Here is a 57,394-nt window from a genome sequence, read left to right as displayed (position 1 = left end):
TGCCCTTCAGATGTTGCTGGACTCTGATTGCGGCGGCCTCAGCCGGCATAGCCAATGGCTCAAGGATGCTCACAGCTGTCACTCAAGAGCAGCTCGAGGCTGCCATGCTGACTACATCCGATGTGCAGAGACAGCATAGATCTGTGGACACATAAAAGGCAGCCAGTCTCCTCATGCCCTGTTTGTAATTGCCTGGGTCCCTCTGCACGACTGCATTTGGAGATGGCATGCCAGACCAGACAAGGCTTTGATCTCTTCCAGCAGGACTGTTTCATATGATAAAGTAGCTCAGCAAGAGATGCTCTCATTAAGCAATGGGTGGGAGGGAAGGAGACACGCAGCCCGGAGAGGTGTCATCTTTGTGGCTTTTTGTGCGGCGGAGATTTTGCATTCCAGAACATCCTGTCGCCTCTTCTTTACTAGATAAGATCCCAATTCCTGGACATCTTGGGAGGAGCATAATTAGCCCAAAATAAATCTGCAACTAATTCTGATTTTAGAGTTTGAAAGTGGTGCATGGACCATGCCTCCGACAGCTGCGGCGCATGACTGCAGCTGCCTGCATTAAAAGTTGGCCCTAGGGCGAAGGAATGTAAATAGTGCCCCTTAAATCTCGAGTTTTTCTTGCAATGCTCTTACGATATTTTTGAAGGCTAATGACATCAGAACCTGAACTGCTAATTGAAAGAAAATTGGGAGCTTCCAAAAAGAGGCCAAACTAATTTGCTGTCATAACAAAATTGGTTGGCCTTATGTTCATAAGAGAAAGCAGTACTTTTCGAAAAAAGTGTGCAGGAGAGATCAGAAAGAGAAAAGCTCCCAGCCCCCATAACACTATAATTTAGATGAAGAGAGACCCTAGGCTACTCCACCTGTGAGGGCCCCCCATCCCCCACCCTCATGACTAGAAGAAAATGGAAATGTTATAAACAAAATTTAGTGAAGCCAAGGATGACGATGGATATTTAAAATTCTGCAATTCACAATTTCTCCTCTAAAGGAGAAAACTTCATCAAAATTGGTTTGTCTAAGTTTGTCACTTTCAATGTGCAGAATGCTCAGTGTGCACAACCTCTCGAGACATTGTGGCCCTTAAATCATTTTTAATTCTTTTGAGTCTTGAAAAACTCCTCTATCCTGAGCAGTTAGTGACCATAAAGCTAAGAAATAGCTGCAAGATTGCTTCCACATTAGGAAAGGCCACCTGAATTTTTTCCTTGTATGTTGTTGTTGTTTTGTCGTTTAGTCGTGTCCGACTCTTCGTGACCCCCTGGACCAGAGCACGCCAGGCACTCCTGTTTTCCACTGCCTCCTGCAGTTTGGTCAAACTCATGCTGGTAGCTTCGAGAACACTGTCCAACCATCTCGTCCTCTGTCGTCCCCTTCTCCTTGTGCCCTCCATCTTTCCCAGCATCAGGGTCTTTTCCAGGGAGTCTTCTCTTCTCATGAGGTGGCCAAAGTATTGGAGCCTCAGCTTCAGGATCTGTCCTTCCAGTGAGCACTCAGGGCTAATTTCCTTAAGAATGGATGCATCTGATCTTCTTGCAGTACACGGGACTCTCAAGAGTCTCCTCCAGCACCATAATTCAAAAGCATCCATTCTTTGGCGATCAGCCTTCTTTATGGTCCAGCTCTCACTTCTATACATCACTACCGGGAAAATCATGGCTTTAACTATACGGACCTTTGTTGGCAAGGTAATGTCTCTACTTTTTAAGATGCTGTCTAGGTTTGCCATCGCCTTTCTCCCAAGGAGCAGGCGTCTTTTAATTTCGTGACTGCTGTTTCCTTGTATATAATTTGATAAAGGTCTGTATGGTACAGAGAGTGCTCTGCTGTAAGCCTATGGCTTTGTCTCACGTACAGGTGAAAGTGCAAAGTTAAATAAATTTCAGGTCTATATCTTCTGGGTATGCTTCCATCCAGTGGCGTAGCGTGGGTTGTCAGCACCCGGGGCAAGGCAAGTAATTTGCGCCCCCTAACCCGTGGATTTGCGCCCCCTAACCCGTGGATTTGCGCCCCCTAACCTATGGATTTGCCCTAACCCCAGATGTTGCGCCCGGTGCGGCCGGCCCCCCCTGCACCCCCCACGCTACGCCACTGCTTCCATCAACAGTTCAACACCTTGCTGAATTTCTTGCTCAGATGCTTTCAGAATAGCAAGAATGGAAAACAATTGTGCAGCATCACTGTATACACAGTACTTCTTTTTAAATTGGCTTCAAGTGCATCTAATATAGAAATATAGGAATAAAGGATTTAATCGTTCTGCCCTGAGGTCTAGCACCAAGGGCCTTCTGGCAGTTCCCTCACTGTGAGAAGCCAAGTTACAGGGAACAAGGCAGAGGGCCTTCTCGGTAGTGGCACCCGCCCTGTGGAACACCCTCCCACCAGATGTCAAAGAGAAGAACAACTACCAGACTTTTAGAAGACATCTGAAGGCAGCCCTGTTTAGGGAAGCTTTTAATGTTTAACTGACTACTGTATTTTGAAAGCCGCCCAGCCAGATGGGCGGGGTATAAATTATAAATTATAATAATTATTATAATGCTTCTGAATACCAGTTGTGGCAGCCACAGGAGGAAAGAAGGCTCTTGCACTTGGGTCTTCCTTGTGGGTTTCCCACAGGCACCTGGTTGGCCACTGTGAGTACAGGAAACTCACAGCACAGTCGTAAGCACTCAGAAGTCCTATTGAGCTCAAAAGGGGATTTCTTATTATGCTTAGAAGTGCCACTGATTTTTATGCAATACAGTGCATTGTGCCATACAGTGCACCACGCAGCCTACCTTACTAGGCTGTTGTCAAGATTACAAATATATTTGTAATGGTTGGACCACTAATCCAAATAAAAAAGAATGAGAAAGGCAAATGCTAAACACTGCTACGATTTTGATTAGCCTAGTCTAGGCATGGCACCTCTCCAGATCCATGCTGGAAGGCCAATTGACTAGAATCATAGAATTACTGATATGGAAGGGAGTCATCTAATCAGCCACCCCCCTGCAAAGCTAGAATCTTAACAGTGGTCTCCCATCCAATTTGAAACCGCATCGGACCCTGCTTAGCTTTGACAAATGTGCTAGCTGTTCTTGCTTATTGCAGCAGGTTTGTCCCTTTACTGCTTTTGACAATAATGTATCTGTTTAATTATTTGGTGGTGCTCACTGATTGCGTCCCAGTGGCCATGAAGTTCCAGGGGCCACGGCTGATGAATCCATGCATTCCAGAGGTCATGCGGTTGCAACATTTTTACTTGAAGCAGAGTGCACAATCCATATTTACTTTTCATTTCCAGGCAGTGCTGAACAATCACATCTCGTTATTCCAAATTTTAATTTAATAATTTATTATTATGTAGCTAAATACCTCTCTCTCTCCACTCCCCATCTCTGTGCCATTTCTTTGTCTGTTAGTTGGTGTAGAGATTGAGACCTCATTCTAACTGCAATTAAGACTTAATGCACCCAACCGGGGGAGGGAGGGGAACTGACGTCATTTCACGAACATAAGCATGTCAGCCAACCTTTCTTTCAGCCTTCCCTGGTGGTCTAGTGGTTAGGATTCGGCGCTCTCACCGCCGCGGCCCGGGTTCGATTCCCGGTCAGGGAATGACATTTTTTAAATAAAAAAGATTCTTAAATCCAGGCACATTTACAAAGGGCGAGGAGCTCGCTTTGATTTTAGCATTTGCTTCTGCACAGGCTGCTTTTCATTCCCTGAATGCAATACTTTGCAGGCTTTTGCTTCTTTTTTTTGCATTTGGAAGCGTGCACCATCCGCTCCATGCACGCGCCCTGCTTTTTCCAAGGGAGGCCGCCGCCGCCGCCGCCGCCGGCTGCACCCTTCAAGCTCGCTCCGCGGCCGCGCGCACGCTTAAGAGGATTGCCGCCGCCGCCGCCATGAACGAGGCCGGCGAGCGCGCTTTGCAAGGGGGAAGCCCGCCCCGCGCGCCTCTGCAGCGCCAAGCTGCGATCCCGCGCCTCGTTGCTCCCGAGCAAGCCCGGCCGGGCTCGGTGGACCTTGCTCCCGAGTAAACACGCCTAGCAAGGCTCAGCAGAAGCGGGGTGCCCGGGGGGGGGGTCCCCGATCGAGGATGCGCGCTGCAAGGAGATGCTTCGGGGCAAAGATTTGTGGGGCTACTACGCACCCCGCGCATTGCACGGGGCGCGCCGAGACGTTGCCTCCCCCGGCCTCCTCCAGAGAAGCGCCTCCTTGCAACAATTAAATTATTATTATTGCAATTATTAAATTATTATTATTGCAATTATTAAATTATTGTTATTGCAATTATTAAATTATTATTACAATTATTAAATTATTATTGCAATTATTAAATTATTGTTATAGCAATTATTAAATTATTATTATTGCAATTTGCGCGCGCTCGGGTACCCCGCGTCGCATCCCGCACCTGAAGACGAACACGCCCACCCCTCTGATTTGTGCCTGTAACTTCCCCTAAGCTTACATGATCTGACGTCTACTCAGAAGTAAAAAACAAAAACCATCCCATTTAGTATGTGTGCAATATGACACCCAAGTAAGAGGGTCTCCGGGACTGACCCCCCACCTTTCCTTGGATTGCGGGTGGTTTAGGATTTCCAAGAAAATTAAAACCGACGGTTGTATTATTATTATTATTATTATTATTATTATTATTATTATTATTATTATCATCATCATCATCCTCATCATGCACGGCGTCCCCCCTTCATTTATTTATTTGCAAAGCGCACGACCCCTCCTCCTCCTCCTGGAGATTCCTGCATTGCAGGGGGGGCGGGTTGGACCAGACGACCCTCGGGGGTGGGGATCATCCAGCCCCCTTTCCCAGCTCCACAAGTTTTACGATTCCCAACTCCTTCCTCCCCACTCCTCTTGGCAATTTTTGCTGCATGCCCTCCCTTCCCCTCCTCTTTTTTTTTCCTTCCCGGAGAAGCAGACAGGCCCCTGCTGCCGGAGAAAGGGACGCGGACGGATTGACAGGCAGGCGGGCAGGCGCGCGCCCGCGCCCCCGCGCGCTCCCTTTCCCCGAGCCTCGCCTGCGCCAGGCTGTCTTCCCCTGCGCGAGGGAGGGGGGGGGACGGGAAGGTGAGGGAGCGCGCGCGCACGCACGCACGCACGCACGGAGCCAGGCGTACGGGAGCGAGCCCTGCGCGCGGAGCCTCCGGAACAGCCCGGCGCGTGCCCGACCCTCCTCCTCCTCCTCCTCCTCCGCGAGCGCGCACGCTGCTGGCTCGGGTCGGCGTCGTCGTCGTTCTGCTCCCTCTCGCCGGCCGCCTCGCTCGCTCTCTCTCTGCTCGGTGCTGCTGCTGCCGCTGCCGGCCCCCTTCTCCCCCCCCCCGAGGAAGGAAGCTGCGCAGGATCCGACCCCCCGAGCCCAGCCCGCCGGGAGACGCCGACGGAGGAGGCGGAGGATCCGGCAGGTGAGGAGGGCGCAGCGGAGGCGGCGGCGGCGGCCCAGGCGGGGGAGGAGGAGGAGGAGGAGGGAAGCGGCGGATTTTCTGTCAGCGCCTCACGGTCGGAGGAGGAGGAGGAGGAGGGAGGAGGGAGAAGCCATTGCGGGAGGGGCTCGGGGTCTCTTTCTGTGGCGCATTGGGGGGGGGGCGTCGAAGAGGGGCGTGTGGGGAAATGGAGGGTGGGCGAGGAGGGTTGGAGGGTGGGGGGGATGAGGAGGAATTGGGAGGGGTCGTTGAGGGTGGGGGGAATGGGGAGGAATTGGGGGGTCGTTGAGGGTGGGGGGCAAGGGGCGACTGAGGGTGGGGGGAATGAAGAAGGTTTGTGGGTGGGTGGGTGGGTGGGGGGTAAGGAGGAATGGAAGGTGAGGAGTCATGGAGGGGTGTGTTTGAGGGTGGGGGGAATGAGGAGGAATTGGGAGGGGTCGTTGAGGGTGGGGGGCGAGGACGAATTGAGGGGAATCATTGAGGGTGGGGGGATGAGGAGGGTGTGAAATGGGGAGGGGGTGAGTGAAAGAGAGGGGAAAAATTGAGGCCCACCCCAGAGGTGGGGGGGGAAAGAGGGAGAAGAAGATGGGTGTGTGTGTTTTTTGGGGGGTGGGATGTAGTCAGATTGTGGTGGGTAGGGAAAGAGGAGTGCAAGGAGGTGGGGTGGGGAATGGGGGTCGTTCATCCAGGGAAGTGGGGAGGAAAGAAGGGATGAGGTGGGTTTGGGAAGGGCTGGCAAGAGAGGAGGAAGGGGAGATGGGGAGGGGAATTGGGGGGTCGCTTTTGCGCCGGTGCAGTTGAAGGGCAGAGAGAGGGCTGCTGGTCGGGGTGGGGATGACAGAGGAAAGCGAGACTGGAATTAGGTGGCTGTGGGCAGATCATGCGTAGGGCTGTTGGGTGTTTGTGAAAGAGAAAGTGTTGGGGTCGGAAGCTTCTGTTTCTTCCTGCATGACATAACATCCTCTCTATGTGCCCCCCCCTCGCCAGAGTCTGCCTGGTGATGAGGACAGCCCTGTTAATGCTGATAGACAGATTGCCAAGAAAAAGGCCTCAAGTCATTGGGAAGAAACTACGAGGGGGGCAAAAGAAAGTGAGGCAGGGCTCCTCCTGGGCTCTATTGCAGATGTGTGTCTCTGTGTGCATGTGCTCCTCGACATAATGTGGAGAATGGGGTTGAAAAAGCGGTAGTTCCTGCAGGGGAGAGCTGGTGGTTTATTCTTGGGAACCTCTTTCATCCAAGGTAGGCTGGGGGAACTCCTCATCCCTTCACTGACGTACATATACTCTGTGCCAAGGGAAAGCTATTATCATAGGTACGTGCTCAAGCTCCCTTCTCATGCAGTTCCAAGATAATTAAAGATTAAAAAGCTCACAGATTATATAAATAATGGTCTTATATTTAGGATTGCTGTGTATTCACTGTGATTGATAATGGCAAGTGACATGGGTGGGAGAGAATCAAGAGGTCCTGTTTCCCTAATAGATGAGTCCACAGAATCATTGCACATTTGAGTTTTTATGACACGATGCATTAACTGCATCCGTGAAATGAGTTTGAGAGTTGAATTTGCGTTCTCCCTTGTCTGGTTTTGACTGGTGGCCACCAAATATTTTAGCCTACCCCCACAGATAGTGCCTTTAAATGTTGCTGGATGAAATGAGCAAGGGCCGTGAGTCAGAGCACACTTAGTTGTCTCTTCTGTGCTTTATCAATACCTTGCAGTCGTAGACATGGTGGAACAATTCATTTGACATATTACTGGAGCATGTTATGTGGCTGGAGCCAGTTTTCCCCCTGAGGAAGAGGTGAAAGCCATCCATGCCAGCTGCTGGCGCTGTGACACAGAAGGGACTTTAGAAGCTTGCTTGCATTTTATCCACCGAAGTATCAGTTTGCAGTTAATGTGTACTGCTAGCTTTTGCTGTAGGTCTCTGCATTTTGTGCTGTGTCTCAGGCTGCGAGCTCTGTAGTATAATGTGTATTCAAGGGTAAAAGACAAAGTCAGTACATCATTTTGAGCTAGTGTGAGATGAAATCTGCCTTATCTGTTCAAGCTGTTTTATTGCTTTAATTTTCTCCTTGGACTCTGAAAAGGTGAGGTTGCCTTTCATTTATGACACAGCAGTTGGTCACTGAAGCAAAGCAATGTAAGATAGAACTAGATTGGTCATCTACTGATGAGCTTGGCAAATATATAGCATTAAAGAAATTAAGCTCTGGTTTGGGATGAGAATCAGAAAGGAGCTAATGGTTGTATTTATGCATTTTCAATCATGTAAAACTTGGCATCCGCCTTTAAGCCCAATGTTGGACCTAGGAGCTACTTTTAAATGATTTCTGAATACATGTCTTTTTCTGTTCCCTTTTCTTTAAAAGAGAAACAAAACAGAAAACCTCACAAATGTAAAGGTTAGGGAAGTAGCCAATGTGGAGCCCTCCAGAAAGTGTTGGGCTATATTTCTCATCAGCCCAAACCAGTTTGGCCAGTAGTTCAGGATGATGAAAGTTGTAGTATCTCAAAGGCACCACATCAGCTACCCCTGGGTTAGACTGTGCTCATTTGTGGGCCACAGGCCTCCAATTGGAGGCCAGTGCTGACAAACAGAATATTTGAGTGCAACTGACTATTGCTAGTGATGCATGATTCATTTGTTTTACAGACACTCATAAAGCCAATTCAATTAACAAATGGTTATAGCACATTTTAATTTATTCTATGCCTACTGAAAAGGGAGAATAAAATTGAGGAAGAAGCAGGGTGGGAAGTGAAGGTGTTGCTCTTAAATTTGCATCAACAGGATATGCTTTAATTCAGTAAACTGAAGCCATAGCTAAATTAATTTGCCCTTAATGGGAAAACCTTTGTGGGCTTCTGGGAGGTGATGGGGGACTTATTCTGCACTTCTCTATAGTGTGGCATTTTCATTTGCAGCTAAATTGCTTTACCACATTAAGTTCTGTAACTTCCCATCCTTTCAAAACTGGGCCAGTTTGGAAATCAGTTGGGCAAGAAAATATGTACAAAACTATTGTAGGCAGCTTCTCAACTTTATTTGGTTCTCTGTTTCTCCAATGAAATGTTGGATTGTGGATTGAGTGGTGACCATTTGTGCATTAAGTCATGCTATTCTTGTGAGCGGAAGCTTCTCAGTTGCACAGCTGCTGGTTCCCAGTGATCTGGCTGCTTTATCACCAACCTCTCTTATCTACCCATGTGTTGTCTGGCAAACTGAGACTATTCTATTGTATTTTGGAAATAGAGAGAGCTCTCATGCATACGTATGACATCTTTCCCTGTGCTATAGAAATGTAATCTGTGGGTAAATAAGAATCCAGGAAATATAACGTGTCAATTTCCTGCTGCCGTGGCCGCAGAAATTATTTCTAGTTTCCTGTCTTCAGTTATATATGCCATGGTTAATGGAAGCTGATGGCTCACACATGCCTCTGTCAATACTGAACAGAAGACTGATAACTGGTGCCTGAAAGAGAAGGGCAAGCCTTTCTAACACTGAGATGTCACAGGCTTTCAGTTCCATGTTTTTGAGGGTAGGGAAGAACATAGTTACTGAGCAAGAAAAGAAGCTGATGCAAAACAGAAGTCACTGCCAGAACTAGAGAGTTAGAGATGGAAGCATGGAATTGTCTTCCAATAAAAACGCAGATTGGGTCGAGTAACCAGGGTACCATTTTTGGCTTTCTCACCAGTCTGTATACCTCAGGGATGTCTATCTATGCATGTGTACTCTATATTATTCAGATGTTGGCAGCCAATCATAAAATCACAGATCCTTAAACTGTAGCAGACCCCCGATGGAGTGTGGGTGTAGGGGACTGCTTTGTCTGTGGGAGTTAATATTATTATTTGTTAGGTTTTTATCCTGCCCTTCCATCCAGGGTTGGGGACGTCTGGGAATACGCATGTGCATCCTCTTCTTTCTTCCAGTTTGATCTCCTGGTTGGGACATAGCTAAGCATGAGACTTGACAGGAAGCAGCAGACCTATTGGGGGAATGTTGTAGCTGGTGAATCCACCCCCTTATGTTTAGAGTAACTAAACATCTGTCTTCAGAATGTTGCTCTTACCAACTTGAATGTAACATTCAGGTCAGTGTATGTAAAGACATATATGTGCATGACACCCATCATATATGTACAGTGAGGACTACATGCATCTGCTACTCCAGCACACATACCGGATTGCTAGCCATAACTGTGTGACTTAGCGTTAAGAAACTTTAGATGACTGGCATCTTCTGTTCCCCTTTCTGAAAAGCTGTAAGGGAGGAAATCCCACCATAAGGACATACAGTGGTACCTCTGGTTACGTACTTAATTCATTCCGGAGGTCCATTCTTAACCTGAAACTGTTCTTAACCTGAAGCACCGCTTTAGCTAATGGGGCCTCCCGCTGCCGCCGCGCCACCAGAGCATGATTTCTGTTCTCATCCTGAAGCAAAGTTCTTAACCCGAGGTACTATTTCTGGGTTAGCGGAGTCTGTAACCTGAAGCATATGTAACCTGAAGTGTATGTAACCCGAGGTACCACTGTAATCAGAGCCCTGCTGGATCAGCCCGGTGACCCATCTCATCCTGCATCCTGTACTCAAAGTGGCTCAACCAGATGCCTATGGACAGCACAAAAGCATGACTTGAGTACAGTGGTACCTCAGGTTACATACGCTTCAGGTTACATACGCTTCAGGTTACAGACTCCACTAACCCAGAAATAGTACCTCAGGTTAAGAACTTTGCTTCAGGATGAGAACAGAAATCTTGCTCTGGCGGCGCGGCAGCAGCAGGAGGCCCCATTAGCTAAAATGGTGCTTCAGGTTAAGAACAGTTTCAGGTTAAGAACAGACCTCCGGAACGAATTAAGTACTTAACCCGAGGTACCACTGTATTCTACCCACTTGGGGTTCCCCAAACTGGTATTCAGAAGCATACTGTGACAGTAAAGGTTGAACATGGTCAGCATTTCCCAGCTTAGTGTGGAGGTGAATGTTATATGGGAAACATGAGGATTACCATCCTCAGTGATGATGATGTGGGGAGATTTGCAGGGGGAGTATCTGACAGTTCTTCTCCTTCTGGTCCGTGGTATACCCTCCCTAGGATGAGAATGAGTGATTTGCCCAGCTAAACTCGTACTGGAACTAAGCCAAACTGAGTGTGTGGGGGACAGTTTGGGGAACATTTGCAGGTGAGAACTAGTGGCTGGGGGGGGGGGAAAGGCACATTTCACCCACTGATCCCCCCTCTGTTCCCAGTATCCCCATTATTTTAACAAATGTGGGTTGGGCAACGGGTGTTTGCCCAGTTCTGATTTTACGCAGTTTGTTCACTTGTTCATATGGTTCAGAAGTTTGTTACAAAAGTTCAGCTGAACTCAACTTCCTCTGATTTAAGCTGCTTGTTGCTTGTGCTGTCTTTCTTTTTAACATTGTTTTAACTTTTTTTTTTTAATTGGCAATATGCACCCTAATAAGCCTTTTCTCTAGGCTTAAAAATCCCCTGCTATTTGTCTTCTAATTTACAGGTTAGATTAGGCTTCAGTTTATATGTCGCCTTTCCAGAAGGAAATTGTGTTCCTGGCATATCACACTATGCAGGCTAAAGAAACTGCAAAGCAGAAAAATAGTTAACAAGCATTTCTGACTTTATATTTATTTATATCAACATGTATTTAAATCAAAGTTAAAGATACAACAACACAAACTCTGCATACATATTCAAATTATACTATGCAAATGCTTTTATAATGCATGTTTTCTCAAAGTTATTTTCGGATGATCACTGTCTGTGCAAAAAATCCATCCAAAACAGTAGTCAAAATGAGTAAAAAGTAGGTCTGTTGCTTTTTGACTTGAACACATGTGATGACACTTCAGTTCTCAGGAGTTATAGTGGCCGTTAACTTTTGTGCATAGCATCCCATTTTTGACTAATTTTGATTTTATTAAATGGTACCTGAGAATATTTTCATTCTTATCAGTGCAATATCTTTGCAAACTGCCCTAAGAGATTTGATTCATTAGTTTACAGTAGCATTTAATTGTGCTCCGGTGGGTTAATTGCCTTCTCTTATCTCTTAGATAACTCATAAGAGCGACCCCCCCAAAAAAAACCTTCCTAGTATGCTCCAGAAACAAAATGCATGCCAAGGCCATTCAGGAACAGATGCTGGTTGTGTCTTATGCAAAGACTTGCTGAATAATAGTCATAAATTGGGGTGGGACTAAATATGACATTGATCACTGGTGTGCTGCTGAAAATGACAACCCCATGTTGAGTTTCTCCCACCACCTGTTATGTGTTGCCATACCTACGTGTTATGGAAAAGGTGTCACACGCAGCACTGTGTGTTTCCTGTGTGTGTTGTTGCAACTACTTCCAGTCTGAACAGGCTGTTGAGTACATCAGAACATTTATTATTATTGTTTTTAAAAATTACATTTGGATATTTTCGTTTTGATGTTTGGAGCAGCTTCTTGAAATTGAGGATGGTAAGCTGGTGACATCAAATCTCTGACTGCAGTCTTATAAGATTATTTACTCCAAAAAATGCAAATAGCTGTTAACACATTTACCTCTGACATAGCTGATTGTGAAATGCTGACTTGCTGAATAAAGTAATTTTCTAAGTCATGTCTTGAGGCATCTGCAAATGTATCCATGGAAATGGTTGGTTGTTGGTTGCTTTTAGCTAATGACAAAAAGATGAAGTAAAGAATCAGAGTTTTAGGTTTTTGTTACTTAAACTGTCAAACCAGCAGTTCTTTTTAAATTATGTATGCCAGTTAATCCATTTTATGCTCATTATTTTTGCTCACTTTCAATTTTGAATAGTCCGTAAAGAAGTCCAGGAGTTGGAAAGCACAAACACATTCTTGGTATGTTTAATTGAATCATGGTGGCATTTACTGTTGCATTCAGATTCTAAGCATTTGTGCCTCTGGAGCTCCATTTACTGTCTCTGCCATGCTCACATAATGGCTTCTGACCTTGGGCTTGTGATCCACTAGTGCATTAGGACCAAGCTATGAAATTTCTTACAAAATGTAGAATTTGCAAGCAGTTTGTTGACCTGCTGGGGAATCTTTTGAAGGAGAAGGTGATGTAGGAGACATATAACTGCTTGGCAATATGTTCTCTTTGCAGTGGTGGTGCATGGAATGTCAGTTTTACACGCTTAGTAATTAGGATGAGAATTACGTTTCTCAACCATAGGTAGGTAGCCGTGTTGGTCTGCCGTAGTCGAAACAAAATGAAAAAATTCCTTCCAGTAGCACCTTAGAGGCCAACTAAGTTTGTTATGGGTATGAACTTTCATGTGCATGCATACTTCTTCAAAGCTCATACCAATAACAAACTTAGTTGGCCTCTAAGGTGCTACTGGAAGGAATTTTTTTGTTTCTCAACTATGTAATACATTAATTTGCTTAAACTGTGAAACTTGACCCACCAGCAATCTCCAACATTGTTTTCTTTTTCATACCTTATGGGTTTCACCTTTACTTAATGTAGAAAGACTGTTTCAGCTAAGCCTGCGGAATCCTGTGTCCAGAAAATGTAGGGAATTCTCAGTGCATGGTAGGTATACTCCTCTTGGAGCTGTCCAGCATGGGATAATGAAATCTTGAGCTTGGTTTCCTTACGAGCGATAGACTCGTAATCTGGGGAACCGGGTTCGCTTCCCCGCTCCTCCACATGCAGCTGCTGAGTGACCTTGGACTAGTTACACTTCTTTGAAGTCTCTCACCCCCACTCAGCTCACAGAGTGTTTGTTGTGGGGAAGGAAGGGAAAGGAGAATGTTAGCCGCTTTGAGACTCCTTCGGGTAGTGATAAAGCGGGATATCAAATCCAAACTACTCCTCCTCCTCCTCCTCCTCCTCCTCCTCCTCTTCTTCTCTCTGAAGTGGAATTTTAGGGTACCCAGACTCAAGAGTTCCTGGATTCTACTCCTGATGGCCCCTTCATCTTTGAAAAATCAGCTTTGGGTGTGTGTGATGAAATGGGAGGGCAGAGAGGAGGTGTATAACCCATTCCCTACCTGCTGTGTTTCTTCTCCAGGTCACCCGCTCCCAGTCACATTTTCCTTGCAGGATATCAAATGCGTTTTGGGGGCAGTAAGCAGATGTTTGGAGCCTAGCTTGAAGGGTGGCCAGATTGGTGGGTGATTCAGAGCAGAAAAGTGGGTGGAGAAAAGATTAGTATCTTTCTCTCCCCCCCCCCTGCTATTTCTCTGCTAGGCATGACTTCCTCATGGAGATCCTTTTTTGGGTGTTGGTGGTAGGAAACAGCCGTTATAATGAGTTACAAGCAAACATTTGTAATATGTATCTCTGTCCTTTTCCAGACACAGACAGCCTTTTGAAAAGATTTCCATAGAGAGGTGTGCATAAGACCGTACTACATCGAAGTAAAAAAATTCACAGAGCAGGTTCAGAGTTAGTGACAATTCTTGCTCTTTTCTCTTGCTCATCAGTGTGTTACCCCAGATTTGTTAGCCTTGGGGAAACAGGTTATTAAGGGAGGTTGGTGTTTTTCCTTGTTTGCTACATGCTCTCAGTACAGTGTTGAGGATGCTAGCTTGAATACAATGTGTTAGGAAGCAGGGCAGGAACAAGCCATAGTTGTAGAGATAAATTTGAAAATGTGGTGGCAAACTTGCTGATATGTTAGTCTACATCTGTATTGGATTTGCTTTTAAGATTTTTTAAAAGCACTTGTTTGCTGCTCTGGGCTCCTTTTGGAGGAAAGGTGGGATATCAGTTTAATAAATAAATAAAACACCGAAAGCAAGGAATTGAGTAACAAAAAGAAGTATGTAGTCCATCTTTGAAGATTCTCATTATTTGTCTTTTCATCTTTCCCCGCCCCCAAACGGCTCATATATGATTTCCGACAGTTGTGCGTAACTATATCAGATTTAAAGATCTTGTAGAAATGAGACATGTCCCAGTTTTCTTCGCCATCTGCCAATTGAATGAAAGCAACAAGAAATCTGCTTGTTTTGTGTACTTTACAGAATCGTAGAGTTAGTTGGAAGGGATCCCGAGGATCATCAAGTCCAGCACCCTGCAGAACTGGCAAAAATGACAGATAGACTAAGAAAAAAACACAACAGAGACTTTGAAAAAGATTGGGAACCATTCATATTATATTTGCAGAAACAAAGAAAGGCAATAGACTTGATGGCAGGATTTAAATAAACATCCTCATTATCAGCATCAGAAAATGTTTAGAAGATAGTGAAATAGGATGGTGTATTTACTTTTATTTTTATGTTTTTAGGTTTGATGTTATGTTATTAATAACTTTTTCTGTTGAGAGATAGCAAGGCGGGTGAAAATAGAAACAAACCAGAAGCGCAAGTTGGGGGAAGTCTTGGAGGGGAGGGAGGGAGGAATATATAGTAAATGTTAAGAATTTGAGATGTATGTAATGAATGAAAAAGAAAAAAGAATAAAATAAATAAAGTCCAGCACCCTGCAATGCAGGAATCTCATCCATGACAAATAGCCATCCAGCCTCTGCTTAAAAACCTCCCAGGAAACAGAGTCTGCCACTTTCTGAGGGAGTCCATTCCATTGTCAAATAGCTCTTAGCCATCAGAAAGTTCTTCCTCATGTTTAGTTGGAATTTCCTTTCTTTTAACTTGAAGCCATTGATTTGGGTCCTACCCTCTGGAGCTGAAGAAAACAAAGCTTGTTCCATCTTCCTTGTGACAGCGCTTTAGATATATTATCTTAGTCACTCTCCTCTATACATCCAGTTACAGATAGGTAGCCGTGTTGGTCTGCCATAGTCAAAACAAAAAAAAATTTTTTTCTTCCAGGAGCACCTTAAAGACCAACTAAGTTAGTTCTTGGTATGAGCTTCTGTATCTGAAGAAGTGTGCATGCACACGAAAGCTCATACCAAGAACTAACTTAGTTGGTCTTTAAGGTGCTACTGGAAGAAAAAAATTTTTTTTTGTTTTTCCTCTATACATGTTCAAGTTTATCAGTATCCTCAAATTGTGGTGCCCAGAACTGGATACAGTACAAGTGTGGAGAACTGAGACTAGCCTTTATTTTTTCAAATATGAAAGAAGGTCCTGTCTCTCCCATGTGGTGTTACGGTTAATTTACAAAGTAAAATCCTGCTAGTGAAATGCTGCCTTCCTGTTTCCTGTTGTACATGCTGTTTTGGTGTGTGTGGGGGGTAGTAACATGTTTTAAGGATGCCAAATGCAGGACTAACACTGTCTCGCTTATGTAACATGGTCTTTAATTCCAAAACTTTCCCAGATAAAATATCTTGCATAGTTGCCAGTCTGGTTACCAACAGAGGCTGCTGAAAAGCAAGTATGCTAAAAATGGTCCATGAATCACTAGCTGTCTGTAGACCTGACAACCTGCTGAATGAAGCACTTTTGGGGAAATGAGCACCAAGGAGGGAGATGTCCTAGCATGGATATAGTCTGAGAACTGCTGCCGCAGAATATCGGTGGAATTGAGTTCACAGGCAGTACTGTAATAGCACTTTCAAGGATGCTGATAAGATTGTGCCTAATAGTATAGTAGGTGCTTAAGGCATCCTAGCACTGAAGAATTTAAAAACTGCCAGTCTCAAAGCTTTAGACAGCCAGCTGAAATGAAAGTGATATTTCATAATTTAATTAAGATTTTGAGACCTCAATTCATCTTCAAGCTTTTAAATTTTGGACTAGACAGCTTTTGTATTCTGAATCCCGTCAAATTTTGAATTGGAAGGTTTCATTTTAGCTTTCTTTCATAGTCACCACTCCTTTTTCTTAATTCACATTTTAATCTTATTTTGGTGGTGTTGCATCAACCCCTTGTCCAAAGCACTGAGATTTCTTGCTAGGTACTTGTAACTGTTCAGACATGAAAGTTCACTATAGGCACACTTTGATACCGTGCATTAACTATAGTGTAACTGGAAAAATAAACAAAATAAACTGTTTTAGAGTTGCAGTACTCCTGTCACTCAGGTAATTGATGCTTGTCTGAAACCTGGTAGTTTGTGTTTATTGAAAGCCTGGCAACAGTTATTCTTGCAGGCATAATGCTGAACTGTGGTTTATTTTCCTTGACTGCTGTTTATTCAATTTCTTACTTACCACATCAGGCCTCGGAGCAGGGTACAGCAATTTAAAATTCAATATTTAAAACAGTCTAAAATGAATTATAGCCACAAGAATAGGGTAGGCCCTAAAAATCTATATTTCAGGTGTCAAGGCCAGATTCGATGTTTATTATACCTCAGTATAAAACCTAGGTTAAGGACTGCTTCCAAGTACCTCCTTTGAAGTGAATCTTCATGAAGTAGTTAAGCATCTGCTTCACTGAGGGAAGTATGAAAAACTGTTGCCCCATTTACCCAGCCTCTATGCTTGCAGGTGACAAGTTTCATGGTTGACTTTTGTATGCTCTCAAGGGCAAGACTTAGCTCAGTAAAGTAACCAATGGCTTCCATGACCCAACTTGGATATAATGATAAACTGCAGTTTTCGTGCTATGTGAGGGAACCTTGGGCTTGCTGCTGTCTTTGGGGACTGGAAGCACCTGCTTCCTGTTTTTCCTCTAACCTCTGTTTATTGTTATAGCTGGAAAGGACAAACTATGGTCAGCTTTAATGGTGGTTTATTAAAAGAAGGAAGGATTGAAACTGATTTATGGTCTTGGCTTGTAATAAACTATTGCTTAATGCAGGGGTAGGAACTGTCAAGGAGTTCTACTCATTATTGATTCAGAGCAGAACTCCGATGTATAGTTAGCAGAGTAAAAACTTCAACATGTTGCAGGATTCCCAGAAAAATAGACCAGAGGCAATTAATTTCATCCAGCAGAACTTTACTGCTATTGAAGGCAAATGAGCATAATGGTCACAAATCCAATACATTCAGGATTGGCACTGTCCCATAAGAAATCCAGCTGCAGCAGACTTATCTTAAACTTACCATAATTTATAATGTCTAAACCTCAACATTAATCAAAGTATGTACAGAACACCACACCAGAAGGAAAAGAGATCGAAAGAGAAAGTGAAACCCATGCTCCTTCTGGCCTTATTATCATAGTCAGCATGACCTTGACGGAAAGAGATAACAGAACCAGCTTAAGCCAGCTGTACTCAGTTTCTCCAAAGGAGTAACCCAAGCATCATGAACCTTCTGCTTGTTTCTTTCACACACAAAGCTTCCAGAACCTTCTTGAATTAATTAGAATAGGAAAGATTTCTACACATCAGATCAATACCTCCTGTACTAAGAAATGCAAACTAACAGGAACTTGTGGCGTTCCATAGATTCTTGGATGCTCAGCTTCTAGCAGGTCCTGCCAGCATGGATACTGGTTAGGTGTGATAGGAGTCTCTATAGGTCCTCTCCAAAATACATTGTAAGTTTGGAGTCATCCAGGGTTAAGGCAACATCCAGGGTATTGGTACCACGGTTAAGTGTAACATTTGTACTGAGATTCAGTGTTCCCTAGAAAATGCTGTAACCAGTGTGCTCATAAATCAGCAATATATTATGTTAAGTACCCAAGGGAATATTGTTGCTACCACTTTCAAAATTTCTAAGGTGATATTTATTTATTTTACATATAGAGAGAAAGAAACTAAAAATAAGACTTAGTTGGCTATTACTGTTAATCTTACTTGACAGAAATTTGAAATATATTTGATCCCTAACATAGGTGTAATGGTTGTAGGGGTTGCTCGTGCGTAAGTTGCCTCCACTCCTGGCTAGGTTGCCTGGTTAAACATTTTCTGTCTGGACAGCCCTTCACTTCGTGGCTGCTTCAGTCGCTAGCAGAATCCGTCAGTGGGCGTTTCTTGAACCTCTTCCAGCATAGAAGTTGTATGACGCCAAGTCTCCGCCTATTCCCCCTTCGCGGAAGTCTTCTGCGCAGGGTGGGTGTGGGCAGCGGAGGACCTGTGCTCTCCCCGCTGGTCTCCGGCGAGGAGTCCTGGAGCCCTCTCGCCGATTCCCCCATCTGCCCCCCTTTCTCCCTGGTGTCACGCTGATTTCCTTCCCCAGCCGATGAGCTGCCTCTCTCCCTGCTGGGCCCTTCTCCAGCATCGCTTTGGAGCCTTGCCTCCGCCTCTAGCTCCGATGGAAGTTCCCTGACAATAGGCATTTCTGAATTCTCTGCTAACTTTTTCTGAGTACAGCCATGTATTTAATGGTGTTTGTGTTTGTGTGGGGCCAGGCTGGAATAATCTCCAGGTTGTCCAGAAACCTGAAATATTTCCTCAGCCCTGCAGCCCTTGGTTTTTTTTTGTTTTTTGTTTTGTTAAGCTTGGGTGGAGCGTTCTAAACCTGAATACAGTAGAACCTCTACTTAGCCTCTACTTGGGCCCAATCCAAGTTGTGACCTCGGCAAACCCGGAAGTAAATACCAGGTTTGCCGTGATTCACGCACGTGCAGAAATGGCTTCTGCCATTTGCGCATGCGCAGAAGCGATTGCCGGATCGACTTACGGAACTGATTACGTCTGTGAGTAGAGGTTCCACTGTACTCTGTTTCTAAGCCAAAGGAATGGGAGAAAATGAAAGGAAAGAATATCTCAGTTGGCAGTACATGCAGTGCAGGACACGTTATCTCATTTATGAGCTTGCATTGCCTGGTAGTATTTGACCACAATGTACACTTTTCTTACTGGCATTGTAAAACTTGAAGAAACTTGAAGTGGCAAAAAAGTACAGCTAAGGTTAGAATCTTTTGAATGCCACACCCTTACAAAAATGCATGAGCATTGCACTGTAGTGTGTGATTCGGTTTCCCTTGTGCAGAAGAAACTAAAACAGCTGGCAGGATGGGAACTGAGCTCCTCTTTCTCTGTGTGTACTTTGCCTAGACACATTCCTGCCTAAACACCCTTCTTCCCTTCTACCCAGTGCCACTTCAATTCACCTTCCTTTGTTTTGCAGTTGGAATGATGATCCAGGCTTTACCTCCTTGTATCCTGTCTTACATGTCAAAATATACTGGTACCTTCTGACTTATGGCAGGACTAGAGATTTGTGAACAGGATCTCTCGCTGTTTGCTTGTCTGGGTTTTTTAAAAAAGTTAATAGCACTTTGGAAAGTTCCAAATCGGATTGAAACAGTGGAGATGCGGGAGGAGTGTGAGTTTAACCCTCCCCTTCCAGTCATTTTACCAATTAAAATATATCCTCCCCAAGCTGCTGTTTGCCCCATGGCAGGTCACTTGGTGCGGACAGTGCCCCATTGATTGAGGAGAAAGCTATTTAGCACACGAGCTGATAGCAATATAATATCTAAAATAGATGGTGTCCAACGCTTACCCTCCCATAAGATAAGCACTGGGGTAAACCTTCAACTCAGTGGTCTTGTTGTTCTCAGTGACATGTCAGAAATTCTCAATTGTATTGTTCTCATAGGCAATACCAGGAACCAGAAGGAAAAAACCCTCTTGCACTCTGCGAAGAGTTTGAAGTCTTCTAAACATAGTCTTTGAATCCTTTACTCTCAACCGCCTTCAGTCCCCATTTAGCATTAAGTGACTCCTCACTCTTTATTTCCGGAGCTGCCATCAAGTTTGACAGCCTAACCTCATTCATAGTCTTATTGGAATACCCATTCTTCCTTGCAGGCCTGCACTCTGTTCACTAAGCAACTACCGTATTTTTCGCTCTATAGGACGCACTTTTTCCCCTCCAAAAATGAAGGGGAAATGTGTGTGCGTCCTATAGGGCGAATGCAGGCTTTTGCTGAAGCCTGCAGAGTGAGAGGGGAGACCCCGCCGCCAGCCCCAAGCTCCGGGGACAGTGGGGAGGCGCAGCGCGTCTCCCCGCTGTCCCCGGACCTGATCTGAAGGCGGGCGGCGGGGAGAAGAGCGCTTCTCCCCGCTGCCTGCCCCGCAAGCTCCAGGGACAGCTGGGAGGCGCAGCGCGTCTCCCCGCTGTCCCCGGACCTGTTCTGAAGGCGGGTGGCGGGGAGAAGAGCGCTTCTCCCAGCTGCCTGCCTCGCAAGCTCCGGGGACAGCGGGGAGGCGCAGCGCGTCTTCCTGCTGTCCCCGGACCTGATCTCAAGGCGGGCGGCGGGGAGAAGAGCGCTTCTCCCCACTGCCTGCCCCGCAAGCTCCGGGGACAACGGGGAGGCGCAGCGCGTCTTCCCGCTGTCCCCGAACCTGGTCTGAAGGCGGGCTGCGGGGAGAAGAGCGCTTCTCCCCGCTGCCGGCACCACAAGCGCCTGGGGGGGAAATAAATTTTTTTCCCTTTATTCCCCCCCCCCAAAAAACTTGATGCGTCCTATGGGCCGGTGCGTCCTATGGAGCGAAAAATACGGTAATCTCCCACCATTCCAAATAAAGTTGGCTGGTTGAGATTCACCTTTGAGCAGCAACACTTTCATCTACCCCAGAGTATTTTGGGACTGGCCCTCTTACAAACATGGGGTCCTTTTTATAGGTTGTGTGACCAGTAGTATTTGATACAGCTCCATACTTCTGTGTCATCCTTTTTAAAAGTCAGGATATGCTGATGGTCTTTCCAACATCCTGTGATGAAGAATTCAATGAATTAAGCATGTGTTGTTTTCTGTCTTGAACCTCCCACAGGAACTTCTGTGTCCTTATCTGTCCTTTGCCTAGAGCTGGACCATCAAGGGATCAGTCACGTCATATTTTTGTTCTTGCAGATCTTATTTAGTGGTTTTATCTGTTTAAAGTAGTCATCCCCTTATGGTAGAGTAGAGAAGTTCCTGGTTGTAGAACAGAAGCAGATAGGCTTAAGGCTGACAGGACCTACTCTGCTTTTTTTTACTAGAATCCTGAGTTACATCCATGGGAGCTTGGTACATAAAATATAAAATATATGTTAAAGTTACTTATAAAAGTCAGAAGCTAAAAGCAAGTTAAACTAAAAATATATAAGTAAAACCAACAGTTTAAAATATATAATAAAATTGCATATTAAAATGTATGCCAGAATCACTTGTTAGCAACATGTGCTAACATGGTTGCTGTTCTGAAATCTCTCCCTTGGTCTTTTGCTATAAGGAAACATTGCACATTAAATAGTATGATTCACACTTCCACCTAGCATCCTTGCCCTTTGTAAACAGCCTCCTTTCTCAAAAAACCAGCAAACCAAACTTAAGGAGGGAGTGTGTTTTTCTTTCACTCTTGTCTGATGCATCTATAATGTATGCATATAAATCATTGGCCCTACGTGTGCCTGAGATTCCAGGATTTTGAAGGTGTCCTAGTTAGTTAGAGGAAAAAGGGGGGTGGGGAAACTTCTAAGTTTTCCAAAAATGAAAATGTTGACTGCCATTTTAGTTGCTGGAGCTTATTCTTACCTTCACCGGAAGGGTCCCAAAACCCATTGGAACAGATTTTCGAGGGTGCATGGGAACGGGGAGCACAGAGGAGGGTGAAGTTCCATCGTAGAAGCAGAAGTCTGCTTCCTTGTTTGCAGCTCATTGTGAGGAGATTTTGCACAGCCAGTTCTCCTGTTAATCACACCTTTGAAAAGGAAAAACCATCACCTACAGTATAAATTGCTTTGCATCGGTCCTGGCTGGATGTTTCCTTTGCTACTACATTTGGAAAGACTGCTCCGGTATTAGTGTAGCTTACCCACACTGGAGGCGCATCCTCTTGCGCACTTGACACCCTGCCAGGCCTCTCGCTGCTGCCCGTGGTGCGCAGTCTCATGAAGTCACTCTGACTCTGCTGGTGCTGCTGATGTCACAGCTTCTGAGCTCTGCTCTTAGCGCTCTCGTTTCACATTCATAATCTGGTGATTCTAGGGCAGAATAAAGCATTAGGCTTTTTATGCGAGCAGGAGGGTTTCAGGATCACGTCAGTCAAACGGCTCTCGAGCAGCAGGCGTGTATCTGCTGTTTAGCTGATAGAATAAACAGTATATTGCTAATGTATTTTGACATGTTCCTATTGTAGTGGAGGTTTCAGCTTTAGATTTTATATATAATTCATATTTAGGTCAAATAACAACAGTTCTTCGTGTCTTTGTAGCTATAGTTGTTTCTTACCTTCCATCTTTAGGCTACTCCAAGTGGGTTTCTGCTGACTTTTTCTTTCTCAGTATATAGAAGTACTTTATTTCTTTTTCTCCTGACAGGATACTTTCCTTCGGAAGGATATGAACCATCTATATTACCTTGGCACTGTTTTTTCATAAGCTGGGCTGGTTACATATCTAATTAGGTCCCGGCTTTTTTGGGATATTTAGCTACACTGTTTGAGGTGATAATATGCTGCGTTAACTCTTGCACAGTTTTGCTATGTTAAAAACAACCAGCATCCACTCAAAGCCACCTGTATGATATTAATGCCTGTCATTGCTGGGAGGCAACTGATGTTCGTTTCCTTTAGTTCCGTTTCTGCTTGCTTTTTATATTAGAATCCTAATATAGTTTTTTTAAAAACTTATTTTAGAAATAAGTCAACAGGCAGCCCAGATTAAAACGCTCTCTTCTAGATGACTTGTGTTTTTCTTTTAATAACTTTCCCCAAAAGAAAGACTTAATTGGTTCTTTCATTTAACCAATTCCGTAATTGAGTCTGTGAAATGGAAGGCTTTGGGACTTTCTAAAGAATTTAATTTCTTTAAATTATCTGAAGAAGTGTGCATGCACACGAAAGCTCATACCAAGAACAAACTTAGTCGGTCTCTAAGGTGCTACTGGACAATTTATTTATTTTTTATATATATTTCTACTGCATCAGACCAACACGGCTACCTACCCAAATCTTTAATTTCTTTAACATCTTAATTTTTGTAGTGTCATATAAGAGTTTGAATGCTACTTGCTATGGTAACTGCTTTTCTCCCGGGGGGGGGGGGCGTGAAGGGTGTTTGGGTTACTACTGAATCCCTTCAGTGTGTGCATAAGGAGGGAGCTTTTCATGGACAGCATGAGAGGTAACTAAACTCTCCACCCTGCATTGTTCGCTCCCTCAATGTTTTTTACCAGTATTTTCAGGGTGGGGGTGAGTTCACTTCTGACAGGAGAGGCAATAGCTGTTTCAGGGGCAAAGTGCACTTGGAGGAGTCCCAAACCACCCCATGATGTGGTTTAAATCATTCCGCCCCCAAAGCATGACTCTGTGATGCCCCTCTTATGTCTACTTGTACTCAATATCAGTGTGTCATATGTACATGGAGTACAAGGTCACAGGCCTTTATAAGAAGTTGGTCAATTAGACTTAAATGGCTAAATTTTAATCCACTAAGCTTATTAGAGCAACAACATTTGGGCAGCGGTAGTTAAACTTGTCACAAGCGTCTGTGTAACCTGTGAAACAAGGTTAATGATGATGGTTAAAAATATTTCTTAGTGTGAGCTAGTTGGGGGCCATAATTAAGCTGAAAAATTGTGTGCATGTGTATGTACTAGATGGCTCCAATTAGGTGATGAAAACATAACCTTTCACCTAATAAAAATGACTTTAAACAACTCTGGATCCTCAGCTTCTCATAGTGTGTTTCTAGGCCAAGAGACCCACTAAACACACAGATTGGTCATGTTCATATATCATGCTAAGATGTACTATAGCTTAGTGTATATATACGCTGTTTCATGTGAAGAAGGCAACAGCCATTTTGCTCATCTCTGGACTTTATAGGTTGGACTGGCAAATAATCCAAGGCTAGGCATACTGTGTCACCTGAACCCAGGATTGCCTTTAAAGTATTTCCTCCTAAACCATGATTTGTAGCCAAGGTTGAGGAGGAGACACTTTAACCGCAATCCTGGGTTTGCATAACGCTGTAAGCTAAATCTTGGTTGAGTTACTATTCTGTGCTGAACTAAAAATTCTGGGGGGAGCAAAGCGACTGCAGACTCTTTGTGGGGAGCCAGCATGTTTATATGGTCATGATAAGACACACTCTCACACTTACTATGATGTGAAGACCTGGCTATTGCCTCTTCCCATGTGGATTTCTCAAAAGAGCTCAGCAACAGAGCACCCAGAAAGCAGTAAGGATGATTTGAATCAACCAAACAAATCTTTTTGTGTTGTGTCTCTCTCCAAGTTATGATTTGACAGTACCTGATATGATTCAACAGTATTATTTCCTCTGGGTGAAGGCAGGGTGGTTTAGGCCTGATACAAAGCTCCAAGGTCTGCTGAAAAATAGTTTTGAGGCAAACATTTCTCACTTGGGATCTATTCTGAAAGAGGTCGGCCAGCCTGATGATGCTAGCAGTTTGCTTCTGATGCTGATGAACATGTCCATAATTTAAAACCTGGCATGCTGAACTTGGCTGTAGAAATGTCCAATATTTCTGCTATACAAGAAGTTTGGGTCGTTGAAACAGGAAGGACTGCATTACTAACTGGAATACTGGTATGCTGCTGCGCTGTGGGTTAAACCACAGAGCCTAGGACTTGCCGATCAGAAGGTCGGCGGTTCGAATCCCCGCGACAGGGTGAGCTCCCGTTGCTTGGACCCTGCTCCTGCCAACCTAGCAGTTCGGAAGCACGTCAAAGTGCAAGTAGATAAATAGGTATCGCTCCGGCGGGAAGGTAAAACGGCATTTCTGTGCGCTGCTCTGGTTCGCTAGAAGCGGCTTAGTCATTCTGGCCACATGACCTGGAAGCTGTACACCGGCTCCCTCGGCCAATAAAGTGAGATGAGCGCCGCAACCCCAGAGTTGGTCACGACCGGACCTAATGGTCAGGGGTCCCTTTACCTTTACCTTTACAGGAGAGACTATTCAGGTCCTAAGCTGGTGTCTGGGGGCAGTGACTGGCTTCATTAGGGCCAATAAACGGGGCAACAAAGTAGGATCACATAATGCCAATCCTGAAAGCATGGTACTGGTTGCCTCTGAGCTATTGGTTCCTGTTCAAGGTGTTAGCCTTAGTATTAAAAGCCCTGGACAACTTAGGGCCTTAGTACTTATAGAAACATCTTTTCCAATACTTGCTGACTTGTGCCTTAAGATCTGTGATGGAGGCCTTATTCATAGCCCCACCATTGGGCATGGCCTATTGAGTCACTGCCCCAGAGAACACCCTGACTTTGGACCTCTCCCCCTGTAGAATTGTGTTTGTCTCCTATGGTGGTGTAATTTCATTGACAGTTTAAAATGTACCTGTTTGCCTGGACCTTCGGCAAGGATGATTTGGGCTGATGACCTATTATTCATTGTTTTTTGTACTGCATATATAAACTCTTTTACTGATACCCACATAAAAATGCTTCTTAACAGTATTTTAATTAGATTGTTTTTATCTAATTTTGTACCACTCTGGGCTCCTATGGGAGGAGATGCTGGGTAAAAAATATGATAAAATACTTTCCTGTTTCAAAATTTATTATAGCAACAATATTTAATATTGTCACTGGGTTGTATCCATTGTTAGTCATACTTTGAGTAGATCCATTGAAATAAGTGGATATCTTGGAACCACTAACTTTAGTGCATCTACTTGTGAGTAGAATTTAGTTTCCCCTCCATCTGTTAATAGCATCAGGCATAGCTAACAACAAATCAATCAGTTTTTTAAAGGCCAAGTGTTGCTGTTAGCAACCTAGGATGACAATAATTTTTTCTGTATACCTGCTGCCCCTCTAGCATATGAAGATATTTTATTAATTTCAAGGCAAGTAATATGAGTTTAAAGAAAAAAATGTGATTGTAGAACCTGCAGTTTTAGTGCAGTCAGAAATTCTGTGCAAATGGAGGAACTGAAGAAAAGTAGATTTCAAAGCATTAACGCTGAATTGTGATTTTTCTCCTCTCATTTGGATGTGTGTGGAGGGGAGGGACCAATCTCTTCACTGTATAAAATGCAGTTTATGAAAATATAGTCAGAGTATTTGAAACAACAAAAAGATTATTCAGTAAACACAGAGCTTTATTTTAATCCAAACCTCTGTCAGTAGGCTGGGATCTGAGACCGTTCCATCCTAGCAGGGAGGCTATGTGCTCCTTCCTTCCTGACATGTGCATTGATGGTAAATAGACAAAAAACTGACATAAAAAGGGCAATAGAAACCAGTAGGAGACTATTACAACCTCCCAGGAACACTGTTACCGACCTTAAGGTGGCTATTCTTGAGCACAGATACTTCAAAGGGAGACTCCAGTGTGAAACTCCTGAAATACAACTGATAATGAATTTCAGTTTAATCACCTGTGATCTGAATAGGAATAAATAGCCTTTTATCTCACTAAGGTGTTCATTAGTTTACCAGTTTCAAGATGTCAATGGGCACAGTCATGATTTTACATAAATACATGTAAGCTGTAACCTAAATGACAGTCTTGAGTTTCCTTCTTATCTCGCTACTAACATTTATTGTCCTTTACACCCATCAGCTGCCATTAAAAATAATAATCTAGTTTTATTCCTTTTTAATTTTAGCTGGATGGCTAATTAATTACATCACCATGCATTCTCAACCATGAAAACAGAGAGAGAGAGAGAGCTGTCTGTGGCTCTGACAACCCACAGCATTGTTTTCTACAGTGAAACTAATGCATGGAACCTCATTGCACATTACAGATTTCACCACAAAACCTCATGGTTTATTACCTTTTGATGTAATTTGTCAACCAGCCATTTAATCTAATTGTAACCAGAACAATGAAACACCATGGTGGATCTGCAGCAGCACAACCGGGCACCTTCAACTGCCCCAGCTGCAACAAAACATGTCTCTCCCATATTGGTCTCTACAGCCACAGCAGGCGCTGCGACCTTTTAGCAGTTTGACTTCACCCTCAAAGGTGCACCCCTCTGCTGTCTACCGAGACAGACAGATGCCAACCACCAGAACAATGGGGTATACTTGTTTGTATCACTTGAAATGCCTTTTTCTTTAGGGTTACTTGTAAGAGTATCTCATGTGGCAAAGGCCAAAGGTTCTTGCCAAACCCTTTTAGTTCATGCTTTAAAATCTTTCATGTGGGATTTTGCTGAAAGGTTGCAGTCATTTCGCTCATCTGATTCTGCTTGTTCTAATCAGTTGCACAAATTAGCAGCTGCTGAACATTATCACTGACCATATCAGAGTCTAGTGCTGTAAGAGGCTTCACATCAATGGGAAGTCCAAGTCACCCATCATTCCTAGTTGCCTGTAGAAATTTGCATGCATTAGCTATGCAAACTGCAGTTCTTGGAGATCGTATTTTTCTGTCAATGAGTAAAGTCATAAAACTGTCTTCTGGATCATTTAAATCAGTTATTATTAAGCAAGAAAGAATTAGATTAGTGTGATTATAAATATTTGACATTGTTAAATATTCTCTGCCCCATCTCTGTTCTCCCAACACACAGTGTATTATTAGCAATCTGATATATTGTTGTTTACCTGTGCTTTGTCCTTAGGAGAATCCTGTTCTGGAACCTGAAGGCTGAATTTTTAGGATCCCACATCTAGGATCTAGCTCGGCTGTTTCATAAGGACGGATTTGTTAAGGCAAGTGAAGCCTCTTAACCTCTGTTAAGAGTTTGAAAATCTCAGCTCTCTGGCAGATGATGTGGCAGGAGCAGAAAGCAGTTTGGTTCCCTTCAAATGCAGCAGGTAGAGAGATTCCATCATTGCTTTGTGGGAGTTGGTAGAAGTGGAGGATGAGAATTCTTTCTAGTTAGCACTAGTTGCAAGGACTGTATCTCGGATTAGCCTTATAAAGATGTTGTACACGAGTTGAGCTGTGCTTGAAAGTTGCCAGATTTTAACTTTTATTCTTAATTAACATTAAGCTGGTAGACTGTATGTTTGATCCCGCACTGGCACTACAGGTTGGGAAAAGCAATAGTTAGTAATCTGTCATATTATTGAGTCATTTTATTGATTAAATAGTTGACTGAAACAACCCTTTTAATTTCATTCCTGTAGCCATCCCTGTTTCAAAAGTTCAGGGTGGGCAACTGCAGTTTTACATTAGAGACTGAGTTGCATTGCCAGAGAGCTCTTATTCCTCAAAGGTGCAGTAAAAGAGTATATTACAATAACAAAATGTGCATTGCAACGTTAGGTTTTAATAGTGATGTGAGGTGAGAATATTCTCCGGAGAATATTCTCAAGAATGAGAATATTCTCGAGAATATTCTTTGCTAGAAAATTCTCCAGACAATATTCTCCACAAACTGTAAATTCTAATGTAAGAACCAGTTTTACAACCCACATTTAAAAAATCTAGTAAATAATAAGTCAAGCTGTGATATTGCCAGTGTAAGTAATGAATAATGATTTTTTTTGATCCAGTTATATTACTGGGCATTGTGTCATTCACCATTGCTAGTTCTGGAATGTGAGCTACATAATTTGATGAACATTTGAATTCGTATGTATTTCAACTATATATGTAATAGCCTCCCCCCTCCCCATTTTGGTATGACCTTATTCTTAGCAATTCCATACCCTTGGCCATACAGTATGATTTTTTTTACAGAAAGTAGCTTTAATGCTTTGTACATTTAAAGTACCTAGGCCTATACAATTATGTGTAGCAGCATGTGAGGTGGCCTTGATTTAAACAGTTGACGTTTCTATATTTTTATTTAGTGACAGTAACTGGTTTTTGCAGTGCCATTCAATGGTACAATATTCTCATTAATTGATAATATTCCTGAGAATATTCTACAAAAGATTATTCTCGAGAATTTAAGATCACTAGGTTTTAAATTGAATGATAATGATGATGATGATAATTTATTATTTATACCCCGCTTGTCTGGCTGGGTTTCCCCAGCCATTCTGGGCAGCTTCCAACAAAAGATTAAAAATACATTATAAACACCAGTCATTAAAAACTTCCGTAACTAAATAAGACTAAGGAGTTCTGACATCTAATGTGACCTGAGTTTTGGAACAATAACGTTTGAATGCACAGGATTTAACAGGTGCTGGTGTTCAAGACTCATCCCTTGTTTTCACAACTACCATATTTTTCGCTCCATAAGACGCACCTGACAATATGATGCACCTAATTTTAAGAGGAGGAAAACAAGAAAAAAATATACGGTATTCTGAATCAAATGTTGTACTAAACTATTTAATAAACTACCGGTATATCAGAATAATATTTCAACCATGTAAAATGAACAACAGTCAACAGTGGCATTAAGAACCATCATCACTGTCATTAACAAATGAAGAGAGACTTTATCCCCTAGTAAGGGGGGCAGGCAGTGGAAATATATGAGCTTCCCACATTGAATCCCTTAGATCTAAGGACTGTATGGCATGGCCCTACAAAATTATTTTAATAAAGCCAAAAGAAGTGGGACTTTCTTTTTGTTCCTTGCAGAGAGCTCTGGGGGCTTTCATATGAGGGAGGAATGAGGGAGAAATCTGATTCAATTTCCATTTAAAGTTAAACCTACCTAATTCACACCTTTGTACACAACACAAGGACCAAACCACAGCCGCCCTTCAAATTTCACACTTCTGCAAAGGAAGGCACTACTGTCCCGGCGAGACCAGTGGCGGAGGGAGGGTCTTGCGTGGCGGCACGTCGCCTGTGGGGACATGGTACGTTGCCCACGCGAGCATCGTCCCAAGGGGGTGGCACGTGCACACCCATCCCAATGGGGTGGCTGAGTGCGGGGGCAGAGGGATTACACAGGTCCTGCTGTGCTTGCTTTACACCCGTGTAAGCGGCTCCTGTTCTGCTTTGCTGATTTAAAGTGAGCTGCGGAGGAGGGACGGACAGGAGCCATAGCTCCTCCGTGCAGCGTTCTCTTCATAAGACACACAGACATTTCCCCTTACTTTTTAGGAGAAAAAAGTGTCTTATGGAGTGAAAAATATGGTAGTTGTCATGCATGCAGTTTGAGAAATCTGTAATGGAGTGCAAAGCTAGTTTTGAAGGGTGGAAGGTGGTATGCTGCATTGGCATCTAAGTTCTCAAGAGTGATAGAGCAATAGAAAGTGACATGCACAATTAACTAATAGACATTGAAATAACAGTCTAATAAATTCAAGGTCCCTCCTAGTTTACCATTGATTAACATAGTCCTTTAGATGCTTGGGTTTCCTCATTGCTTGAACTATGGGCTCTTTTTCTCTCTTAACTCAAGCCCCCACCAGCCGTGGATCAGTATATGCTATCTTTTAGCTATGTCTATTAGCTATCTTTTAGCTAATGTATCTATTAGCTTTGTCTATTAGTTATCTTTTAGCTATGTCTGCAGAAATGATTTCAGGGAGGTCTAATGCACATCTGTCCCATGCAATCCACACGATTGACTTCGAAACTACACTGGCCTTTTACCTGTTATCTTGAATGAGGGCATCTGGGACGTCTGTAGACTATTTCAGCCTGTACAGCTCAATGAACAAAGTTGGCATGGGTTTTTCCTGCGCTCTTTTTTAAAGGAATTGATGCAGCACTGTTGTGCTAAACTGGAAGTATGCCATACCAGTGTGCCCTTGGTGATCCCTCTGTAATGCTTCTTTAAAGAATCGGGCATACCTTCTGACATGGTTGATTTGGGGCTGAGAGCCGTTTTCCCCCTCGGAATAATTCCTGGATGGTTGAGCCATGTACTTTTCTTTGCTGGCTTCTTATTCGTAGCCACCTGTGCACTTACAGGGAGCACTTCATGCAGCATAATTCTGTATACCAGAGATTAGTGTGCTGCTATTTATGTGTGTAGCTACAAAACGAGCCACAAGGGATGCTAGCATTTTAAAAGGCGTTGGCATTTTATAAGAATATGCTATACCAGCAGAAATTAACAAAGCTATTACTTTGAGAGGCGAGAACGGAATCCCCTTCAGTCTCACAACCTTTCCTGCATGTATAGGCCAGCAGTTCTGCTTGCTGTGGCAAATGTTCCATCATACTCAGATGAGTGTAATGAACCCCAGCCTTCATTCCAACCTTGGAGATGGAGGGTGAGGATTATCCTCTTCTCCAGCTTTGGTGGTCGGGAGGAGAATGGTACAAGGGAAGGCTGAGGCTGCTGCTGAGCTGTCGAGGCACTTGAAGCACCTCAGGGACATAGGACAGAGCTTGCCATGCCCATAGCTCTCATGCAGGCCGTCTTCCCATCATTATTAATCTCCAACTGCCAACCACCTGTTCCCATTGCTTGTTTCCATCTATTGCATTTTGGTCGCTCCTCTTTTTGTAGGAACACATGATTCTGCCTTACTCCGATTCATTTCTCCCAATTGATCTAATCCAGTACAATCTGCTGTGGGGGTGGGCTGTTGTTTTTATTCGCTACTATTTTATGTGCTTCCATATTGTAAACCACCCTGTAATCCTCGGATGAAGGGTGGTATAGAAATTTAATACATCAAATAAAATAAATAAATTACTGATAGCAAGCTCTCAAGGCCTTAGGCAGAGAGATCTGTTTTGTTGCTTAGTCGAAAATGCTGGGGACTCAGCCTACGTCTTTTATGCATGCCAGTCATGTGCTGGGCCACTGAGCCATGGCTTCCACCCAAGGTAGCCCTTTCCCAACTACCCATTTCATTCTCTTCATAATAGTCTTTCCCAGTGCTTCTTTTCTAAAGAAAATGTTTAGGGTTACTCTCATTTTCCTACTCATATTGAAATGCTGCCCCTCAAAGAGGCCAAACTTAGATTCACAATAGGTTTAGGGATATGCTTACCCCTGTATCCCCCCAGAAAAAAAGCACTGGTCCTCCTTGTATCTGACCTCCTCCCTATGCCATATGAGCCCCACAGTTGATTTACCATCTTCCTTCTTGCTTCTTTTCTCTCTCCCCACACCAATCATTAGTCAACTACTCTTCCCTGGCCAGTTCCCATATCTTTGGTCTTTAGCTACTTCCCCTTCCATTGCTAGCTATCCTGCTCACTCTACACCTGTCCTTTTCACTCTCTCCCCCATCACAGACAAACGTCAGTTGTGGGTACTTCTCCATTTTAGTTGTCACACACTCGTTCTGGGCTTGGGGTACTAACCTTTTGGCACTGTCATCTCCAGCCAGTCTTTGCCTTTTGTTTCTGTGGTTCCTTTCCACATGGTCCGTGTCATAGCCTTCAGCCCTATAATCTTGCTGGGGCTTCATCACTTCTGAGCTTCAGTTGTGCTGCCTCTCCTTTGCAGCCACCGATGTTCATTGCTCCTTCAAAATTTCTTTGGCTCTTCTGTTGCTTGTTCCATTTTGTGATGTCAACCAATTCATTGTGATATCAGAGCTCCCATTAAGTAGTTGACAGGTCATTCAGCTTCATAAGAAAGGAAGTGTTTCACCCAACAGGCTTCTTAGCAGTTGGCAATGTTGAGGATGGTCATTGAATTGAAGTTCATTGATTTCACGTAGGTTTGTATTCTTATCATCAAATGAGTGTGCATCTCTTGTGAACAAAGCCTCAAGCAGGAACCGAAAATGCATTGTGGAATGGGCTTGTGTGTCTCTGCAGATCTAGTGCTGGCTACTGTTGGAAGACAAGGGACTTGGGCAGGTGGGTGGTAGATATTTTGATGTTGCAGGAGGGTGAGAGTTGGCAACATGCAAAATGCCAAGTCCTATAAGGCCATGTTGAAAAGAAAGTCTCAAAAGATTTATTGTATTTGCAAGATTTTGAAGCCATGTGCTACTAGAAAATACCAAAGTGGTGTACAGAAAAGAGAAAGTGCATAGCATAAAAGCAATATAAAAGCAACATACAGGCGATAAAACTGCTGCCAGTGGACCAAATAAATAAATAATTGGAACTGATTTGCAAACTGATGTTCCTAGATGGAATTCAGCTGATGCACCACACTATCAGTTTTGTAGGATTTGGTCATACTACGTGGGCAAGCCTGGTACACGATGCACTGAAATAACATCAGCTTGGGGGGCTTTGTGCCACATATGCACCTGTCCATAAAGCTAAGGAGGTCACTAGTCTCAGGCCACACGTTTGTGCAAAAGGGTAGGGAGACGTTACTGGACAGCTTTGAAATTGGACCATAGCCCAAGAATTGATGCATTTGACATATTAAATAATGGTTATTTACTGCATTTATAGCCCACATTTTTCTCTAAGGAGCTCAGGGGGGTGTACATGGCTGTCCCCCTCCCCAGTTACTGGCCCAAAGTCACCCAGTGAGCATTGTGGCTGAGCGGGGATTTGAACCCTGGTCTCCCGGGTCCTAGCCCAACATTCTAACACTATACTACATTGGCTCTATATTGAAGATCCCAGTGGCTGAAGATTTCAATCCATTGCCTAATTTCATGTCAGCGTGTAGGTGTTCTAGAGGTGGGCCTGGTCAATTGGCTTTGCGAATTCAGAGGAAGAAGTTTATCAGGCTCCTCATGTGCTGTACAAGCTGCACATAGAGGCCTGATCATTAGAATGTTCACAATCTGGCGTTCTTTTGCCTTAGCACTTTAGAAGACTAATGAAGTATGTCAGCTTGCTGGCTTCAGAGATGTGTTTTCATTGCCAAGGCAGAGTTAAGCAACTTGGGATCAGTCACTCTTGTTAAGCCGCTTCAATTTGTTTAGTTAGACATGGGAAATACTCTTAAAATCAGCTGTAAAAGGAGCGCTATTGTAAATGACAAAGCATATTTGCAGTTTCCTTACAGAGTTCTATGTTGGTGCTGATGTTCTATCTCACAGATACTAATATATATCAGAGATTTTGAAGGTGTCACTTTGAATAGCCCCCCCCTTCTTATTTTCTTGAGGGGGCCGCATGAAAACAAGACTGACAGCTTTGTACTTTTTTTTCTTTCCTCCCCCAGCGACCAAATTAGCTAGCATTGTGCAGTGTGATTCCACCATGAGGCTGGGTATTAAAATGAAGGCGCAGATGTTCACTGATAAAGGAGGGACTCTGAGTCACTGTAGTGACTCAATGAGCAGAGACATTTGTTAATCTAAATTAAGTCTGACATGATACACTTAAACATTGGTTAAGATACATGAAAACAATGAAAGTAATGAAGAAATGTGGAGCATGATGGGGTTTAGCATATGTGCATGTCTGTTCCCCTCACCCCACTGCAATAGTACTAACTATAAACCCTTAGTGCTTGGTATGTAGACGGTTAAGAGTGATGCTGTTTTAATCCAGGAGATTACCTTTCTTCGTAGCCTTTGGAGAGAAACCACTTCAAGGGAACCCTCCCTGCCTCGAATGCATAACAGATGGCTGGTGAGTGTGTAGCAAGGCATGCTCTTTAAAGGTACAGAACATAAATGGGACCCATGAAATAGGGCTCCCCAAAAGAGCTGAATCTGTGGAAAAGATAGTGATGTGGTTCTCCAGAATATAAAATCTGTATACATTAGATAATCCATTACAGTGGTACCTCGCAAGACGAATGCCTTGCAAGACGGAAAACTCGCAAGACGACAGGGTTTTTGGTTTTTTGAGTTGCTTCGCAAGACGGATTTCCCTATGGGCTTGCTTCGCAAGACGGAAACGTCTTGCAAGTTTGTTTCCTTTTTCTTAACACCGTTAATACAGTTGCGACTTGACTTCGAGGAGCAACTCATAGCACGCGGTGTGGTAGCCTTTTTTGAGGTTTTTGAAGACTTTGGTGATTTTTGAAGCTTTTCCACAACTTTTCCGAAACCGTGCTTCGCAAGACGAAAAAACCGCAAGACGAAAAAACTCGCGGAACGAATTAATTTTGTCTTGCGAGGCACCACTGTACCTGTGAAAAGCAAACTTCTAAGTTTGCCATTACAGTCATACCTCTTGTTACGTTTGCTTCAGGATAAATCTTTTCAGGTTGCGTCCTGCAGCGACCAGAAGTACTGTGGTACCTCGGGTTACATACGCTTCAGGTTACATACGCTTCGGGTTACAGACTCAGCTAACCTAGAAATAGTGCCTCGGGTTAAGAACTTCGCTTCAGGATGAGAATAGAAATCGCACGGGGGCAGTGGGAGGCCCCATTAGCTAAAGTGGTGCTTCAGGTTAAGAACAGTTTCAGGTTAAGAACGGCCCTCCGGAACGAATTAAGTACTTAACCCGAGGTACCACTGTACTGGAAAGGGTTACTTCTGGGTTTCGCCGCTCGCGCATGTGCAGATGCTCAAAATGACATCACGCACATGCGCAGAAGTGGCGAATCGTGACCCGCGCAGACGCAGGTCACATTCTGCTCATGTTGCAAACGGGGCTCCGGAACGGATCCCGTTCGCAACCAGAGGTACCACTGTATATGGAAAATCTTTTGTCATCTCACATTTAAATTAATTTTGCTTCCATTCTTGCACCTAACTTTTTTTTTGAATGCAAGAATGTTCAAAGCAGAATGAGGCTAAAACTACATGTTTGTTTGTAGATTTGAGGTTCTGGAAGTTTATTGTTTGTAGCAAGGCAGAGATTTGCAGAAGAAAACTGGTGAGGCTGGGTTTAGATAATCAAACAAGCCATGGTGTTATATGCCAATCTGTCCACTATCTGCAGAATCATGAGAGCTGCTGTGTTGAGATACGTGTTGCTTCTCCAGGTTACATTTGCTAATGGAATAAGATAGCTTTCATGCATTGAGAAATCCTCTGAGCAATGCTGGTGTAAGCCCATGTTGTTGGACCTTCCTATTTAACCGCTGTCCCAAACTGGAGGAGTCTAGATTCTAAAGTATCTCTATCAGATTGACTAAAGTAGGTAGTTAGGTTTTGTCAGATTAGCATCATGTTATGACAAGTTGAAAATATACTGTGGTGTGACTGCTGATATTAATATCCTGTAGCAGTGGTGGCCAAACTTGGCCCTCCAGCTGTTTTTGGACTACAACTCCCATCATCCCTAGCTAACAGGACCACTGGCCAGGGATGATGGGAGTTGTAGTCCCAAAACAGCTGGAAGGCCAAGTTTGGCCACCACTGTCCTATAGAAAACAACTGCAAGGGCAAAGATTTTATCCAGAAACTAGGACTGTTTGTTAATGGAAACAAAGTCTACCAGTTGAGAAACAAGGAAGGGACAGGACTCTTCTATAACTCTCAAAAATCCTTGTGGGTGCTCAGTGCTTAGAATAATAGAATTGCAGAGTTGGAATGCAGGATCTTGTCCACAGCAGTCCCTGCGGTGGGTTCAGACCACCAACCTTCTAGTTAACAGCCAGATGTATTGACCCATTGTGCCATGTTCTGTTCAATACAAAGGATATTCTTAGTGCTAATAAATTGTTTAGTAGTAAAAGTTTCTCAGGTATTGCCCACATATTCTCATGTTCTCTTTACTGGCATAAGAGCCAGAAACTTCATTTTAAAAATCTTAATATTGATATCCTTAAGATGCCAAATTCAGTCCCAGCTACTTTTGCAAGCACCCAGCAAAATACTTTGTCCATCTTACACAACAGTGAAAGTGTAAAAGTGTAAAGAGGACTGATAATGCCATCCCGCGAGAGAAAGAATTTGGTTTCTGAATTTCAGTTAATCTCAGATGAACATGCAGGGAATTTCATGCTGATGCAGCTCTGTGTTTTCATCCTGTGTTGCATTTGGGCCTTGGAGCTACCTTTGAAGGTGACCCGGAAACTACAACTAATCCAGAATGCGGCAGCTAGACTGGTGACTGGGAGCGGCCACAGAGACCACATAACACCGGTCTTGAAAGACCTACATTGGCTCCCAGTACGTTTCCAAGCACAATTCAAAGTGTTGGTGCTGACCTTTAAAGCCCTAAACAGCCTTGGTCCAGTATATCTGAAGGAGCGTCTCCACCCCCATCGTTCTACCCGGACACTGAGGTCCAGCACCGAGGGCCTTCTGGCGGTTCCCTCACTGCGAGAAGCCAAGTTACAGGGAACCAGGCAGAGGGCCTTCTCGGTAGTGGCGCCTTCCCTGTGGAACACCCTCCCACCAGATGTCAAAGAGAACAACAACTACCAGGCTTTTAGAAGACATCTGAAGGCAGCCCTGTTTCGGGAAGCTTTTAATGTTTGATGTATTATAGTATTTTAATATTCTTTTGGAAGCCGCCCAGAGTGGCTGGGGAAGCCCAGCCAGATGGGCGGGGTGTAAATAATAAATTATTATTATAAATTATTATAAGGCACAACTGCTTAATTTAAATATAAGGCACTCAGAACTCTCAGAGCACAATGTTGTTGCAGTGCAAATGAAATTTAGCATTAAATGTGAATGTATTGGATGTTCTGGTTTGTATCTAAGAAAGTCATAGAGTACTTGAAATCAATGAACTTAAGATGGTCATGTCCATTGATTTTAGTGGGTGCACTCTGAGCTCATAAATTAAACCCAGATGCCCCTATTTCAGTGGGTCTGCTGCATTTGAACAGTTGTGTTGCTATAGAAAGTGCAGAAGTGGATTTCAGGCATATATGCAAACCATCCTTATAGCTGGGATCATTATGCCCACTGAGTCACATAGCTTTCCCCCATCTTAACATGGCTGGGGGGGGGGGGATTTGCAAAATGCCTGCTTTTTTATTCTAGCTGTTGCAAGTCTTATTTCCTTTACACACTCACACACCCCACTAAATTTCTTTACCCACCACCAGGATGGGAGCATGGTTTGCCTCTGGTATGCAATGCATCTAGTTCTTTGGAAGAGCCAGACTTGAGAACCAAATAATGGTCAGTTTTGCTTTGTTTTCATAAGCATCTTTTGTTGAGAATAGATAGGCCCGTACCACCAGAGAGAGAGAGAGAGTTAAGCTGGCTGAGAGCCACGTGCTTTAAAAATACCTCCTCCAAAGGCCTATTTAATCTAGTGTGGGCTAGCTGAAATGACCTAATCCAAAAATAGCCAGCAGCCTGTCTTTTCCCAACGTGTCTGCTGCTGAAGAATGGCAGCTCTTCGTTTTGTTAGCAGCATTGTTGTGTTGGACTTGGGCTTGATTTTGAGGGGGTTTGGATGTGAAAATGCGAACCCAAGCATAGGATTTTTTTTAAGTGCCTGTGTAAAATCAATTTGCCTTTTTACTATAATGCCTCCAAAGGCTGAATTACATCCAGTGAATGTTGATAACATTGTGCTTGTCATCAAGGTATTAACTGGATTCTTTGGTTGGTTTTAAGCATTAATGTTCATGGAATCATAAGAGGACAACATTCATAGTGATCACAGCACTTTGGTGCTCTTTCAGCTGGGCTGGCTACTAATTTACTTCTGGGCTCACTCTGAAGCTCTTACTTTAACCTTTAAGGCCCTAAGCAGCCTGAGTCCATGATACCGTAAAGACTGCCTTCTTTTATATGAACCTGTCCAGATGCTCCACTTTCAAGTGATGCTTTGTGGATGGTCTCCCTGCTGTTCAGTGTTTGAGATGCAGGCCATGGTCTTTTGCAGCCTTCCACACTCCACTGGGAGCCGGTAAACGATTTTTTCCACCTGGGCTCCACCGTAACCAGCAACCTCTCTCATCAACGCTGAGCTAGGCAAGCCTATTGGCAAGTCAGCTATGGCAGTGGCTCACCTCTCCAGAAGGGTATGGGAGTATGTGATGCTAACGACCAATACCAAGATGAAGGTCTACCAGCATGCTTGTTGAGCATGCTATTTTATGGTAGTGAGACGTAGGCAGCTTACACCTGCCAGGAGCAATGCCTCAGCACCTTCCACATGCACTGCGTCAGGAAGGTTTGGGGCATCACATGGCAGGACAGAGTTTCAAACAAAGATGTGCTCTCCCAGCATGTTCTGTCTCAGTGATGTCTACGCTCGCTTGGTCATGTCCGCAGAATGGAAGAGGGCAGGATCCCCAAGGACATGCTAGTAGCTTTTGATAGCCATCTCCTCCATGAAGTTGGTGCCTCCCGTGGGAGCAAGTTCCAGAGTTTAACTGTTCTGCATAAAGAAGTGCTTTCTTTTATGTACCGCCAGTTATGCGGGTAGTAGAAAAGGTAGCTGAGAATCATTTTGCATTTCGACCATGCATTGGAATGTTTTAACATAGCATTTCCCAAATCTGCAAAGATTCCTGATCATAAATGATTTAAAAGCTCATACTCAGAAGGTAAAAGCATCAGAGGGGGTGGGGGTTATTGTTTTGTTCTTGTTTTTATTCTGAGTTTTGTGTTTTTATCTTGTATTTTTATGCTGCAAACCACCCTGAGATCTATGAATGAAGGGTGGTATAGAAATAATAAGTGGAACTTTGCAGCATTTCAGCAGCCAAAAAGAACAATGAAAAAAGTTTTTATATATGCTAGACTGTTTCCAAGAATTTGGGGCCTGTAAGAAATATCCATTGCAGAGGTACAATTGTTGGTCTTATTGCCACTTTAGGAGGCATATGGGTGGGATCTGTGTGTGCGCATGTGCGTGTGTGTATACACATACATACATGATATATATGATATACATCAGGTCAGCAGCCTAAGGCCTGTGGGCCACGAGCCGCCCCTGAACCAAGCCACCTACTCGGCGAGTCCCTGCGCCCTGCTCTAAACCGATGTGGGGACTCACTTCCGTGGCGCTGAAATCGCATCTGCGCATGCGCAGACACCGAAAACCTCATCTGTGCAGACGCAGATGCCGGAAATCGCATGCACACACGCGATCCGGCCCATGGAGGGATCTCCGCTGGAGTGAACCGGCCCAGGTGAGGTAAACCTTGCCGACCCCTGATATACATTATGCTTCACTTCTTGGCCCTAAAAAGCCCCCCCTCCCGTGATCAATGATAAAATACCAGAAACAGTAATATAATAAAATTAAATATGGGGTGGGGAGAGAGAATCTACACCAAAAGGGCAGACAAAATTAAAATGAACTTACCTGAAGTTCAGACAAAGGCAACCCAGTGAGATGGGCAGGTTACAAATAAAATCATCACCATCATCATCATCAAGCACAGCTGGCACACAGTCACGCTGGCGGGGCCTTTTGAGAGCTGTAGTCTAAAACATCTGGAGAGCATCAGGTTGAGAAAGACAATTCTAACCTTTGGCGAGCATTGTGTCCAAGTGCAGCTGGCGCGGCAGCATGAAGATCCAGCTCAGTATCAACAGTTAGTTTTGTAACTGGATAGCAAAGAGGTCAGGAAAGAGGTTAATTTATCTGTGAAGTGCTAAAGGAGTCTACGATAGAATCTGTAGAAATGCTTATATCTGGCTTCTGTCCTCAGGTTTATTGTCATGGAAGGTGTAAGAACGTATGAGTGTTGCGTTGTGGATGGCAGGAGGACGTTGTCAATTATTACCTTGAGGTTGTAAGAAGAATTATCTCTGTTGTGCAGAGTCAGGTGACAATCCCGTATTACACTTCTAAACCCGTGGAATGCGTCCCAGCCAAATGGGACAGCTCGAAATGTCAGATGGGTTCTGCAGAATTTGAGTTTGCTTTTCAGACTCTATGAACATGCATGACAGACTTCTTGGTCTGCTGTGAGTTTTGGAGCCTTGAGCCGTCTGACGCTTCTGCTCTTACCTGACAACATGAACAATGTTTGAGGGTTTTATTGCCCCTTAACCATTTGGACCCTGCGTGCTTAAAATTTTGACATCTCTTTTGGCTGTCATATAATACAGGCTCCTGAAAGTGGTGCTTAAAATATATTCTAATTATTGCCTTACCAGATGGCAGCAAGGCTTCACGTGTTTCTTACTGTGTCTCAACAGAGACTTACTTGCCTCACTCTAAAGTAAAGACTTTTATTCTAGGTTTTAAAGTAATTGCCCATGTAGCAGCTTCTACCTGGTTTCCGATTTGCCATCTGGCTCCAACATATTCTCTGAACTGGAATTCTTTATCTGGGTGCCAGGTGACCGGTGCTATAGTCTGGCAAACTTAAGTCAGGCCCTCAGTGCTGTTTTGAAAGAAAAAGTACCTTTCAAAAGCATTGAGCATTTCCTTTTCTTAATTGCTCTTTGCCATTATATACGATTATAATTATGTCCATCTTTAGAACATTGTACATAATACTGGCTATCCCACACTGAAATAATCATTATTATATGGCCAGTGACATGGATTTTCTGGAAAATATTCCTCTGCACAACGAGGTGTAATTTGCATTGGAACAATTTCTGATGCCCTATTTACTTGTTTTTAGTAAAACTGCCAAGCTTGCCTATAATCTATTTGTGGTTCAACGCCATCCATAGTTACTGATGAACTTACAAAATGGAAAGTTTCCCCTGGGAAAATAAAGGACTGATTTTTTACCCCATTCTTTGTCACTGATCATGGCTGAGAGGAAGAAGGTGCTGAAAGGAGCGATTTAAGTGATGGGGGAGGCGGGTTTGTTCCATGAATATAGGTTGGTTGTGACACTATGGCTCTACGCCTTCGAGAGAAGAGAAATGTTTGAGACCATGAGAAGTATGGACGGAAATGGATTCTCAAAATGCAAATGCCTGGAGTGCATCGACTGGAATGGAGAAGCAGCAGGTCTAAGACATTGAAGCGAATACTTCACGGAACATGTAACTTAACTAAAGGAATTCACTACCATAGGATGATATTGTGATCATTACCATAAAAAAGGAGGAGGGACATGCTTTGATTATTAAGCATGATGGTCATACCCTCCATGTTCAGGAATAATATCTCTTGGTTACCCTTTACAGGGAAATATCAGTAATAGTTAGATATAGTCATCATAAGATTTTTGTGAGCTTTTCTGGGCAGCATACTGTACTAGATGGACCCATTATGGTAACTGGGTCCTTATTAGCTCCCCAGACCCCATTAGCATTAATTTGCATCTAAAGCTAGACTATGAAGTGTTGCTTGGATTCTAACAGGCATTTTTAAGGTTACCAAAAACATATTACTTATGTTCTACGAGAGTTTTCTGTGACCCCTTTGTCGTGTACAGTTTTGACGGGAGGTTAATAGCTATACATAAACAGCAATTACGAACTGTGATATGGGATTTTTTGCTCCTCAGGTAGTGCAGGGGTCAAATAAATAGTAGACTGGTTCAGTACTCAGAGCAAAAATTGGTGCCACTTTGCTGCTCCCCCATTTCTACTGCTGCTGTGCAACTAGGAATTAAGTCATGGTTTGGCTTAGTGCTGCGTCCTAACCTGGTTTCATGGGTCCCTCACTTCAGACAAGCCACAAGGTGAAAGTAAAATTTGCTCTTGGCTAATAATAATAATAATAATAATAATAATAATAATAATAATAATATATTATTTATACCCCACCCATCCGGCTGGGTTTCCCCAGCCAGTCTGGGCGGCTTTCAGCAGAATATTTAAATACAATAGTCTATTAAACATTAAAAGCTTCCCTAAACAGGGCTGCCTTCAGATGTCTTCTAAAAGTCTGGCTTGCCACTCGTGGTTTGTTTGGGGGAGAAAAACCACAAGTCAGGTTCAGACAAAATGCTTAACCAAACCATCACTTAGCTCTGCGTAGAGCAACAGCAGCAAAACTGTGGGTAGTGATTTTTGTCCTCAAGTTCCGACATATTTGCTTGTCAGTGCTTAGCCACAGTTTGGCGTAGTGTTGCGTGCGAACTGGGCATAGTCATATCTTCAGAGATGTTAGATGTTTTTCTAAAGTTAACCCTCTACAAAAGGGGGTTGGAAGAAGCTTGAGATTATAAACCAATTTTATCTTTTGTATCACACCCTTCCTTCTGGAAGCTTAGAGTGGCATATATGGGTTTTCCTGACTTACTCTCAACACTCTTGTGAGTTTGGTCAGGCTGGGAGATGGTGATTTTCCCAAGGGCACCAAATGAGTTTCATGGCTGAGCAGGGCTACTAACCCTGGTACACCACCTAGTGTGAAATCCAGCACTCAGCCCAATTATGATTTTTGTCCTAAACTCTTTCCTCCCCAGGTTAGCTCAAGATGGGAGACCAGAGGCAACGCTCATTGTCTACGTCTGGGGAATCATTGTACCATGTTCTAGGACTGGACAAGAACGCCACCTCAGATGATATTAAAAAGTCATACAGGTAAGGAGGCCAAGAGCTCACTCTGAACATAGCATACATTCTAACACAGCCAGCTTGCCTCATGATTATCGTTCTGTAGGTTTCTGCTATCTCTGAGATGCTAAACACTGCAAGTGAGGTGATTCTATTTACTCGTATTCCGTTTGGGTTATCTGAAACATAGATAGCTATTGTTTCTATCTGGGAAAAAACACAAAACATAGTAATAGGAATCTAACCCAACTTCCTTGTTCAAAGTAGTTGAGTAGAAGAAAGCAGACAAATTTATATATGGTACTCCTTTTACACAGTACACTATTTGCTCTAGCTGTATCTTGTGATGATTTTGAGATAAGTAGAACCTGAGATTGGTTCAGTTATATTTTCAGAACTTCAGCTCTTTCAGTAATAGGTCATACCACTGAGTAATAAAATCTCTCCTAAAGTTTGGAATATAATAAAGCTTGAATCGTGATCCATAGTTTTCTTGTCAGTCCATATAATGTTGCTTTTATAAAGTTGTGTCTTCATCACAGCTATTTTACTGGGCAGCAATGGAAAAAGAAGGTCCAGTGACTCAGTGATGAGTCTTGTCTTGGGAATAAATCTTAGCTGTAGAGATCAGTCTGCTTTTTGCACCAAATTTTTAATCACATTAAAAAAAAATCAAAACTTTTGATGCTCTTGCTTTAAATTTTTTGGGAACAGTGGAAGATAAAAGGCTAAATAGATGTGCTGGTGAACCAGCAGTAGTCTTCTAGGCATGAATCTGAGAGGTTTTTTTCTTCTTTACTCCGCTTTTCCCAGGGAAAGCCACAGTTCACTGCTGAATTGGAACAAACGTCAATTGAGTTTTCTGCAGATTGACATGTTTCAATTCAGCAGTAAACAGTGTTTTTTTCCTGGGGAAAGCAGCAGGCCAAAAGGAAAATCTCTCGGACCCGTGTCTAGAAATCATGAGAAGAACAAGAAATCTCAGGACAAAGAAAGTGAAGCGAGGATGAGCCCAGAGGTGAGTTCAGGGGGCATACTAGTGATAAACTGCAATGAGCTGGAGTTTACACTAGGGGTCAGCAGTAAACCTTTTCACAATGGTAAGTGATTTAGTGAGCAAGCTACTTTTCCTGAGTTTGCACTAACTGAGGGTGGAAACGCTGGGTTCCAAATAATAAACTTTAATTGTATTCCCACTATTTCTCAGAACAGAAGCAAACAATAGATTTGTGGAGATTCTGGCTGCAGGTATTCTTTTATGAACAGAAATTTGTGGAAATGTATGTTAGCTTTCATTGTACCATCAATATAATGCAGCTTTCCTATGTTTTGTACCACAGTGAATCTCCCCCCCCCTTTTTTTTTTGAAAAATTTTATATTATTCCTCGCCGTAAATGGGTAGCTGTGCATCTGTCTGGAAATATTAGTCTTTTGTTCCTCTTGATGTGGAAGAGTCAACTGGCAACTGCAGTTCTCTGCTTTGGGCAAACATCTGCTTGAAGTTGTATCTCTCTCATGTGACTTTTGAGACAAGGCGCTCTTTGCAGGATATTTATGTGCAGAAATTGACAGTCTTTCCAGAGTAGCAGCTACTTGTCGTTTTCTAATGGGCTTTTGCTCTTCATATAAACCAGCCCTACATTGACTATGTTGGATGCTTTCTGCCATTACGGACTAAATTTGGGCACAAACAATTTTACTCTTTTTGACTTGAGCAGCTGTACGTTGTAAAAATTTGGCAGTGTCGGAAACTGCTGCAGAAAATATTAGGAGGGGCAGGGTAGATTTGGGTTGTAGACCTATACATGTTTGGGAGTAAGTCCCATTGAATTTAGTAGGACTTGGGTAAACATGTATAGAATTGTACGTGTGTGTGTGCGCGCGCACGCATGTGCACTTTACCTTGCATATCACAGCTTTCCCAAACAGAAACAAGCCTGCATTTCATATTGTGCGGCAGCTAAGAAAAAGGTGAATTCCATTCTAGGGAACATTAGGAAAGGAATTGAAAATGAAACTGATGCCATCACACAAATCTATGGTGCGGCCACACTTGGGATACTGTGTATAGTTCTCGTTGCCTCACCTCAAAAAGAATTTTGTAGCATTGGAAAAGGTTCAGAGAAAGGCAACCAAAATGGCCAAGGGCAGAGGTTTTCAACCTTTTTGAGTTCATGGCTGTGGGATACCTGGTAAAAACACCATAAGTTCCCTCCCGAACCCAGAGCCAGGCTTTGCAAGTGGCACAAAGTAGACCCAAGTCTGCCACCAAGTGCAGCCTGGGAGTTGCTGCACTCAGTTCTCAGATTCTGCCCCCAGCAAGAGCACCCATATGAGACTTGCGTCAGACACGTTCATACCTTACTTTTTAAAAAAAGGAAAACAAGGTACACCCAGAAGCATGAAGAGGCCCCCAGAGGAGGTGGGGCTTCAAGGCACCTTGTGGAATAAAGGCAGGGAGCCAACAGCACTGTCTTCCCCCACTTCTCTTACAAATGGGGCTTCCAGGTCAACTATCTCTATACCATGACAAGTGAAGGTTTGCTGAACATCAGTATCCCAACTCTGAGATGCCTTGATGGACGCAGATCATGCAACTTGTTTGAGTCCTCCTCCTTTTCAGTTTAGAGAAACAGTGAGTAAGGGGCAACATATTAGAAGTTTATAAAATTACGCATGGCATGGAGAAAGTGAATAGAGGTCCCCCCCCCCTTCCTGCCTCATAACACTAGAATTTATTGATACCCAGTGAAACGGGATTTTGGAAGATTCAGGACATACAAAACAAAGTACTTCTTCGCACAGCACATAGTTAAACTATGGAACTTGCTCCCACAAGGGACAGCGATGGCCACCAACTTGGATGGCTTTAAAAGAGGATTAGACAAATTCAAGGAGGCTATTAATCAGGCTATTAATAGCTGCTAACGAGGATGTCTGTGCTCTGCCTCCGCTATCTGAAGTAGTATGTTTCTGCTTGTGTGTTTCCTATAGGCATTTGGTTAACCACTGTGAGAACAGGATGCTAGACTAGACGGACCTTTGCCCTGATCCAGAAGGCTTGTCATGTTCTTCTGTGGTTTCTTCTTTCCACAGGAAACTTGCATTAAAATATCACCCCGATAAGAACCCAGATAATCCGGAAGCTGCAGAGAAATTTAAAGAAATCAACAATGCACACGCGATATTAACTGATGCTACAAAACGAAATATTTATGATAAGTATGGCTCCTTGGGTCTGTATGTAGCAGAGCAGTTTGGAGAGGAGAATGTGAACACGTACTTTGTGCTATCCAGCTGGTGGGCAAAGGTAAGCAACAGAGAGATTCTCCTCTGAACACGTTTTTTTGTGTAGCACAATAATAATCCCATACAGGATGAATTTTCAACAGTTTCTAGGAACCTTGAGAGATTCTGCTACCTCCCCAGTAGGTATGTTAGTTTTTCAAGACAACCATTGAATCACCGAATTGTGGAGGGGACCGTGAGGGTCATCTTGTCCAACCCCCTGCAGTGTAGGTATCACAACCAAAGAAACCTTGGCAGTTTGGCCGTCCACCCTCTGCTTAAAAACATCCAGTGAAGGAGAGTCTATACAGTACCAGTTTCCCAAGGAATTCGTTCCACTGTCAAACAGCTCTTACTGTCAGAAAGTTCTTTCTGATGCCCTAGGGGTGCAACCTATTACAGAACTTCATGAATTAATTGAACGAAACTCATATAATCTATTGTTCAGATTTGTGTATGGGTAAAAACGTTTCAGAAGCAAGAGACGTTGCTGCTCTTGTTTTTAGATGATGTGCATGTGCTGTCGCAGCAGACATATTTCTGTTTAGTTTACAATTAGTTTACAATACTATGATTCTGTATGGAGGAGACATTGCCTCCTGTATGAGAAAAAAAGCAGAATGCTCCTTTCTAATGATAGTACTGTCGTAAATTTTGGCCTGTGGTGTCCAGTCACGATTAAAAGTTTTAAGTGCAGCCATTAAAAAATATGGATTCTGGCTTAAAATGGCAACTGATTTAGAAATATTCCACAAGCAGCAGTCTCCGAAGCATTATCTCTTGAAATTCCTGGAATGCTTTTGTAGGTTCCTTGTGGTTTGAAAGAAAATTGTTTTGACTCAAGTTTACAGTACAAAAAGGGTTGTGTGGTCTTTTATCAAAAGCTCAGTGTGTCATGTGGTGTCAGTTGTTGAAGTCACTTAACTTGCTTTCTGAATGTGTTGGTTTCCTGTTTTGATGAATCACCCATTGGGATACTTTCTTTTCCTGCTTTCTCCTGACTACTTTGTCGTGAGAGAGAAGCTTTTGTGCGTCATGGAGGAGATAACTGAGTGGCAAACTGAAACAGCTCCCTAATCTAGGAGTTTTGAAATGATTAGCTTTCTTGTAATTTTGTACAAATCAGGCATATTTTTTTATTTTATTTTATGCAGTAGCTGGACATCTTAGTGCTTGTTGGGGCATATCTTGGATGTATTGGCTTGCATTTTGGGGGAATACAGGGTGGGATTCAACTAATCAGCCCCAACAGCCAAAGGTCTGTGGAAGGACTTCTGCAATGGGCTCCCTTCCCTCTCTTCCCTCTGCATGCCCTGCGCCCCCAGAGTTGGCTCTGGGGATCTGGGAGAAGCTCCAGAACACAACATGGGGTCATTCCACCTGACAGTACTTGTGCAGACAGAATGATTGGAAGAGCACATGGTTGAATTCCACCCACAGTAATTGATGAGAAGCCATAGGCTGGGACAGTCCATCAACTGCAATAGCATAAACTACAGCAGTAATTTGGGAGTGCTAGAGCAGAGGGGTTGGCCTTTGCTTCACCTCAAGACATAGTAACTTGCAATTGTACGACACATGGGCAGTTTTTCATGAGACCATCATACGCGATTGTGAAGAGGCAAACCTTTGCCTGAGAGGTTCCCTTCCCATTTTAGCTTTTCTGCTACGAGTCAGGAGGGTGCGAGTTTTTTAAGTTCAAGAGGCTGTTTTTCTGCTGCCGATATCCCAAGCATGAGATCTAAGTTGAGTTGGCATTTGTTGCAGAGGCGCCGGTTGGAGACACTTTCCCTTTTCCTCTGTGCAGGCGCTGTTTGTGTTCTGTGGACTCATCACAGGCTGCTACTGCTGTTGCTGTCTCTGCTGTTGCTGTAACTGTTGCTGTGGAAAGTGTAAACCGAAACCCCCTGAAGGTGAAGAGCAGGAATACTATGTCTCCCCCGAAGACTTGGAGGCACAGCTACAGTCAGATGAGAGGGGTAAGTCTTCTGCTCTCCAGGTCAGCCACACATGGAATGTCTCAAAATCACAGGGCTGAGTAGAGAGAGGAAGAGGAGAAGCTTCGTGTAGTTTCAACTTTTTAAAAATTAACGGCTGCACAGAAATCTTAAGTTGGCCTTGCAAACTTCCCTGTTTCCCCCACAATCCTACGCTGGTCATTTGTAGCTGCAATGAAGGAAAAAAATTTTTAGATGCCCTTACCTGGTTGCCTAGGGACGCAGGTGGTGCTGTGGGTTAAACAACAGAGCCTAGGACTTGCCGATCAGAAGGTCGGCGGTTCGAATCCCTGTGACGGGGTGAGCTCCCGTTGCTCGGTCCCTGCTCCTGCCAACCTAGCAGTTCGAAAGCACGTCAAAGTGCAAGTAGATAAATAGGTACCACTCCGGCAGGAAGGTAAACGGCGTTTCCGTGCGCTGCTCTGGTTCGCCAAAAGCGGCTTAGTCATGCTGGCCACATGACCCGGAAGCTGTCTGTGGACAAACGCCGGCTCCCTCGGCCTATAGAGCGAGATGAGCGCGCAACCCCAGAGTCGGTCCCGACTGGACCTAATGGTCAGGGGTCCCTTTACCATTACCTTTACCTGGTTGCCTAGAAGCACTTAGGGCTGGCAAGTTGCTTTTGACAAGCCAGGTCTTCATTGTGTCACTTCCTTTCAGCAATTTTAGGAGCAAGCTCTCTCTAACCACGATTTCCTTTGATTTTCAGACACCTCAGATACACCTATTGTGATACAGCCAGTCTCAGAGACGACCCAGCTCACAGCGGACTCCCACCCCAGCTACCATACCGATGGATTTAACTAAGTTAAGGAAGCACTGTTAACTAGAATGGATAAGAATAAATAATATGGCCAATCCAGCACTAGAATCATGGACATTAGATAATAGAGTACGGGGAAGGGAGACGTCCTGCCACAGTTAGAGGGCAGCCTCCAACCTGCTGAGAATATTTTGTAATCCCTTCGCCTTTTGTCACCTTCAGTGTCGTATCTTGATGATACATGGATGATACTGTAGCATGCAGTATTTAAAGCAGTTTAGCTTTTGGTCTTATTTCGTTTCCTTTTTTAAAAAAGAAAAAAAATTAGCATGTGTGGAGTTTTATGTTATAAATGTCTTTGTGTTGTAATGTATTGAGGAGTTATCACAACGAGTGTGATGGATACATTCTGCATTTTAAGCAGCGATACCAGCCAAAAAAAACAATGAGCATTTTTCAAAGAGAATTTAAATTTGCCACAGAAGCCACCACACTTCCATACAGTTGAGCTACAAACATCACTTGAAGGCGGCTGTTGATCATCCACTTGATAGCAACTAAGATTTCCAGTATATCCCAACTGCCCCTTTGCTCCTAACACCCCTGTCTCAAGAGCTAACCTTGAAAATGGCTGATGTTGCATGGAAGGGATTTTTTTTTAAAAGGGAAAAAAATGTTCCCTGCACATCTGTTTCATCTTCTGAGTGTCAGTGGCTTTATAGTTAAGATGTTCTTGTATAGGAGAGGGCCAAAATGTTGGTTTTGTTATAAAACCAGACGTTACTTGAATTATCTCAAATTAAAGTGCACACTAGTTTTGTTTGAATTTAATCATTCCCCTGCACTATTTATGATCAGTTACTGCCATTTTTTTTAACTTGTGCATGAACATGGAAAACAGAAACTTACGTATGCTCTCACTGTCGCGTTTGAATGAAGTCTAAGCAAATAAATAGTCGAGCAAAGTTTAGATTTCTGTTGTTTGAATATGCATTGCTTTTTACATTTTTACAAGCACCTCTTAAAAAAGAAAACTAAGGCCACTTTCCACATGCATTCTAGGTATGCATCTAAGAGTACTTAAAAAAACATTTCTAGAATAAATGCTGCAGGTACAGGCATACTTATCAGGGGACTGAGATTGGCTGTGGCTCCCTTTTGAGTGTTTGCTGGGTGGCAAGCTTCAGTTTGCTGCTATGTGATGTAGGGAACAGATCTATGCTGACTGGCTCAGCAGACAAAACACAGCGTTTTGGAGCTGAGACACCAAGTCTTCTATCTGTAGCTACAGCCATGTTGCTTCCTAGCACAAATTTGATTGCCTCTGTTCTACCTTGCTAGAATGGGATCAATAAGTCTGATCTGCTCTAACCAGTGTGCAGAGCTTTACAAAATTGGAGCACTGCGTGGTTGATTAATTAGTATTGCTGAATGGTTGTCAAATAACTAATCACATCTGTTTCCTTGTATGTAATGATTTGCACGTGTTATTTTTAAAGATAATGTTTATTTTGTTTGGGGTTTCCCTTACATCCCTTCATTGATAACTTTTTGATGGATATTCTGGAACGGTTTCCCTCTCTGCGGTGGAAAAAAAAATTATGAATGGAAATTGTGTGTGTGTGTGTGTGTGTGTGTGTGTGTGTGAATGTGGGGGCATCATGAGGCTTCCTTAGGTATCTCAGCAACTTATATTCTCTAATTTTCTGCTATAGTTTGTTCAGTCTCATTTTAGAAAATGTTCAATCCACTTAAAAATGCATCACCCAGGGACACTGAGCTTCAGGGCTGCTGCTGCTTTTGAGTTTCAGAGCTCAGATCAGTCTGTTCTGTTCCCTTTTTCTCTGCCCCCCCCCCAATTTTGTCTCTCCTCCTCCTTTTTGGAATTAACTGTGGCTGTCTCTTCTCACGCACCATTCTGAGGTGGTACCATTTCAGACTGCAAGTGGGAGATGCCAATATGAATATTCCCCAGGGCACGTGGAGAAAAGCAAAGTCAATGCAAATAGAAAAATTAACACATAAGGAAAAGCGAGTCTGATTGAGCCCTTTGCCTGTTGCACAAGTTTATTGGGGAGCATTGTAGAAATGTCTTCCCTTGTCTGCAGTCTGAAATAGTGCAGTCGGGCTCTGCCACCACCTCCTCAGCATCCCACAGTCTCGTAATGCAGATTGTGTGGGATGAGGCCTGACTTTGTTCTACATGCGTTCTGCTGCCCCACAAGCAGGGTTTGTTTTCTTTGCAGGACTTCATCTTCCCTACACCTGACCTGAAATCTGTACTAAAGGAAAGATCTTTGAAAGCTTCTTAACCATATGGACCAAAACTGTCTTTTGAAAGCCAAGCCAGCTCTTTTCTTTCTTCTCCTGCCCTCTCCAGTCTTCTCCAACGGTGCCCAATATGGCATGTTCACTTTACTTAGGTTAGGCAGAAGGGCAGTTCTTAACATTTGGGTGAGCTAACACATTGTTAACACTCGTTTTGATATTGCACCCTTAGTTTTCGGCTAAATACCCTGGACAGCTCAGTACTTTAATATTCCTTGAATCCACCTGCATGATTCAAAGTTAATATATTTCAGACTTGTATCTTTCTCTAGGCGAAAACAGGCTTATCATGCATTCCTAATGCCTGTCACTGGGTTTTATTCAACGTCCCACACCCAGGGGTTAGGGGACACACACACACACAGATTTACATATCTAGACTTGAAAGCCTCATCCATCTTGTTGAGGGTTACATGGAGGGTGTAATATGGAGAATTTATAAAAGGTGACAGAGTTCTTTGCCTAAAAGTAAAGTATGATCTCAGCTGCACTCCTGCTGCCCAGCTTCAGTCCTGATTTTAACATAACTAAAATTGACCATCTTGGACTGATTTCATGACCTAACAACATTGGTGCTCCAGAGCAAAACATCTAGTGAAGAACTTGGGCCATGATCCGGTGTCAGGCTGGATTTTACAAACATGTAATAACCCCTAAACAGTTTGCTGCCGCTGGAAACAAACTGCTTCAATCTCTAGCATAGTTAATTGTTTTAATACAGTTTCAAGGCACTTTCCGCCCTCCCTTCTCAGTCTTGGAGTTCAGAGTATCGCTATTTGTCTTCATTTAAAGTAGATCAATTTATTAATCATTTTGCTGTTGGGCAATGATTTCATAATCATTCCAGTAGTGATTTGGGGGTAAAGCTGTAGTACTTCCTGTGTTTTCTTACGCCATTGTGTCCTTTAGATTTGCATCCCACTGAAGCTTGTTCTAAATATCCATTAATTGCTAAGCTAAAATGCCAGGATGAAGGTGCTTCACATAGTCTTAAACACAGTCTCTGCTCTCTGCTCCTAACCTTGTGCTGCTGGACACAGGGAGCAGTGGTGGCTCTTTCAAAGTCTGCTTGCTGTTTGATATAAAGGAAAGTTTCTAATTCTAATTTCTAATAGCTCTATCTTCAACTGGAGGCAAACAAAGCTGAAAATGATTTGAGAGGAGTTTCACTTTCCATTGCGTTTGTGTACTTGCTGTAAGTCGTCATGTTGCTGCCTCTGGACAAACAGGACTTAAGGGTTTTTGAGACCATACCAAAGTCATTTAATAGAAGGTGAGAGTGGGGGTGAGCATACGTGATTCTGAGTGTGAGCCTTCTTTCAAGCTACCTTTAAAATTTCTGGAACAAAACCCACATCCATCTGTCTTCAGTCCTATTTATCAAGTCTACTACCTCATCCCCTTACATAAGTTTTCCTTTAGACTTCCATGGCTCACCTTTCTCATTTTTTCAAACCCATATTATGTTGTTAGAAGACTTGCAGAAGGTTGTCCTTCAGTCCTATTTAACTGTGTCAAAACTAGTGGATCCGGCCAATTAAAGTGAGTTCCACATGGCTTTGTGATAGGCATATATAATGCACCAAGCCGTCACGAGCCCAGAAGTACCTGCTTCGCTTTGCATGGTGGCCAAACCACATCCTAGCTCTGGCTCTTTGGCTCAATTCAGCTCCCAGGGACTTGAATATGTGAGTCGCAGAGCATTTCTCTCCCCTTCACTAAAATCAACACAGCTTTTTTCATTTGGCGCTAGTGAGAATGAAGCGAGAGATGACAAATGGGCAATGAACTTTTTAAAAGTCCATTGGCACTGGCTTACGTGAAGAATGTTCACTGCCAATGCATATGAAACTTTTGCACCATTTTTCTATGCTTAAATGTGTTGCCAGCCAATTAAATTAGTGTTTTCATTTTTACTTTAAGTGATGCTAGCTTTCCGAAGCATCTTCATGAACCTGCCCATTTTGCTCTCAGATCGCATTCAGGGAGCTGGCTGTGTTAGGAACTCCTGTCGTTAACCTGCTCATTATTGCCCAATCATCAGACCACTTGTGCAGAGTCAGGGAGGATCTGTACAGCTTCTCGTGGTATGGAGAGCTTTGCGGGCTGCCGTTTTGATTACCTGGGGCTAATGCGACCTGAGGAAGGTTGGTAGTTTGCTGGTTGGACTTCCAAGCTTCTTACTAAATCATGCCAAGCCACATGCTTGCATCTGGAAACTTGCTTTGAGCGCTGATTCTCCACCCCTTTCCCAACACAGGAGTGACCCTGGGAGACTTTCCCGTGTCTGAAAATGTATCATGGATGCCCTGATTAGATATAACTGCTGTGGAAAAGGCACACTGCTCTCAGAGCTACTAAGAACCAGATGTTACGTTTTCAGACACCAAAGTGCCAAGTCCTGATGTGTTCAGGAAAACTGTCGCTTGGGAAACTGGTCTTAATTTATTCTACATTCCAGATGAGCTCCAAATCCCCTCTGCAGCAGCTGCTGTTGAAGTGATAAAAAAAAAATAGTTGTTTGGTGCAATGAGCAATGCAGTCATCCTTTGTTTGGAGAGCCAAGGGGCATTGTACCTACGAATGCTAAATAAATTTCACAGGCTGTGTATGTATGAATCTGTTGTTTTTATCTGTATATATAAAACACTTACGTAAACATCCTTGTAGCACTTGTGGGTAGATTTCTGCCATTTCTGATATTACCAAGAGCTTTTTCTTTCAGCTTAGTAATTTCCAAACATTGCTTCTCTCCACCCCCCTTTTATTTTAGCCCTCACAGTAGTCAATAAAATGTGATGCTCCATAACATTTCACTGCGTAGTAACCTATCATGAGAGCACCTCGCCCAAGCTTATTCAATGGCGGAGTTTCACATTATGTTCTCAGTGATGTGGTGGTGTTGCTGGGGTGTCTGCTGTTCGATCAGCAACCCTTGCGACAGTTTTTACCTACGTTACAGGTGGAGGTGGGAACTGTGCCCTGATTCTAGGAGCCTCCTGCAGCAGTTGGGGCTCCTGCAAACAAACACATCAAGAATGGACAGCAAATGCATGTCCTTAAAAAAACCAAAACCCTGAACATGTCTGCTTGATTCAAAGAGAAGGCAGCAATATCCTGAGAGGCAAAGAGTTCTTTCTGGGATGGTTGTCATGGGTTGAAGTGGGGGAATGGTGGCTTCTGAAATAGTTGCAGGGCATGGCTCTAAGCTGTTTCTAGAGGCAGCGTATTTAACAAAGTGGGGCATAACATGAGAAATCGTAGGATGAGTGCTTGCATTGCTGTGGTTCTTTTCTGTTGGTAATTCAGCTTTGACTGTTAAGGAGATGAGTCGATGTGATTGTCTAAAGCAAGGGTTGGCAACCTGCAGCCCATGGGCCACAAGCGGCCTACAGAGTTGTTTAAAGGGCCCACGAGCCGCCCCTGAACTGAGCCACCCACTTGGCGAGTCCCTGCGTGCTGCGCTAAACTGGCGGAGCAGGGACTCGCTTCTGCGGTGCCGGAAATTGCATCTGCGCAGACACAAATGCTGGAAATTGCATCTGCGCATGCGCAGACGCTGCAAATCACATCTGCACAGATGCGATCTGGCTCACAGAACGATCTCCATGGGAGTGAACCGGCCCAGGCGAGGTAAACCTTGCTGACCCCTGATCTAAAGACCCCAAAACTAGGCATGACAGAGACAGTCTCCCCCCTTCCCTGTTGGAGGAAGAAGACAGGGTCCCTTCCTGCCTTTCCATTGTTTCTTTACCTCTCCCCGCAGTCCCGTTGCCTAATTCTTAGACTCTAATCTGTAGGCCAACAAGAACACTTGACATTTGATTTTTGGTATTTTGCTGGAGGCAAGCCAACCCAAATTGTTTAATTGCACAGCGCAAGACCTGCAGCTTATTTCCGTTTCAATGTTTTGACTCAGCGATCTTATTTTACTTTTTGGTACGCCTGTGTGTTGTGTGTCGATGGGTGGGCTGTGTGTGTATGTAATGAACCTGGAGATTTGCCAAGCTGCAAAAGCTGTAGAAATTGCGTTTTCCACATTAGTCCTGTGTGTGTGTGTGTGGGTGTGTGTTGCGTCGTTCAGCTACTGCTGGTGTTCTATTAATTTTTGTATCATCATCTCCTCCTGCTGCTGCCCCTTCTCCTCTATTGGGGAACATGGTATGTGTTTTTTGTTTTGTGTAGCTATCGCTCTATTCAAGGCAGCCTCTTCTTGCATATGAGTAAAAAAAGTTAGGATGAACTGTGGCCCAGTCAGCCATTGCTCCTTTCATGCCGTTCCTTTCAGTGAAGGTTTGCAAGCCCCATTGAAATGAACCATGGCTCCAGAAAGCAAAGTTTGGTAGATTCCATCATTCACTTAACTGTTGATTTTTAGTAAGATTTGTTGTGGCCTCTCCTGAAGTCTGTGTGACCTGATGAAGATGTATCAAGAATCTCATATTGCACTTGTACTTGCTGGAGAAAAGGGGAAATCCAGATTTTTTTTTTTAAATTAAGAAAAATGTTAGTTGTAAAGAACAATCAAAAAGTATAAATGCATTTGAAAAGCAATTATATATATATACATATACATAGAAAATATATATATATATTTTGTTATGTTACTTAAAGGGTCATCCTTTAAATTGTATGTAAGTAGCTGTGGCTGTCCGAACTTTGTGGATTGTTAACACTCGCAAATACTGAGCTCCTGTACATACCTACAGTTCAAGCAGAAGGAATTTATTTTATGTTTTAGCATGTAATTTATGTATTGTATGTCTGAATAGGAACATAAAATTGAAAAAATGAAGACTGCTAAATTATCAGAAACCAAGGTTGTAAAATAAATGTTTTCAAGGCAAAAAAAAAACCACCCAAAGTGTTCTCTTGATCTGTTTTTTTTTTTAATGTTTATTTTAAGGCTGGATTCAGGCCTTTTCTGCCATTAACCAAAATGTTGTGACTTAAAGGAGGAAGAAATCAAGCATGGAAGCCGCCTTCATTGTGTAGCTTGGGTTCTTGTCCTGAGCAACTGTGATGATAATCATAATTTATTATTTATACCCCGCCCATCTGCGGCAGCCCTTGGACGCAAAGCTATCTTGTGTAGAGGGGCCACAGAAATTTCTGAGGGATTCTGAGGAGAAGTGGATGTTTTCAGAAAGACCAGCCTATTTCCTTTTCCTCTAAGGGGCTCATTTGGTTACAACAACCCTGTGAGGTAGGTTAGGCCAAGAGGCAGAGACTGGCCCAAGGTTGCCCAGTGAGCTTCATGACTGAGTGGGGATTCGAACCCTGGTCATCCCCCAGATCCTAGTCTGACACACCAGCTAGACACTATCCCACCAGAGATAATAGCCACTGGCTGCATTCTGCATTAGCTGCTGTTTGCATGCAGTCTTCAAAGGGAACCTCGTGTATTGCCCCCATCTCAACCAAAATTTGCTCCATGAGGTTCTTCCTTACCTATTTTCAAAGGAAGGGGTGGAGGTTTTAGCACTATGTTCTCATTTCTGGTTCTTTATAGTGTTGTGAAGATGGTGCTTTACACAGGAAAATGCTCACAAGGCAGGTTCCTGCCCCCAAGCAGATTACAATTAAAAGTTTAAATGAAACCATATATCCTCCTTCTTCTTTGGCGATCACTCATAGCCGAGTAAGATTGTTTTCCATAAACATGGTTTTAACAATGAGTCTGTAAGTGACTGTGGAGGCCAATACTGGATCCACACGTCCTTCCAGAGTGGGGACTTTTGTTTCCGGGCGGGAGTTGATCACGCTGTGGATTTGCCAAGCGTGCCTTCCT

The 57,394-nt window shown here is 43.4% G+C and overlaps 1 protein-coding gene and 1 long non-coding RNA gene across 8 annotated transcripts; one reads left to right on the top strand and one right to left on the bottom strand.

Moving 5' to 3' along the window:
- Positions 1 to 5,381: 5,381 nt before the first annotated feature.
- On the top strand, positions 5,382 to 56,458 carry DNAJC5 (DnaJ heat shock protein family (Hsp40) member C5). 5 transcript variants are annotated; one of them, XM_083619234.1, is made up of 6 exons: positions 5,382 to 5,429; positions 27,806 to 27,896; positions 43,136 to 43,253; positions 46,324 to 46,537; positions 48,323 to 48,494; positions 49,222 to 56,458. In XM_083619234.1, exons 3-6 carry the CDS (start codon positions 43,147 to 43,149, stop codon positions 49,317 to 49,319), a joined length of 591 nt encoding a protein of 196 aa, XP_083475360.1. In that variant the 5' UTR covers positions 5,382 to 5,429; positions 27,806 to 27,896; positions 43,136 to 43,146; the 3' UTR covers positions 49,320 to 56,458. The 5 variants fall into 5 exon arrangements, with proteins under 5 accessions (XP_083475360.1, XP_083475361.1, XP_083475363.1 ...); XM_083619235.1 differs by lacking the exons at positions 5,382 to 5,429; positions 27,806 to 27,896 and adding an exon at positions 32,623 to 32,725; XM_083619237.1 differs by lacking the exons at positions 5,382 to 5,429; positions 27,806 to 27,896 and adding an exon at positions 32,643 to 32,729.
- Positions 20,785 to 32,583, bottom strand: LOC310764844. Of its 3 annotated transcripts, XR_014549267.1 has the most exons (4): positions 32,368 to 32,517; positions 27,789 to 27,986; positions 21,793 to 22,241; positions 20,785 to 21,281 (listed from the first exon to the last, which is right to left on the bottom strand). It is a non-coding gene; the product is annotated as an uncharacterized lncRNA (long non-coding RNA). The 3 variants fall into 3 exon arrangements; XR_014549265.1 differs by lacking the exon at positions 20,785 to 21,281 and having other exon boundaries at positions 21,291 to 22,241; positions 32,368 to 32,583; XR_014549266.1 differs by lacking the exons at positions 20,785 to 21,281; positions 21,793 to 22,241 and adding an exon at positions 26,309 to 26,582 and having other exon boundaries at positions 32,368 to 32,570.
- Positions 56,459 to 57,394: the final 936 nt, after the last annotated feature.

The sequence above is a fragment of the Podarcis filfolensis genome (assembly GCF_964270895.1).
Source record: "Podarcis filfolensis genome assembly, chromosome: 6".
NCBI lineage: Eukaryota > Metazoa > Chordata > Lepidosauria > Squamata > Lacertidae > Podarcis > Podarcis filfolensis.
Note: the sequence above shows the minus strand (reverse complement) of the source record. Positions and strands in the feature narration are given on the sequence as shown.

Coding starts and splice junctions, on each gene's coding strand:
- DNAJC5 (XM_083619234.1), top strand. CDS start 43,147: ATGGGAGACCAGAGGCAACGCTCATTGTCTACGTCTGGGGAATCATTG. Junction 43,254..46,323: donor GATATTAAAAAGTCATACAG/GTAAGGAGGCCA, acceptor TTCTTTCCACAG/GAAACTTGCATTAAAATATC. Junction 46,538..48,322: donor TATCCAGCTGGTGGGCAAAG/GTAAGCAACAGA, acceptor TCCTCTGTGCAG/GCGCTGTTTGTGTTCTGTGG.